The sequence below is a fragment of the Mauremys mutica genome, chromosome 18 (genome assembly GCF_020497125.1).
Source record: "Mauremys mutica isolate MM-2020 ecotype Southern chromosome 18, ASM2049712v1, whole genome shotgun sequence".
NCBI classification, from domain to species: Eukaryota; Metazoa; Chordata; order Testudines; family Geoemydidae; genus Mauremys; species Mauremys mutica.
In genome coordinates this window covers 3,827,263-3,899,351 of record NC_059089.1, presented here as the reverse complement: position 1 = coordinate 3,899,351, position 72,089 = coordinate 3,827,263, and positions in this window count along the sequence as shown.

The following is a 72,089-nucleotide window of genomic DNA, read 5'->3' as shown; positions in this document are numbered from 1 at the left end:
AGTTTTTTCTTTTACTTAAGAAAATACATAAGACTTTAGTATATCACATTTTTCTGATGTATCCAAACACTTTGTATTTTAAGTTGAACAAAACAAATATCTGCATTTCAATTCAAGCCTTCTGCTTTATTTCAAACCAGACCATCCCATGAAAATATTAAACACAACAATTCTAACCACGAGATAAACACCACAAGACAGAACATAGAACACAAAACATAATTTTTACTGTGCCAGTAACTCATGGTACGTTGAATGCTGTTTAGCTGGCATTAGTTTTCTTTGATTATCTGAAAGACAAAAACAGAGGTCTACCCCTTCTGGGCAGTCAATTATTGCTTAAAATATACAAATACCCTTGTTGATTTTAGGCAAAACAGGGGAATTACCCCATATTTTCTTGTATATGTTTTATAGGCAGCCCAGGTTTCAGTGGCTTTTACCTTATCAGTTAGATAATTTGCATTAATACAGATGCTTTCTGGCTTGCTTTTTACTTTTAACTCCTGCTTTTAAACACTGAAAGAAAACATTACCACTTATAGTGCCTTAGAGCCTAATAAATTTTCATTTACATAGCACTGTATACATTCTTTAGCTAATTCAACAAAATTGTTCATAGCCAAATGATTGCAATCTAATAATTTCTTTGCCTGAATTTATTTACAAACATTTAAAAAAACACCAAAAACGTTTCTCTTTAGCATTTTTACAAAGTTCAACTACTATTCCCTCCAGCAACTACAGAGTTAACTCTTCACTCTCCTTCAAATCACTTGCTCTTTCCTTATATCACTTGCTTTGTCTTTCAACAGCCACTTACCAATTCAAATCGCCATTCCAAATATCCTCCTGAGTATTTGAAATCCCCATGCTTATACTCACTTACTTCTTCCTTCCACTAGACCCTCAAAAGTTTCCAACCTGTTCTCCAAGCTCTCTGTCTGTTGCCTGCCCGCCTGGGCCCGATCCTTTTTTTTTTTTTTTTTTTTTGCGCTGAACCGTTTCTTTCATGGGCTTCTGCCCCCACCCTTCTGGTCTTTTCCCTAAAACATTTTATTCACAAGACTACCCGAGTCCTCCCTCGTGAGGCTTGCCACCTGGGCAAAACGCATGGCCTGCTGGCGTTTAACTATTTAATTGCCTCTTGTAGCAAACACACTGCTGTTACGGCATATGCTGAGCACGAATGGTTAAATTTTTAACAAGTCCCTGAAGGACTGGTACTTGCTTAGCCAGGGCTTCCTTTTCTAACTGGAAGTCCTGTCTCAAGGCCTGCAACTTGCCCTGGGCGCAGGTTTGAGTTGCTGCCTGGTTCATGATCTATGCTCTTAATTGCTCAATTCTAGTTATCAAATACACATTTTTTTCCTTTTCTCCTACTACTCTATTGCCCAGTCCTGCTACGACTGGGGGTAGATCCACCTGCCACCCTTCCTGGTCAACCAGGGTGGAGAGAGGAATGCTAAACCCTTCTCCAGTTCTCAGACTTACTGCAGCTGAGAATGGGCACACCTTTAATGATGCAATCCTCAACATATAACACCAACAATACCAAACAGAGCAAACATAAAATAACAAGGGTAAAACAGATAGATGGTGTAAATTCTGCAGGGCTCCCCCATTCTCTATTGCTCACCAAACTGTGACAAATTTCTGTTACCAATTATCCCTCATGTCAGGTGATCAAACTGACACTGCAGGACGGTGGGGGGGTGGATAGAGAAAGCACACCATATAACCAAATTTTAAAGCTTCATTAAAAATAATAAAACAACAATGGAGAGTGTTGGGAATGCTCCCACATCACTCAAGAAAAATATAAATGCCCCAAGCCTTAAGCCACGTTAATACTCACACATGTCCAGACTGGCCACGTCTGTATATAACGTTCAGAAAAGGGGGAATAGGTGGACGGGAGATTATCCTGTATACAGCTTGTTCAGAATTTCCAACATGCTTCCGCTCTTGGGAGGGCTGTTTTTTTTTTTGTACTTAACATAGTCTGTACTGATTCTTGACCTTGAGCATAAAACAACTTTCTCTTTTTATCTCTGGGCGAAGCTGAGTTTTAAATTAACCCGTTTCTAGACAAATTGCTCACACTGTGTCAGAGGCTTTTCTTTAGTGATTAAAAGCTCCTCTGAGATATATGATCTTATCTAGATTAAAGGTACCTTTTAATGGGCATTGTTTAGATGGATCTTCACACACTCCTAGACCCGGTTATCACAGTTTCGGCTTCCAGTACATCAATATAACGAAAAACAAAAGTACCCCTACCAGGAATAAAAACAACAGCGTAGTAGTCACATTCCCATAGTCGTTCGGCACGGCCCCCGAACTAGTGGAGTTAACAGAATTATTCATTAGCCGTGGCTGTACCTAGGTATATTAACCAAAAACCTGTTAGGGGCCCAAGGTCCAACCCGCACTTCGGGGGCGTTAATCCTCAAAACCCAGGAGGTAACGCACTTACCACGCCCGGAGTGGCCACGTCTGGCAGGTGGACTCCCCTCTTCTGGTACTCTCTTGCCTCCGTGTCGTTTGGAGTTCTCTATGGAGGGGGCGTTGCCGTCCCGGCCGATTGCGGTGACCCGGAGCTCGAGCAAACCAACAGCTCAAGGTGGCCACTCTCCTGAGCCGTCCTCGGCCGCCGGTCAACGCCTCCTACAGGGAGAGAAGTCCCGGCGTGGAGTCGCCAATTTGTTAGCCAAAAGGGCCCATTCTCCCCGGAGCTTACCTAATTACACCAAGGAGGCACGGAGACAGGAAGACAAGTACCACACCCTTTATTGATCGGTCAGCTGAGCGGGTGTTCCTCTCGGCTAGTGCCAGAGAAAGAGACACACCTGACATGGCCAGATGGGCCTACCTTTATACCTAGTAACAAACAACTTAGCCTACGTTCGTCTACGTCATTTGGTTGACCTGTAGAACCTGTACATGTATCTGTTAGGGGATAATTGGGTACGCAGGATACATATATCATTTTGTGGGGGCTACAAGAGACATACAGCTGTTGAGGATACATTTGTCATTCTGAAGGGAAAACAAGGTACATCTGTTGACCCTTTGTACTGAATATCTTGAAGACGTACACGGGAACACAGCTGCATGCTCTTGGGGAGCCAACATATACTTGGGGAGCCAAACAAAACTGATAAGCAAAATAGCTGACTTAGGTAGATACACGGCCTTCAGTCTAATGAGTTATGTAAGCTTTCCAACACAGTTTGGACAAGCATAGCATAACTTTGGTTCACTCAGGCCTAATACAAAAAGGCCTCATTAGCACTATAATTTTCCAACAGTAGGGGTAGGATACAGAGTGACCTAGACAAATTGGAGGATTAGGCCAAAAGAAATCTGATGAGCTTCAACAAGGACAAGTGCAGAGTCCTGCACTTAGGACAGAATAATGCCATGCATTGATACAGACTAGGGACCGAATGGCTAGACAGCAGTTCTGCAGAAAAGCACCTAGGGGTTACAGTGGACAAGAAGCTGGATCTGAGTCAACAGTGTGAACCTTGTTGCCAAGGCTAATGGCATTTTGGGCTGTATAAGCAGGGGCATGGCCAGCAGATCGAGGGACGTGAACAAATTGGAAAGAGTCCAGCGGAGGGCAACAAAAATGATTAGGGGGCTGGAGCACATGACTTATGAGGAGAGGCTGAGGGAACTGGGATTGTTTAGTCTGCAGAAGAGAACTATATATCTTAGAAACAGAAGCCAATCAGTTGTTTTAATTGTCATCTTTGAATTGAGCAAATCAAAATACATTCTCAATAGCACATTTGATCTCTGAAGCAGACGACTTCTGAAAAATTGTAGCCCAGTGTAAGCCAAGCAACCCCCTCCCTTGCTTTGTGCTGGGTGCCCAGCTGTGGGCTTGTGTGTGTGTGTGCGTGTGTGTGTTGGGGGGGGGGGTGTTGTGAGCACACTCCAGTCAGGGAAGGGGTGGAGTGGGGAAAGGGGAAGGTTGAATCTTTAGCAAAGAATTCCTTTCTCCTTTGTGTTAGCTAAGCGTTGCTGTTAAATTTCAGTAGACGAATGGAATATTTGGACTCTAACCCCACTGCCATCTCTGTTGCTGTAGTTCTCACACCCTCTCCTCTTGTCATGTCACCACAAAACATGGTGTCTTATTCCCAGAGCGTCCTGTAGGTTAGACAGAGACGACGAGAAAGGAGGGAGGGAGGGAGGGAGGGACGAAGGAAAAGGTGAAACAAAAAGGACAAACCCTAATGTCCCCAGTGATTCTAAGGGACAAAATCTCAGGTGCGGAATAAAATTCTGCCTCCTTAAGCTCGTGTTTTCCTTGCCTAGAATTCAACTGTCACCAGATGGATCAGACTGAACAGGTTTCAAACCTCGAGGAGGCTCTTACCTTCTAAACAGGGACATCTGTTTTCTAGTAAAATCACTAAAAGGAAGGAGAAAACTGAAAAGAGGTTCCTCCTGGCGCTCCCGTACGTGAACCCAAATACTCTCTTAGTCCTCAAAGCAACACCTCGAGAAGGAGACTTGCTGAAGCAAAGCCACGGGAGTCTCTGAGGTTTCCCTGGCCCCTCGCCCCTGTACTGCCTGGCTGATGTCAGCATCTCTCTGTGAGGTCACCACCTCCCCACCACCTTTGACCAACTCAAACACCCAACCAGTCTGGCCAGGGGCAGGACATCAGCTTTGAGGGGAGGGGTGGGTGTGGCAGTGACATCACAAAGACCTTTTGCAGGACCGCGGCCTATTGGGCAAAGGTGGTGGGGAGGGGGTGACCTCAGAGAGAGAGAGACCCCGACATCAGCCGGGCAGGACAGAGGTGCAGGGCCAGGTCTGTCTCTGAGAGCCCCCGGTTTTGCTGCCGCAAGTCGCCTTCGGGAGGTCTCTCCTCGAGGGCTGAGAGAGAATTCAGATTCATGGATGTGAGCATGAGGAGGAAACACTGGAGTTTTCTCCTTTCCTACCATGGATTGTGCTGAAAAGAAACTTCCCTTTGAGAAGGTAAGAGGCTCAGAGAGGTTTGGAACCTGTTCAGTCTGATCCACCTGGCGCAGGCAGCATTCTAGGCCCAGGAAACACTGGCTTCAGGTGGCAGAATTTGATTTCCTCCCTAGGTTTTGATGGTTGGAATCCCTGGGGACATTGGGGTTTGTCCTTTTTCGTTTCTCTTTTCCCCTTTCCTCCCTCCTTTCCCCTTTTCTCTTGCTTCTTTTTTCCCTTTTCCCAGCTTCCCTCCCTCTACCGAGGAGGGATGTGTGTGGAGTGCGGCAGGGGAGGGGTATTGCTCTCATTGCAGAGGTCCTCACCAAGAGGTGGGGCTGGATCTGAGAGTGATCCCCTGTGATGGTGACCTGGGCCGTCTTTTGGGACATCTGGTGAGACCCCTCAGCCTCCCGCCCCTCAGAGTCTCAGTGGTGATTGGCCGAGCAGGGGGCTATCGTGAGCGAGGAGACTCAGGTCCTTTTGGTCTTTTTTCAAATCAGGCAAAGAAGTCACAACCAATCCAATGTACGGGATTAATCTTGTTGCTTCTCTCCATTAATTGTCTCTTAGCAGGTGATGATTTCCTCTAATGTTCCAGGTCTTCTAAAATACTTGCTGAATAATTACTATGAACCACTGTTGGTCTGTAGCTCACTTGAGAGCACTTTCTTCTGATGAGTCAATGTATGAAATTCAAGATCTGAGAGAGAGGTTGAAAATCAGGAGCAGTGTTTCCTCTAATTTGCTATGTCCGTGTGCGGAATGAATTTTGCTGAGTGCACTAATACGGAGGTGAGGTGTGACACCTCACCTGTCTATTGGTGCTCATTCCAAACTTCATTCTGCAGATGGATGGTGTGTGGCAGGGTGAGGCTGAAGTGTGAGGAGTGCGGAGGGGTCTGAGGTAGGGGAGAGGGTGGGGTGAAAGGGCTCTTTCTGGGGGTGCAGTGTGTGGGGGTGGGGATGGGGATGAGAGGCTGAGAGCTGGAGTAAAGGGTTGGGGTGCAGGGGTGTGAGGGCTCCGGCTAGGGATGCGGGCTCTGGGTTGGGGCTGGGAATGAGGGGTTTGGGATGTTATGCTTCAGTTTTTCCCTTATAAACTTAAGTCCTGTCTAACCTACAGGACGATGTGGGAATAAGACACCATGTTTTGTGGTGACATGACAAGAGGAGAGGGTGTGAGAACTACAGCAACAGAGATGGCAGTGGGGTTAGAGTCAGATTGTTTCAAATGCTGCATTCGTCTATTGACATTTAACAGCAACGCTTAGCTAACAAAAAGGAAAAAGGAATTCTTTGCTAAAGATTCAACCTTCCTCTTTCCCCACTCCACCCCTTCCCTGACTGGAGTGTGCTCACAACACCCCCCCATCCAACACACACACACACGCACACACACACAAGCCCACAGCTGGGCACCTAGCACAAAGCAAGGGAGGGGGTTGCTTGGCTTACACTGGGCTACAATTTTTCAGAAGTCGTCTGCTTCAGAGATCAAATGTGCTATTTAGAATGTATTTTGATTTGCTCAATTCAAAGATGACAATTAAAACAACGGATTGGCTTTTGTTTCTAAGATATTTAAGTTTTTTACATTTTATATCTCTGTATATTGTGTAGATAGCAGAGTTTTAATCATCAATTTTAAACCTAGGTCTTTTTGTGTGTTTATGGTTGCTTTACATGATAATATTTCACCTCTCCTGTTTATGTAACAATTTAAAAATCAGCAAAAGGGTTATTTAGCTGAAATGTATTATGAAACAAAAGGCAAAAAACTATTCTGTACATAGTTTAGTCCTATTCAGTGTCTACTCGGCGCTTCTTGGCTTGTCTCTTGTATTCATTAAATGGAGCATCTCTTGTCACTGTCCAGCAATAGTCTGCCAGCATTGATGGGCTCCATTTGCCCTGATAGCGGTTCTCCATTGTTGCAATGTCCTGGTGAAATCGCTCGCCGTGCTCGTCGCTCACTGCTCCGCAGTTGGGTGGGGTCCCCATAAACTGTCTCTTCGCACACAAAGAGGAGACACTTTAATTTAGAAACGAGAGAAGATGCTTCTGTCAGGTTAAGCAGTTGCTCCCCTTCATGATTGAAAGATCATAAAATGCCAGTGAAAATGACGCTTTCAGCCCTTACACAGCAGACCCCACTGACGGCAACTAACCGGCGCCGGGTGGGGCCAGGTCACCGTCTCAAACCTTCCCATACCCAGGGGAACGGGAAAGTGCCAGGCTGCAGCGCCACCTAGCGGCCACAGGACAAATCGTCGGCTGCTGCACCTGTGGGCACTGGTGGTTCAGTTAATATCGAAATCTGCCTAATGCAAGGTTGGCAAAACGGGGGTCTGCTGCACTACATCATCATCTGCAATGACTCAACCCAATAGGACACCTCCTGTGCTACGCTGCTACTAGTGACCCTCTCAAACAGGTCCCCACAGCTCCCCAGCCTCCCCCCACCAGGAGGCAGCTAGGAGAGGCTTGTTACATTGCTCTACAGCCAAAATGCTTCTGAAATAAATGGAGTCCAACTTTACTAATTCTGGGTCACTCAGAATGAGAATGATGCTTAAAATTCTCGATTGGCTCTAGTTTTCAAGATATGCTATTGGGTCAGTATTTATGACCCTTGACTTGGGAATGGCGGAGAAGTGAGTTATAAAGGGACGGGATCTCAATTTAACCAGTAATGACTAAAATCCATCTTTGACTGGATCTATGAATAAATCTATGAATGGGTTTGGACAGTACTTGCTTTTTAGGCAAAACAATGAAGGATGCAATCTGAAGCTGGTATTGCCTAATACATGATATGAATTGCATCATGTTATTCCTAGAAGTCATGGATGATGCAATCATAATGAAGCTGAACCAATTGCCCTATATCAGCTCTAGAAATCATACAGTGTCGTGCTCTCTTATTTGCCAGTGTTTGATTTTGCAAAGGGACCCATTTCTCTTTAGCCAAAGTGAGCAGAGATGCCTCATACTTGTGTGAACAGTGCAGATAACTTCTGCTATGTTTGTGGTGAAGTGACTTTTGCATCACAAAAGTGCAGTATGTGCACCCCACTATGGTTAAGAAAGCCTATCACTTTTCTTTTGGCTGCAAAATTGGAGATCAGGACAAGAGGTGGGCCCCACACATATGCTGCAACACTTGTGCAACAAATCTTCGCCAGTGGTTGAACAGCAAAGGAAATCTATGCCTTTTGCAGTGCCAATGATGTGGAGAGAGCCAACAGATCATACCAGCAAATGTTACTTCTACATGGTGCCTCCAGTTCGGAAAGGTGTGACAAAGAAGAAAAAGTGGACGCTGCATTATCCAAACATTCCATCAGCTATACGTCCAGTACCCCATGGAGAAGGACTGACGCTTCCTGATGCACCACGATCATTCTCACTTGAGTCCGACGAGGAAGAGGAAGAGGACGAAACTTCTGGTCCTGAACCATCAATGTCACAGGACCCACATTTTCTCCCATCCTCCTCCTCTGAACCACACCTCAAAACACAAGGTGAACGGAATGACCTTGTCAGGGATTCGGAACTACCCAAGAGTAAGGCAGAGCTGTTGGGCTCCGCACTACAGCAGTGGAATCTCCTGGCAGGTGACATTAGGGTTTCCATGCTCCGGGACCGTCAAAAGGATCTTGTCCCATCTTCTTCATGGAAGGCCATCTTGTAGCGTGCAACAACATCGATGGTGTGATGGCAGCCCTCAACATCGTTCACAATCCACATGAGTGGAGACTGTTCATTGATTCATCGAAGACGAGCCTTAAAGCTGTTTTACTGCATAATGGCAATGTTTTGCCATCAATTCCACTTGGTCATGCAGTCCATATGAAGGAAACCTATGACAACATGAAACAACTTTTGAGGTGCATAAACTATGACCAACATCAGTGGCAGCTTTGTGGCGATTTGAAGGTTGTTGCTCTCTTGCTTGGTCTGCAGATTGGATACACAAAGTACTGCTGTTTTCTCTGCGAATGGGATAGTCGTGCAACAGATTCCCACTACATCAAGAAAGGTTGGCCACTCCGACAGTCATTGGAGCCTGGGAGGGAAAGTGTTCAGCATCCACCACTTGTTGAATCAAAGAAGATTTTGTTACCACCCTTACACATCAAGTTGGGGCTGATGAAGAACTTTGTCAAGGCCATTGACAAAACACAAGCAGCTCTGTGGAAAATTCCCAAGGTTAAGTGAAGCTAAGATAAAGGAAGGTGTCTTTATTGGTCCTCAGATTCATGAACTTCTTCGAGATGATGCATTTGACCATGCACTGCGTGGCAAGGAAAAGACGGCATGGAAAGCCTTCCACTTAGTGGCAATACATTTTCTCGGAAACAACAAGGCAGACAACTACAGGTTGTTGGTGGAAAACCTCCACAAGGCTTCCAAAAGCCTTGGTTGCAACATGTCACTAAAGAGACATTTTTTGCCCTCTCATCTAGATTTTTTTTCCACTCAACTGCGGAGTAGTGAGCGACGAGCACGGCGAGCGATTTCACCAGGACATTGCAACAATGGAGAACCGCTATCAGGGCAAGAAGCTGGATCTGAGTCAACAGTGTGAACCTTGTTGCCAAGGCTAATGGCATTTTGGGCTGTATAAGTTTGTGACTCCTGGACTCCTGTCCTGCTGGCTGATTCCTTGTCTGGCTTTATAGGCCCCATAATCAGGGCTCTGCTGTGATCAAAGGCTCGGGTATTCTCAGAGAACACTGCCCACTACCAGTCCCTGCAAACTAACACACACACACACACACACACACACACACACACACCACTCTCCTGGTGTTGGGAGGGGAACAGGAGAAAGGACAAACGAAGCAAGAGACGACGAGAAAGGAGGGAGCGAGGGAGGGAGGGAGGGAGGGAGGGACGAAGGAAAAGGTGAAACAAAAAGGACAAACCCTAATGTCCCCAGTGATTCTAAGGGACACAATCTCAGGTGAGGAATAAAAGATAGAAGATTAGGGTTGGAAGAGTCCTCATTAGGTTTCTAGTCCAACCCCCTGCTCAGGTAGGACCAACCCCAACTAAATCATCCCAGCCAGGGCTTTGTCAAGCTGGGCCTTAAAAACCTCTAAGGATGGAGATTCCACCACCTCCCTAGGTAACCCATTCCAGTGCTTCACCATCCTCCTAGTGAAATAGTTTTTCCTAATATCCAACCTAAACCTCCCCCACTGCAACTTGAGACCATTGCTCCTTGTTCTGTCATCTGCTACCACTGAGAACAGTCTAGATCCATACTCTTTGGAACCCCCTTTCAGGTAGTTGAAAGCAGCTATCAAATCCCCCCTCATTCTTCTCTTCTGCAGACTAAAAAATCCCAGTTCCCTCAGCCTCTCCTCATAAGTCATGTGCTCCAGCCCCCTAATCATTTTTGTTGCCCTCCGCTGGACTCTTTCCAAATTGTTCACGTCCCTCGATCTGCTGGCAATGCCCCTGCTTATACAGCCCAAAATGCCATTAGACTTAGCAACAAGGTTCACACTGTTGACTCATATCCAGCTTCTTGTCCACTGTAACCCCTAGGTGCTTTTCTGCAGAACTGCTGTCTAGCCATTCGGTCCCTAGTCTCTATCAATGCATGGCATTATTCTGTCCTAAGAGCAGGACTCTGCACTTGTCCTTGTTGAAGCTCATCAGATTTCTTTTAGCCCAATCCTCCAATTTGTCTAGGTCACTCTGTATCCTACTCCTATCCTCCAGTGTATATACCACTCCTCCTAGTTTAGTGTCATCTTCAAACTTGTGAGGGTGCAATCCACGCCATCCTCCAGATCATTAATGAAGAGATTGAACAAAACCGGCCCCAGGACCGACCCCTTGGGGCACTCCGCTTGATACCAGCTGCCAACTAGACATGGAGCCATTGATCACCACGTGTTGAGCCTGACAATCTAGTCAGCTTTCTAGCCACCTTATAGTCCATTCATCCAGCCCATACTTCTTTAAATTGCTGGCAAGAATACTGTGGGAGACTGTATCAAAAGCTTTGCTAAAGTCAACGAATAACATGTCCACTGCTTTCCCCTCATCCACAGATCTTGTCCTCCATCTGGTTCTCATAGTCACATGCTTCCACGGGCCACTTTCCTCACCCAGCAGCCTCCCCTCAGAGTTCTCCAGTCCGGCTTGTATCTGCGAGTCTTCACTTTTCCCTTCAGCCTCCTCTCTCCTTCCCCCCCAGCCATCTGCTCAAATCCCCTTCAAAGCTCAACCAGAGTTTCCACCTGTATCTCCGAACCTTGGACCTTCCATCAGCCTTATCAGGTGGCACTTCATACAAATGAAGCTCTTTTCAGGTACCTGTTCCAGGATAAGGTACATTCCACAGTTTCCACATCCAATCAGCTTCATTGTCGCTTCCCTTCCTGGTGTCTCTACCACTGCTGGCTCTGTAGCTGTCACAGCCTCCCACCTAAATGCCTGTCAAGGAGAAAAAGGGAAACACACACACACAAAACAAAACCAGAACACCACATACTCCCTTCCCCACACTCCCCTGACAAACTCCCACTCAAACTCCCCTGTGCCCACCTATGTTTGTGACTCCTGGACTCCTGTCCTGCTGGCTGACTCCTCGTCTGCCTTTATAGGCCCCATAATCAGGGCTTTGCTGTGATCAAAGGCTCGGCTATTCTCAGACAACACTGCCCACTACCAGTCCCTGCAAACTAACACACACACACACACACACACCACTATCCTGGTGTTGGGAGGGGAACAGGAGAAATGACAAACGAAGAAAGAGACGACGAGAAAGGAGGGAGGGAGGGACGAAGGAAAAGGTGAAACAAAAAGGACAAACCCTAATGTCCCCAGTGATTCTAAGGGACAAAATCTCAGGTGCGGAATAAAATTCTGCCTCCTTAAGCTCGTGTTTTCCTTGCCAAGAATTCAACTGTCACCAGATGGATCAGACTGAACAGGTTTCAAACCTCGAGGAGGCTCTTACCTTCTAAACAGGGACATCTGTTTTCTAGTAAAATCACTAAAAGGAAGGAGAAAACTCGAAAGAGGTTCCTCCTGGCGCTCCAGTACGTGAACCCGAATACTCTCTTAGTCCTCAAAGCAACACCTCGAGAAGGAGACTTGCTGAAGCAAAGCTACGGGAGTCTCAGAGGTTTCCCTGGCCCCTCGCCCCTGTCCTGCCTGGCTGATGTCAGCATCTCTCTGTGAGGTCACCACCTCCCCACCACCTTTGACCAATAGCCTGAGGTCCTGCAAAAGGCCTTTGTGATGTCACTGCCACACCCCCCCCTTGCTGTGCTAATGTCCTGCCCCTGGACAGGCACTTTGGAGGTTTGTGCTACTTCCTGTGGATCACCCCACTCAAGGAGTGTTCATTCTAGGAAGCAAGCCGGCTAGACAGTAAAACATCAGACGCTGCTACCAATGCGGCACTCAGTTTTAAAGAAATTAGTCAACTTGATGGCCAGAAGAGATCATTAGAGCATCTCATCTGACCCCCTGCATATCACAGGCCTCCTGTATGACACGATAGCTTCTATTGGGGCAAACACATTCCAGAATTCTCCGGTTCTCCATATGAACCCAACAACCAGCGCACACAGGTCCAGAAGTGGGCAATCTCTCCTATGGTCACTAGATGGCGATGCAGCCTGGCACTTTCCCTTTCATGCGATGATCCGACCTTTTGGTTAACCAATCTGGCCCTGGTCCCAATTCGATGGGATAAAGGGGGTTCCGCTCTCCTTGTGAGCGATCGTTTGATGCAGGGGATCTTCTGCTGGTGTTATTCCTTGTGGAAAAGTACAAATTGCAAAACTGATGGGAGGGGCCTTCTGAGGTGGTAGGGAGGGGTCACGCTGTTACCTGCAACGTACAGAGGCACCGCAGCAGGGACGCACCTCGGAATGTGCATAGAAACAGGTTAAAAGTGCATCACGAAAGTGAAGCCGTTGTCAAGATGCTATTCTGTGCGGAGGACTGTAAGCCAGCCCCTGTTCCTGATCTGAGGCCTGAATTGATTTCAATGGGAATTAGGAACTGAAATCCCTTTAAAAAATCTGGCCCTAAGTGATTTGCTCAAGGTCGCAAAGGAAGTCTGCAGTGAAGGCAGAACTTAAACTCAGACCCCTCAAGTCTTAGTCGAATGCGATAACCTCTGGACCATCCTTCCTTTCCGTGCTATTGGGCTTGCAATTTCATATGCAAGTTCCTTTCATATTCTTGGATGAAGATTATCTGGGCCCCCTGATTTAGTCCCATTAGGCTGCTTGAGTTTGACTTCGACATTGGAAGTGGTAATTTCTACTTAGAATCATAGAAGATTAGGGTTGGAAGAGTCCTCATTAGGTTTCTAGTCCAACCCCCTGCTCAGGTAGGACCAACCCCAACTAAATCATCCCAGCCAGGGCTTTGTCAAGCTGGACCTTAAAAACCTCTAAGGATGGAGATTCCACCACCTCCCTAGGTAACCCATTCCAGTGCTTCACCATCCTCCTAGTGAAATAGTTTTTCCTAATATCCAACCTAAACCTCCCCCACTGCAACTTGAGACCATTGCTCCTTGTTCTGTCATCTGTTTTGCCAACCTTGCATTAGGCAGATTTCGATATTAACTGAACCACCAGTGCCCACAGGTGCAGCAGCCGGCGATTTGTCCTGTGGCCGCTAGGTGGCGCTGCAGCCTGGCACTTTCCCGTTCCCCTGGGTATGGGAAGGTTTGAGAAGGTGACCTGGCCCCACCCGGCCCCGGTTAGTTGCCGTCAGTGGGGTCTGCTGTGTAAGGGCTGAAAGCGTCATTTTCACTGGCATTTTATGATCTTTCAATCATGAAGGGGAGCAACTGCTTAACCTGACTGAAGCAGTTTCTCTCGTTTCTAAATTAAAGTTTCTCCTCTTTGTGTGCGAAGAGACAGTTTATGGGGACGCCACCCAACTGCGGAGCAGTGAGCGACGAGCATGGCGAGCGATTTCACCAGGACATTGCAACAATAGAGAACTGCTATCAGGGCAAATGGAACCCATCAATGCTGGCAGACTATTGCTGGACAGTGACAAGAGATGCTCCATTTAATGAATACAAGAGACAAGCCAAGAAGCGCCGAGTAGACACTGAATAGGACTGAACTATGTACAGAATAGTTTTTTGCCTTTTGTTTCATAATACATTTAAGCTAGATAACCCTTTTGCTGATTTTTAAATAGTTACATAAACAGGAGAGGTGAAATATTATCATGTAAAGCAACCATAAACACACAAAAAGACCTAGGTTTAAAATTGATGATTAAAACTCTGCTATCTACACAATATACAGAGATATAAAATGTAAAAAACTTAAATATCTTAGAAACAAAAGCCAATCCGTTGTTTTAATTGTCATCTTTGAATTGAGCAAATCAAAATACATTCTAAATAGCACATTTGATCTCTGAAGCAGACGACTTCTGAAAAATTGTAGCCCAGTGTAAGCCAAGCAACCCCCTCCCTTGCTTTGTGCTAGGTGCCCAGCTGTGGGCTTGTGTGTGTGCATGTGTGTGTGTGTTGGATGGGGGGGTGTTGTGAGCACACTCCAGTCAGGGAAGGGGTGGAGTGGGGAAAGAGGAAGGTTGAATCTTTAGCAAAGAATTCCTTTTTCCTTTTTGTTAGCTAAGCGTTGCTGTTAAATGTCAATAGACGAATGCAGCATTTGAAACAATCTGACTCTAACCCCACTGCCATCTCTGTTGCTGTAGTTCTCACACCCTCTCCTCTTGTCATGTCACCACAAAACATGGTGTCTTATTCCCACATCGTCCTGTAGGTTAGACAGGACTTAAGTTTATAAGGGAAAAACTGAAGCATAACATCCCAAACCCCTCATTCCCAGCCCCAACCCAGAGCCCGCATCCCTAGCCGGAGCCCTCACACCCCTGCACCCCAACCCTTTACTCCAGCTCTCAGCCTCTCATCCCCAACCCCACCCCCACACACTGCACCCCCAGAAAGAGCCCTTTCACCCCACCCTCTCCCCTACCTCAGACCCCTCCACACTCCTAACACTTCAGCCTCACCCTGCCACACACCATCCATCTGCAGAATGAAGTTTGGAATGAGCACCAATAGACAGGTGAGGTGTCACACCTCACCTCCGTATTAGTGCACTCAGCAAAATTCATTCCGCACACGGACATAGCAAATTAGAGGAAACACTGCTCCTGATTTTCAACCTCTCTCTCAGATCTTGAATTTCATACATTGACTCATCAGAAGAAAGTGCTCTCAAGTGAGCTACAGACCAACAGTGGTTCATAGTAATTATTCAGCAAGTATTTTAGAAGACCTGGAACATTAGAGGAAATCATCACCTGCTAAGAGACAATTAATGGAGAGAAGCAACAAGATTAATCCCGTACATTGGATTGGTTGTGACTTCTTTGCCTGATTTGAAAAAAGACCAAAAGGACCTGAGTCTCCTCGCTCACGATAGCCCCCTGCTCGGCCAATCACCACTGAGACTCTGAGGGGCGGGAGGCTGAGGGGTCTCACCAGATGTCCCAAAGGACGGCCCAGGTCACCATCACAGGGGATCACTCTCAGATCCAGCCCCACCTCTTGGTGAGGACCTCTGCAATGAGAGCAATACCCCTCCCCTGCCGCACTCCACACACATCCCTCCTCAGTAGAGGGAGGGAAGCTGGGAAAAGGGAAAAAAGAAGCAAGAGAAAAGGGGAAAGGAGGGAGGAAAGGGGAAAAGAGAAACGAAAAAGGACAAACCCCAATGTCCCCAGGGATTCCAACCATCAAAACCTAGGGAGGAAATCAAATTCTGCCACCTGAAGCCAGTGTTTCCTGGGCCTAGAATGCTGCCTGCGCCAGGTGGATCAGACTGAACAGGTTCCAAACCTCTCTGAGCCTCTTACCTTCTCAAAGGGAAGTTTCTTTTCAGCACAATCCATGGTAGGAAAGGAGAAAACTCCAGTGTTTCCTCCTCATGCTCACATCCATGAATCTGAATTCTCTCTCAGCCCTCGAGGAGAGACCTCCCGAAGGCGACTTGCGGCAGCAAAACCGGGGGCTCTCAGAGACAGACCTGGCCCTGCACCTCTGTCCTGCCCGGCTGATGTCGGGGTCTCTCTCTCTCTGAGGTCACCCCCTCCCCACCACCTTTGCCCAATAGGCCGCGGTCCTGCAAAAGGCCTTTGTGATGTCACTGCCACACCCACCCCTCCCCTCAAAGCTGATGTCCTGCCCCTGGCCAGACTCGTTGGGTCTTTGAGTTGGTCAAAGGTGGTGGGGAGGTGGTGACCTCACAGAGAGATGCTGACATCAGCCAGGCAGGACAGGGGCGAGGGGCCAGGGAAACCTCAGAGACTCCCGTGGCTTTGCTTCAGCAAGTCTCCTTCTCGAGGTGTTGCTTTGAGGATTAAGAGAGTATTCGGGTTCACGTACGGGAGCGCCAGGAGGAACCTCTTTTCAGTTTTCTCCTTCCTTTTAGTGATTTTACTAGAAAACAGATGTCCCTGTTTAGAAGGTAAGAGCCTCCTCGAGGTTTGAAGGGAAAAGTGAAGACTCGCAGATACAAGCCGGACTGGAGAACTCTGAGGGGAGGCTGCTGGGTGAGGAAAGTGGCCCGTGGACGCATGTGACTATGAGAACCAGGTGGAGGACAAGATCTGTGGATGAGGGGAAAGCAGTGGACATGTTATTCCTTGACTTTAGCAAAGCTTTTGATACAGTCTCCCACAGTATTCTTGCCAGCAAGTTAAAGAAGTATGGGCTGGATGAATGGACTATAAGGTGGCTAGAAAGCTGGCTAGATTGTCGGGCTCAACACGTGGTGATCAATGGCTCCATGTCTATTTGGCAGCTGGTATCAAGCAGAGTGCCCCAGGGGTCGGTCCTGGGGCCGGTTTTGTTCAATCTCTTCATTAATGATCTGGAGGATGGCGTGGATTGCACCCTCAGCAAGTTTGAAGATGACACTAAAATAGGAGGAGTGGTATATACACTGGAGGGTAGGGGTAGGATACAGAGTGACCTAGACAAATTTGTAGGATTGGGCCAAAAGAAATCTGATGAGCTTCAACAAGGACAAGTGCAGAGTCCTGCACTTAGGACAGAATAATGCCATGCATTGATAGAGACTAGGGACCGAATGGCTAGACAGCAGTTCTGCAGAAAAGCACCTAGGGGTTACAGTGGACAAGAAACTGGATATGAGTCAACAGTGTGAACCTTGTTGCCAAGGCTAATGGCATTTTGGGCTGTATAAGCAGGGGCATTGCCAGCAGATCGAGGGACGTGAACAAATTGGAAAGAGTCCAGCGGAGGGCAACAAAAATGATTAGGGGGCTGGAGCACATGACTTATGAGGAGATGCTGAGGGAACTGCGATTGTTTAATCTGCAGAAGAAAAGAATGAGGGGGGATTTGATAGCTGCTTTCAACTACCTGAAAGGGGTTCCAAAGCGGATGGATTTAGACTGTTCTCAGTGGTAGCAGATGACAGAACAAGGAGCAATGGTCTCAAGTTGCAGTGGGGGAGGTTTAGGTTGGATATTAGGAAAAACTATTTCACTAGGAGGATGGTGAAGCACTGGAATGGGTTACCTAGGGAGGTGGTGGAATCTCCATCCTTAGAGGTTTTTAAGGCCCAGCTTGACAAAGCCCTGGCTGGGATGATTTAGTTGGGGTTGGTCCTACCTGAGCAGGGGGTTGGACTAGAAACCTAATGAGGACTCTTCCAACCCTAATCTTCTATGATTCTAAGTAGAAATTACCACATACCAAAACATTGCCATTATGCAGTAAAACAGCTTTAAGACTCGTCTTCGATGAATCAACGAACAGTCTCCACTCATGTGGACTGTGAACGATGTTGAGGGCTGCCATCACACCATCGATGTTGTTGCACGCTACAAGATGGCCTTCCATGAAGAAGATGGGACAAGATCCTTTTGACGGTCCCGGAGCATGGAAACCCTAACGTCACCTGCCAGGAGATTCCACTGCTGTAGTGCGGAGCCCAACAGCTCTGCCTTACTCTTGGGTAGTTCCGAATCCCTGACAAGGTCATTCCGTTCACCTTGTGTTTTGAGGTGTGGTTCAGAGGAGGAGGATGGGAGAAAATGTGGGTCCTGTGACATTGATGGTTCAGGACCAGAAGTTTCGTCCTCTTCCTCTTCCTCGTCGGACTCAAGTGAGAATGATCGTGGTGCATCAGGAAGCGTCCGTCCTTCTCCATGGGGTACTGGACGTATAGCTGATGGAATGTTTGGATAATGCAGCGTCCACTTTTTCTTCTTTGTCACACCTTTCCCAACTGGAGGCACCATGTAGAAGTAACATTTGCTGGTATGATCTGTTGGCTCTCTCCACATCATTGGCACTGCAAAAGGCATAGATTTCCTTTGCTTTTCAACCACTGGCGAAGATTTGTTGCACAAGTGTTGCAGCATATGTGTGGGGCCCACCTCTTGTCCTGATCTCCAATTTTGCAGCCAAAAGAAAAGTGATAGGCTTTCTTAACCATAGTGGTTCTACTGCACTTTTGTGATGCAAAAGTCACTTCACCACAAACATAGCAGAAGTTATCTGCACTGTTCACACAAGTATGAGGCATCTCTGCTCACTTTGGCTAAAGAGAAATGGGTCCCTTTGCAAAATCAAACACTGGCAAATAAGAGAGCACGACACTGTATGATTTCTAGAGCTGATATAGGGCAATTGGTTCACCTTCAATATGATTGCATCATCCATGACTTCTAGGAATAACATGATGCAATTCATATCATGTATTAGGCAATACCAGCTTCAGATTGCATCCTTCATTGTTTTGCCTAAAAAGCAAGTACTGTCCAAACCCATTCATAGATTTATTCATAGATCCAGTCAAAGATGGATTTTAGTCATTACTGGTTAAATTGAGATCCCGTCCCTTTATAACTCACTTCTCCGCCATTCCCAAGTCAAGGGTCATAAATACTGACCCAATAGCATATCTTGAAAACTAGAGCCAATCGAGAATTTTAAGCATCATTTTCATTCTGAGTGACCCAGAATTAGTAAAGTTGGACTCCATTTATTTCAGAAGCATTTTGGCTGTAGAGCAATGTAACAAGCCTCTCCTAGCTGCCTCCTGGTGGGGGGAGGCTGGGGAGCTGTGGGGACCTGTTTGAGAGGGTCACTAATAGCAGCTAGTGTCCACAGCTGGGCACCCAGCACAAAGCAAGGGAGGGGGTTGCTTGGCTTACACTGGGCTACAATTTTTCAGAAGTCGTCTGCTTCAGAGATCAAATGTGCTATTGAGAATGTATTTTGATTTGCTCAATTCAAAGATGACAATTAAAACAACTGATTGGCTTCTGTTTCTAAGATATTTAAGTTTTTTACATTTTATGTCTATGTATATTGTGTAGATAGCAGAGTTTTAATCATCAATTTTAAACCTAGGTCTTTTTGTGTGTTTATGGTTGCTTTACATGATAATATTTCACCTCTCCTGTTTATGTAACAATTTAAAAATCAGCAAAAGGGTTATCTAGCTTAAATGTATTATGAAACAAAAGGCAAAAAACTATTCTGTACATAGTTTAGTCCTATTCAGTGTCTACTCGGCGCTTCTTGGCTTGTCTCTTGTATTCATTAAATGGAGCATCTCTTGTCACTGTCCAGCAATAGTCTGCCAGCATTGATGAGCTCCATTTGCCCTGATAGCGGTTCTCCATTGTTGCAATGTCCTGGTGAAATCGCTCGCCGTGCTCGTCGCTCACTGCTCCGCAGTTGGGTGGCGTCCCCATAAACTGTCTCTTCGCACACAAAGAGGAGACACTTTAATTTAGAAACGAGAGAAGATGCTTCAGTCAGGTTAAGCAGTTGCTCCCCTTCATGATTGAAAGATCATAAAATGCCAGTCAAAATGACGCTTTCAGCCCTTACACAGCAGACCCCACTGACGGCAACTAACCGGGGCCGGGTGGGGCCAGGTCACCTTCTCAAACCTTCCCATACCCAGGGGAACGGGAAAGTGCCAGGCTGCAGCGCCACCTAGCGGCCACAGGACAAATCGCCGGCTGCTGCACCTGTGGGCACTGGTGGTTCAGTTAATATCGAAATCTGCCTAATGCAAGGTTGGCAAAACGGGGAGGCTGGGGAGCTGTGGGGACCTGTTTGAGAGGGTCACTAGTAGCAGCGTAGCACAGGAGGTGTCCTATCGGGTTGAGTCATTGCAGATGATGATGTAGTGCAGCAGACCCCCGTTTTGCCAACCTTGCATTAGGCAGATTTCGATATTAACTGAACCACCAGTGTCCACAGGTGCAGCAGCCGGCGATTTGTCCTGTGGCCGCTAGGTGGCGCTGCAGCCTGGCATTTTCCCGTTCCCCTGGGTATGGGAAGGTTTGAGAAGGTGACCTGGCCCCACCCGGCCCCGGTTAGTTGCCGTCAGTGGGGTCTGCTGTGTAAGGGCTGAAAGCGTCATTTTGACTGGCATTTTATGATCTGCTTAACCTGACTGGGCCCCATCTGCTCCCCTCCTCTCCTGCAAGAAGGACAGAGGAGCTTGGGGTATGTGCCCTGTTTTCCCCCTTATTAAGGAAGCAGCAGCCCCTGATGGACAGCACGAAGGGGAGTCTGTAGGGGGAACACCAGCTGGAATTCCCAGCCAAAGCTAGGGGCCTGTCACTGGGCCAGGGGGAGGGGGAGTAAAAGCTAGGGCAGACATATCCCCTTCATAGCCACTGTGGGTTGGTCTGGTCACAATGAAGTGCAGCTCAGTGGCAGCTCAGGTTTATTGGGATAAGCTCAAGTCTCCTACTTTCCAACCCCATGGACTCCCTCTATGGCCTTGGTAAAGTTATTAACCACTCTGCCTCAGTTTCACCATCTGTAAAATGAGACTAATACTTGCCTTCCTCAGAGGCCATTTTCATGATTACTTGGTTAATGTTTGTGAAGTGTTATATATGTGCTATGAATCCCCAGAATGTATATAAACCCCTCTAGTAGCTGAGGGCCTAGCATGCCCCACACTGTCAGCTTAGTTTGATATCTTCCCCTTGCAATCCCCTCTAAATGCTGCCAACTATGCGCAAACAGCGGGGATCCACTTGTCTCACAGTAAGAGGCCAGGTTGTACCTGAAGATTCACTCCACCTACCACACGCATACAACTGTTAAATAAAATGAGTTAGCTAAGTCTGGATGCTTCCAAAAGGGTCACCTCACTAACCACATAATGTTCATGCCAGCCCTGTACCGTACAATGGGATCATGATTAGATATGACAAAAAATTGTTTCTAAGGAAAATTGTTTCTAAGGTTAACCCCAAATGTTAAGGCTGGTGTGAGCAGGGGGAGTCACTGTCATAATGTGAATAGCTGCGAATTAAATGAATCTGAAGGTCTTTTCTGTATTTGAGTAAAAAATATTATGACACTTGAACCATATACAGTACCTTCATATAAATGCATGCTCTATTCAGATATAATTAAAATTTCACCAGTCTCCAGCAATCAGACATCTTTAATTCACAAGCTTTCCTTACCCATATATTTACACATTTATGGTCCTGAATACTAATTGTAATAGTCTTTCACCTTTACTTCTTTCAGCTCTCATTATTCAAAGATGAAAGTCTATTAAACAATGTAACTAAAACCCAGATTCTTAAGCAAAATACCAGCAATTGTTATCAAATTCAGAACAAGAGAAGTGTATTTATTATGGAAGTAACTATTATCAGGAAGTTACAGGCAAAACCCACTCAGGTTTAAATCAACATTTCTCATCCCTTTAAGCTAGAGTACATCAGATTGTACTAGTGTGAAAGGTGTTGGGAGAGTTAACAGTATTCCAGGCTTTCTAATCTGCATCAGTAAAGAATTTAAGCATGTGCTTGAATATCATAGAATCATAGAATCTCAGGGTTGGAAGGGACCTCAGGAGGTCATCTAGTCCAACCCCCTGCTCAAAGCAGAACCAAACCCAACTAAATCATCCCAGCCAGGGCTTTGTCAAGCCTGACCTTAAAAACCTCTAAGGAAGGAGATTCCACTACCTCCCTAGGTAACCCATTCCAGTTCTTCACCACCCTACTAGTGAAAAAGTTTTTCCTAATATCCAACCTAAACCTCCCCCTCTGCAACTTGAGACCATTACTCCTTGTTCTGTCATCTTCTACCACTGAGAACAGTCTAGATCCTTCCTCTTTGGAACCCCCTTTCAGGCAGTTGAAAGCAGCTATCAAATCCCCCCCTCATTCTTCTCTTCTGCAGACTAAACAATCCCAGTTCCCTCAGCCTCTCCTCATAAGTCATGTGCTCCAGCCCCCTAATCATTTTTGTTGCCCTCCGCTGGACTCTCTCCAATTTATCCACATCCTTCTTGTAGTGTGGGGCCCAAAACTGGACACAGTACTCCAAATGAGGCCTCACCAGTGCTGAGTAGAGGGGAATGATCACAACACACCCCCCTCCAACACACGCACGCACAAACACACACAAGCCCACAGCTGGGCACCCAGCACAAAGCAAGGGAGGGGGTTGCTTGGCTTACACTGGGCTACAATTTTTCAGAAGTCGTCTGCTTCAGAGATCAAATGTGCTATTGAGAATGTATTTTGATTTGCTCAATTCAAAGATGACAATTAAAACAACTGATTGGCTTCTGTTTCTAAGATATATAGTTCTCTTCTGCAGACTAAACAATCCCAGTTCCCTCAGCCTCTCCTCATAAGTCATGTGCTCCAGCCCCCTAATCATTTTTGTTGCCCTCCGCTGGACTCTTTCCAATTTGTTCACGTCCCTCGATCTGCTGGCAATGCCCCTGCTTATACAGCCCAAAATGCCATTAGCCTTGGCAACAAGGTTCACACTGTTGACTCAGATCCAGCTTCTTGTCCACTGTAACCCCTAGGTGCTTTTCTGCAGAACTGCTGTCTAGCCATTCGGTCCCTAGTCTGTATATCAATGCATGGCATTATTCTGTCCTAAGTGCAGGACTCTGCACTTGTCCTTGTTGAAGCTCATCAGATTTCTTTTGGCCTAATCCTCCAATTTGTCTAGGTCACTCTGTATCCTACCCCTACTGTTGGAAAATTATAGTGCTAATGAAGCCTTTTTGTATTAGGCCTGAGTGAACCAAAGTTATGCTATGCTTGTCCAAACTGTGTTGGAAAGCTTACAGAACTCATTAGACTGAAGGCCGTGTATCTACCTAAGTCAGCTATTTTGCTTATCAGTTTTGTTTGGCTCCCCAAGTATATGTTGGCTCCCCAAGAGCATGCAGCTGTGTTCCCATGTACGTCTTCAAGATATTTAGTACAAAGGGTCAACAGATGTACCTTGTTTCCCCTTCAGAATGACAAATGTATCCTCAACAGCTGTATGTCTCTTGTAGCCCCCACAAAATGATATATGTATCCTGCGTACCCAATTATCCCCTAACAGATACATGTACAGGTTCTACAGGTCAACCAAATGACGTAGACGAACGTAGGCTAAGTTGTTTGTTACTAGGTATAAAGGTAGGCCCATCTGGCCATGTCAGGTGTGTCTCTTTCTCTGGCACTAGCCGAGAGGAACACCCGCTCAGCTGACCGATCAATAAAGGGTGTGGTACTTGTCTTCCTGTCTCCGTGCCTCCTTGGTGTAATTAGGTAAGCTCCGGGGAGAACGGGCCCTTTTGGCTAACAAATTGGCGACTCCACGCCGGGACTTCTCTCCCTGTAGGAGGCGTTGACCGGCGGCCGAGGACGGCTCAGGAGAGTGGCCACCTTGAGCTGTTGGTTTGCTCGAGCTCCGGGTCGCCGCAATCGGCCGGGACGGCTATGCCCCCTCCATAGAGAACTCCAAACGACATGGAGGCAAGACAGTACCAGAAGAGGGGAGTCCACCTGCCAGACGTGGCCACTCCGGGCGTGGTAAGTGCGTTACCTCCTGGGTTTTGAGGATTAACGCCCCCGAAGTGCGGGTTGGACCTTGGGCCCCTAACAGGTTTTTGGTTAATATACCTAGGTACAGCCACGGCTAATGAATAATTCTGTTAACTCCACTAGTTCGGGGGCCGTGCCGAACGACTATGGGAATGTGACTACTACGCTGTTGTTTTTATTCCTGGTAGGGGTACTTTTGTTTTTCGTTATATTGATGTACTGGAAGCCGAAACTGTGATAACCAGGTCTAGGAGTGTGTGAAGATCCATCTAAACAATGCCCATTAAAAGGTACCTTTAATCTAGATAAGATCATATATCTCAGAGGAGCTTTTAATCACTAAAGAAAAGCCTCTGACACAGTGTGAGCAATTTGTCTAGAAACGGGTTAATTTAAAACTCAGCTTCGCCCAGAGATAAAAAGAGAAAGTTGTTTTATGCTCAAGGTCAAGAATCAGTACAGACTATGTTAAGTACAAAAAAAAAAACAGCCCTCCCAAGAGCGGAAGCATGTTGGAAATTCTGAACAAGCTGTATACAGGATAATCTCCCGTCCACCTATTCCCCCTTTTCTGAACGTTATATACAGACGTGGCCAGTCTGGACATGTGTGAGTATTAACGTGGCTTAAGGCTTGGGGCATTTATATTTTTCTTGAGTGATGTGGGAGCATTCCCAACACTCTCCATTGTTGTTTTATTATTTTTAATGAAGCTTTAAAATTTGGTTATATGGTGTGCTTTCTCTATCCACCGTCCTGCAGTGTCAGTTTGATCACCTGACATGAGGGATAATTGGTAACAGAAATTTGTCACAGTTTGGTGAGCAATAGAGAATGGGGGAGCCCTGCAGAATTTACACCATCTATCTGTTTTACCCTTGTTATTTTATGTTTGCTCTGTTTGGTATTGTTGGTGTTATATGTTGAGGATTGCATCATTAAAGGTGTGCCCATTCTCAGCTGCAGTAAGTCTGAGAACTGGAGAAGGGTTTAGCATTCCTCTCTCCACCCTGGTTGACCAGGAAGGGTGGCAGGTGGATCTACCCCCAGTCGTAGCAGGACTGGGCAATAGAGTAGTAGGAGAAAAGGAAAAAAATGTGTATTTGATAACTAGAATTGAGCAATTAAGAGCATAGATCATGAACCAGGCAGCAACTCAAACCTGCGCCCAGGGCAAGTTGCAGGCCTTGAGACAGGACTTCCAGTTAGAAGAGGAAGCCCTGGCTAAGCAAGTACCAGTCCTTCAGGGACTTGTTAAAAATTTAACCATTCGTGCTCAGCATATGCCGTAACAGCAGTGTGTTTGCTACAAGAGGCAATTAAATAGTTAAACGCCAGCAGGCCATGCGTTTTGCCCAGGTGGCAAGCCTCACGAGGGAGGACTCGGGTAGTCTTGTGAATAAAATGTTTTAGGGAAAAGACCAGAAGGGTGGGGGCAGAAGCCCATGAAAGAAACGGTTCAGCGCAACAAAAAAAAAAAAAAGGATCGGGCCCAGGCGGGCAGGCAACAGAGAGAGAGCTTGGAGAACAGGTTGGAAACTTTTGAGGGTCTAGTGGAAGGAAGAAGTAAGTGAGTATAAGCATGGGGATTTCAAATACTCAGGAGGATATTTGGAATGGCGATTTGAATTGGTAAGTGGCTGTTGAAAGACAAAGCAAGTGATATAAGGAAAGAGCAAGTGATTTGAAGGAGAGTGAAGAGTTAACTCTGTAGTTGCTGGAGGGAATAGTAGTTGAACTTTGTAAAAATGCTAAAGAGAAACGTTTTTGGTGTTTTTTTAAATGTTTGTAAATAAATTCAGGCAAAGAAATTATTAGATTGCAATCATTTGGCTATGAACAATTTTGTTGAATTAGCTAAAGAATGTATACAGTGCTATGTAAATGAAAATTTATTAGGCTCTAAGGCACTATAAGTGGTAATGTTTTCTTTCAGTGTTTAAAAGCAGGAGTTAAAAGTAAAAAGCAAGCCAGAAAGCATCTGTATTAATGCAAATTATCTAACTGATAAGGTAAAAGCCACTGAAACCTGGGCTGCCTATAAAACATATACAAGAAAATATGGGGTAATTCCCCTGTTTTGCCTAAAATCAACAAGGGTATTTGTATATTTTAAGCAATAATTGACTGCCCAGAAGGGGTAGACCTCTGTTTTTGTCTTTCAGATAATCAAAGAAAACTAATGCCAGCTAAACAGCATTCAACGTACCATGAGTTACTGGCACAGTAAAAATTATGTTTTGTGTTCTATGTTCTGTCTTGTGGTGTTTATCTCGTGGTTAGAATTGTTGTGTTTAATATTTTCATGGGATGCTCTGGTTTGAAATAAAGCAGAAGGCTTGAATTGAAATGCAGATATTTGTTTTGTTCAACTTAAAATACAAAGTGTTTGGATACATCAGAAAAATGTGATATACTAAAGTCTTATGTATTTTCTTAAGTAAAAGAAAAAACTGCATTGGCCAAATTGCATACTAACAGTCTTTGGAAGCAAGGACATAAAAAGTTAACCCACTCCCCATATTGTACATGGGATCATTCTGGCTACCTCAGATTTCTAGCCAGAGGGCTGGGGATGGTGGAAAGCTATTGGACTAGAGGTTATATTATGTGAACTTCTCAAAGTGGGTGTGCTTGTCCTGGTTTGTTGTTCCAAAGCTCTGTAATAAGGTTATATTAGTAAAAAGGTATATGTGGCATATATTAAATAATAAGACTAATGTACTGTATAACAGCAATGTGTATATGTTCCTTGTTAACAAAAGGTGTATAAGTAAAAAGTAAAAGTTTCCTTTGTAGGTTAAAAAAGCCAAGAAGGGAAAAGGAACGAGTTAACTGAGGAAAAAATAGTTAACATATTCAGTTTCAAGATAAGACACTGACTCTGTTCAAGGACTTGGCTAACAACCAAGAAAAGAGGGGGGGGGCCTTGAATATACCCAAGCAGATGTAAAATCTGCAAAGACACTAATGCAATGTGTTAGGTTTCTTTTCTCACAGGTAAAGAAGCACTATCCGAAGACCCTAGCAGCCCTGCCACTCCATGGAACCAGAAGACCGGATCAATGTGAAAGACCTCCAGCGAAAGACTGCTTTGGCTCCATGCTGGAACGGCCCTTATTAAGTCCTGCTGACTACCAACACCGCTGTGATGTGCCAAAGACTGACTGCCTGGACCCAGGATTCTCATTGCAAAAAGACCCCTCCACCTCAGAAGAATTTTCCTATTGATGATTGGCCTATTCTTTCTTCTAGTTCAACTGTGCTTCTGGACAGCAGGGAAAAAGGACAAAGTGACGTGCTAGCTAACCTCTCCCTTGTCCACTGACAGACCTACTGTGCCTTTGAACTTTTCTAGAAGAAACACTCACTCCACTGACACTGCCAAAGTCCAGGAATTCCTGACTAAAAAGGACATTGAGAACTGACCCTGGTAAAGAATCAAAGAATTATACACTGGCAGGAACAAAGTTGTGGGACCCCTGCTTGGGAATGTGGTATTAATTGAATGTTGGGGTTTATTCTACAGGCTGCGCCATGTGTTTTGGATAAATCTTTCAGCATGTATTGCCCTCCCTAATTGGATTTTACATGACATTGCCCTTATCCAGTTTTCAGATCACTTTTACATACCAGATTGCTCACAAGGGGCTGCCATTAGATTAGCACAACAAAAAGCCTAGGTTATTTCCTCTGGAGAAAGGGGAATTAACCAGATCCCTGTGGGCTGGGGCCAATAGTGAAGCAGCCATTTGGAATATTCTTAAAGGCCAAGAACATAATAAGAAATTGGGCCGACTAGAAAGGGCCACTAGCCTTATTTCTGAAGTTCAGCTAACCCAAGTATAGGCTGAAGTTGGTGAGTTACATGTCATTTCCACCCTTAGTTCTATAACCCAGAAGTTACTGACAGAGATGGTATTGAATATCACTGAGGCTGGGAAGGCATTGCAGTGGGATCTAGTATGTTTAGAAATTCAGGATTTCCTGAATGACCAGCTGATGGCCATTTGGAGTGATCTTGAGCACCAGACTTGACCCACTGCCCTTACAGACATATCAGGAGTACCATCTGATCTGTGGTCATGAAGACATACTTGGACACTTTCTGGGTGGAAGTGCGTACATTTACAGTGCTCCTTCCAAGCATTTGGACCGGTTAGGGTGTGGGCTCCCACATACCGAATCCTGCTGGGTCCATGGGAAGGATGCATGTGGGACTTAATACCCCCTCGTTATTAACCCCAGCTCCCTAGAGCTGAATTGCTTTTTTTTTTGTTGGCCTCAAAGTGTGAGAAAACTCAGCCAAAAGGTTTGGTGAGTATTCTCAAAGGGGGGAGTTGTTGGAAAATTATAGTGCTAATGAAGCCTTTTTGTATTAGGCCTGAGTGAACCAAAGTTATGCTATGCTTGTCCAAACTGTGTTGGAAAGCTTACAGAACTCATTAGACTGAAAGCCGTGTATCTACCTAAGTCAGCTATTTTGCTTATCAGTTTTGTTTGGCTCCCCAAGTATATGTTGGCTCCCCAAGAGCATGCAGCTGTGTTCCCATGTACGTCAGGGCCGGCTCCAGAGCCCAGCGGGGCAAGCACCTGACTGGGGCGGCCCTTTCCCGGGGGGGCGGCAGGCTGGGCCGGCGGACCTGCCGCAGTCATGCCTGCGGGAGGTCCACCGGAGCCCCGGGAGCAGCGGACCTGCCGCAGGCATGACTGCGGAGGAGACGCTCGGCCAGCGGCTTCAGTGGACCTCCCGCAGGCATGACTGCGGACGGTTCGCTGGTCCCGCGGCTCGGCTGGACCTCCCGCAGGCATGCCTGCGGCAGCTCAACCGGAGCCGCCGGACCTGTGTGGTACTTGTCTTCCTGTCTCCGTGCCTCCTTGGTGTAATTAGGTAAGCTCCGGGAAGAACGGACCCTTTTGGCTAACACTACCCTCCAGTGTATATACCACTCCTCCTAGTTTAGTGTCATCTTCAAACTTGCTGAGGGTGCAATCCACGCCATCCTCCAGATCATTAATGAAGAGATTGAACAAAACCGGCCCCAGGACCGACCCCTGGGGCACTCCGCTTGATACCAGCTGCCAACTAGACATGGAGCCATTGATCACCACGTGTTGAGCCCGACAATCTAGCCAGCTTTCTAGCCACCTTATAGTCCATTCATCCAGCCCATACTTCTTTAACTTGCTGGCAAGAATACTGTGGGAGACTGTCTCAAAAGCTTTTCTAAAGTCAAGGAATAACATGTCCACTGCTTTCCCCTCATCCACAGATCTTGTCCTCCACCTGGTTCTCATAGTCACATGCTTCCACGGGCCACTTTCCTCACCCAGCAGCCTCCCCTCAGAGTTCTCCAGTCCGGCTTGTATCTGCGAGTCTTCACTTTTCCCTTCAGCCTCCTCTCTCCTTCCCCCCAGCCATCTGCTCAAATCAGTCTAATGAGTTATGTCATCTGCTACCACTGAGAACATTCTAGATCCATCCTCTTTGGAACCCCCTTTCAGGTAGTTGAAAGCAGCTATCAAATCCCCCCTCATTCTTCTCTTCTGCAGACTAAACAATCGCAGTTCCCTCAGCCTCTCCTCATAAGTCATGTGCTCCAGCCCCCTAATCATTTTTGTTGCCCTCCGCTGGACTCTTTCCAATTTGTTCACGTCCCTCGATCTGCTGGCAATGCCCCTGCTTATACAGCCCAAAATGCCATTAGACTTGGCAACAAGGTTCACACTGTTGACTCATATCCAGTTTCTTGTCCACTGTAACCCCTAGGTGCTTTTCTGCAGAACTGCTGTCTAGCCATTCGGTCCCTAGTCTCTATCAATGCATGGCATTATTCTGTCCTAATGGCAGGACTCTGCACTTGTCCTTGTTGAAGCTCATCAGATTTCTTTTGGCCCAATCCTCCAATTTATCTAGGTCACTCTGTATCCTACCCCTACCCTCCAGTGTATATACCACTCCTCCTAGTTTAGTGTCATCTTCAAACTTGCTGAGGGTGCAATCCACGCCAGCCTCCAGATCATTAATGAAGAGATTGAACAAAACCGGCCCCAGGACCGACCCCTGGGGCACTCCGCTTGATACCAGCTGCCAACTAGACATGGAGCCATTGATCACCACGTGTTGAGCCTGACAATCTAGCCAGCTTTCTAGCCACCTTATAGTCCATTTATCCAGCCCATACTTCTTTAACTTGCTGGCAAGAATACTGTGGGAGACTGTATCAAAAGCTTTGCTAAGGTCAAGGAATAACATGTCCACTGCTTTCCCCTCATCCACAGATCTTGTCCTCCACCAGGTTCTCATAGTCACATGCTTCCACGGGCCACTTTCCTCACCCAGCAGCCTCCCCTCAGAGTTCTCCAGTCCGGCTTGTATCTGCGAGTCTTCACTTTTCCCTTCAGCCTCCTCTCTCCTTCCCCCCAGCCATCTGCTCAAATCCCCTTCAAACCTCAACCAGAGTTTCCACCTGCATCTCCGAACCTTGGACCTTCCATCAGCCTTATCAGGTGGCACTTCATACAAATGAAGCTCTTTTCAGGTACCTGTTCCAGGATAAGGTACATTCCACAGCTTCCACATCCAATCAGCTTCATTGTCGCTTCCCTTCCTGGGGTCTCTACCACTGCTGCCTCTGTAGCTGTCACAGCCTCCCACCTAAATGCCTGTCAAGGAGAAAAAGGGAAACACACACACACAAAACAAAACCAGAACACCACATACTCCCTTCCCCACACTCCCCTGACAAACTCCCACTCAAACTCCCCTGTGCCCACCTATGTTTGCGACTCCTGGACTCCTGTCCTGCTGGCTGACTCCTCGTCTGCCTTTATAGGCCCCATAATAAGGCTCTGCTGTGATCAAAGGCTCGGCTATTCTCAGAGCACACTGCCCACTACCAGTCCCTGCAAACTAACACACACTCACACACACACACACACACCACTCTCCTGGTGTTGGGAGGGGAACAGGAGAAAGGACAAACGAAGAAAGAGACGACGAGAAAGGAGGGAGGGAAGGACGAAGGAAAAGGTGAAACAAAAAGGACAAACCCTAATGTCCCCAGTGATTCTAAGGGACAAAATCTCAGGTGCGGAATAAAATTCTGCCTCCTTAAGCTCGTGTTTTCCTTGCCTAGAATTCAACTGTCACCAGATGGATCAGACTGAACAGGTTTCAAACCTCGAGGAGGCTCTTACCTTCTAAACAGGGACATCTGTTTTCTAGTAAAATCACTAAAAGGAAGGAGAAAACTCGAAAGAGGTTCCTCCTGGCGCTCCCGTACGTGAACCCGAATACTCTCTTAGTCCTCAAAGCAACACCTCCAGAAGGAGACTTGCTGAAGCAAAGCCACTGGAGTCTCAGAGGTTTCCCTGGCCCCTCGCCCCTTTCCTGCCTGGCTGATGTCAGCATCTCTCTGTGAGGTCACCACCTCCCCACCACCTTTGACCAACTCAAAGACCCAACGAGTCTGGCCAGGGGCAGGACAGCAGCTTTGAGGGGAGGGGTGGGTGTGGCAGTGACATCACAAAGGCCTTTTGCAGGACCGCGGCCTATTGGGCAAAGGTGGTGGGGAGGGGGTGACCTCAGAGAGAGAGAGACCCCGACATCTGCCGGGCAGGACAGAGGTGCAGGGCCAGGTCTGTCTCTGAGAGCCCCCGGCTTTGCTGCCGCAAGTCGCCTTCGGGAGGTCTCTCCTCGAGGGCTGAGAGAGAATTCAGATTCATGGATGTGAGCATGAGGAGGAAACACTAGAGTTTTCTCCTTTCCTACCATAGATTGTGCCGTGCTCGTCGCTCACGGCTCCGCAGTTGGGTGGCGTCCCCATAAACTGTCTCTTCGCACACAAAGAGGAGACACTTTAATTTAGAAACGAGAGAAACTGCTTCAGTCAGGTTAAGCAGTTGCTCCCCTTCATAATTGAAAGATCATAAAATGCCAGTCAAAATGACGCTTTCAGCCCTTACACAGCAGACCCCACTGACGGCAACGAACCGGGGCCAGTGGGGCCAGGTCACCTTCTCAAACCTTCCCATACCCAGGGGAACGGGAAAGTGCCAGGCTGCAGCGCCACCTAGCGGCCACAGGACAAATCGCCGGCTGCTGCACCTGTGGGCACTGGTGGTTCAGTTAATATCGAAAACTGCCTAATGCAAGGTTGGCAAAACGGGGGTCTGCTGCACTACATCATCATCTGCAATGACTCAACCCGATAGGACACCTCATGTGCTACGCTGCTACTAGTGACCCTCTCAAACAGGTCCCCACAGCTCCCCAGCCTCCCCCCACCAGGAGGCAGCTAGGAGAGGCTTGTAACATTGCTCTACAGCAAAAATGCTTCTGAAATAAATGGAGTCCAACTTTACTAATTCTGGGTCACTCAGAATGAAAATGATGCTTAAAATTCTCGATTGGCTCTAGTTTTCAAGATATGCTATTGGGTCAGTATTTATGACCCTTGACTTGGGAATGGCGGAGAAGTGAGTTATAAAGGGACGGGATCTCAATTTAACCAGTAATGACTAAAATCCATCTTTGACTGGATCTATGAATAAATCTATGAATGGGTTTGGACAGTACTTGCTTTTTAGGCAAAACAATGAAAGATGCAATCTGAAGCTGGTATTGCCTAATACATGATATGAATTGCATCATGTTATTCCTAGAAGTCATGGATGATGCAATCATAATGAAGCTGAACCAATTGCCCTATATCAGCTCTAGAAATCATACAGTGTCGTGCTCTCTTATTTGCCAGTGTTTGATTTTGCAAAGGGACCCATTTCTCTTTAGCCAAAGTGAGCAGAGATGCCTCATACTTGTGTGAACAGTGCAGATAACTTCTGCTATGTTTGTGGTGAAGTGACTTTTACATCACAAAAGTGCAGTAGAACCACTATGGTTAAGAAAGCCTATCACTTTTCTTTTGGCTGCAAAATTGGAGATCAGGACAAGAGGTGAGCGCACATATGCTGCAACACTTGTGCAACAAATCTTCGCCAGTGGTTGAACAGCAAAGGAAATCTATGCCTTTTGCAGTGCCAATGATGTGGAGAGAGCCAACAGATCATACCAGCAAATGTTACTTCTACATGGTGCCTCCAGTTGGGAAAGGTGTGACAAAGAAGAAAAAGTGGACGCTGCATTTCCAAATATTCCATCAGCTATACGTCCAGTACCCCATGGAGAAGGACTGACGCTTCCTGATGCACCACAATCATTCTCACTTGAGTCCGACGAGGAAGAGGAAGAGGACGAAACTTCTGGTCCTGAACCATCAATGTCACAGGACCCACATTTTCTCCCATCCTCCTCCTCTGAACCACACCTCAAAACACAAGGTGAACGGAATGACCTTGTCAGGGATTCGGAACTACCCAAGAGTAAGGCAGAGCTGTTGGGCTCCGCACTACAGCAGTGGAATCTCCTGGCAGGTGACGTTAGGGTTTCCATGCTCTGGGACCGTCAAAAGGATCTTGTCCCATCTTCTTCATGGAAGGCCATCTTGTAGCGTGCAACAACATCGATGGAGTGATGGCAGCCCTCAACATCGTTCACAGTCCACATGAGTGGAGACTGTTCGTTGATTCATCGAAGACGAGTCTTAAAGCTGTTTTACTGCATAATGGCAATGTTTTGCCATCAATTCCACTTGGTCATGCAGTCCATATGAAGGAAACCTATGACAACATGAAACAACTTTTGAGGTGCATAAACTATGACCAACATCAGTGGCAGCTTTGTGGCAATTTGAAGGTTGTTGCTCTCTTGCTTGGTCTGCAGACTGGATACACAAAGTACTGCTGTTTTCTCTGCGAATGGGATAGTCGTGCAACAGATTCCCACTACATCAAGAAAGGTTGGCCACTCCGACAGTCATTGGAGCCTGGGAGGGAAAGTGTTCAGCATCCACCACTTGTTGAATCAAAGAAGATTTTGTTACCACCCTTACACATGAAGCTGGGGCTGATGAAGAACTTTGTCAAGGCCATTGACAAAACACAAGCAGCTCTGTGGAAAATTCCCAAGGTTAAGTGAAGCTAAGATAAAGGAAGGTGTCTTTATTGGTCCTCAGATTCATGAACTTCTTCGAGATGATGCATTTGACCATGCACTGCGTGGCAAGGAAAAGACGGCATGGAAAGCCTTCCACTTAGTGGCAATACATTTTCTCGGAAACAACAAGGCAGACAACTTCAGGTTGTTGGTGGAAAACCTCCACAAGGCTTACAAAAGCCTTGGTTGCAACATGTCACTAAAGAGACATTTTTTGCCCTCTCATCTAGATTTTTTTTCCACTCAACTGCGGAGCAGTGAGCGACGAGCACGGCGAGCGATTTCACCAGGACATTGCAACAATGGAGAACCGCTATCAGGGCAAATGGAGCTCATCAATGCTGGCAGACTATTGCTGGACAGTGACAAGAGATGCTCCATTTAATGAATACAAGAGACAAGCCAAGAAGCGCCGAGTAGACACTGAATAGGACTAAACTATGTACAGAATAGTTTTTTGCCTTTTGTTTCATAATACATTTAAGCTAGATAACCCTCTTGCTGATTTTTAAATTGTTACATAAACAGGAGAGGTGAAATATTATCATGTAAAGCAACCATAAACACACAAAAAGACCTAGGTTTAAAATTGATGATTAAAACTCTGCTATCTACACAATATACATAGACATAAAATGTAAAAAACTTAAATATCTTAGAAACAGAAGCCAATCAGTTGTTTTAATTGTCATCTTTGAATTGAGCAAATCAAAATACATTCTCAATAGCACATTTGATCTCTGAAGCAGACGACTTCTGAAAAATTGTAGCCCAGTGTAAGCCAAGCAACCCCCTCCCTTGCTTTGTGCTGGGTGCCCAGCTGTGGGCTTGTGTGTGTGTGTGCGTGTGTGTGTTGGAGGGGGGGGGGTGTTGTGAGCACACTCCAGTCAGGGAAGGGGTGGAGTGGGGAAAGGGGAAGGTTGAATCTTTAGCAAAGAATTCCTTTCTCCTTTGTGTTAGCTAAGCGTTGCTGTTAAATTTCAGTAGACAAATGGAATATTTGAAACAATCTGACTCTAACCCCACTGCCATCTCTGTTGCTGTAGTTCTCACACCCTCTCCTCTTGTCATGTCACCACAAAACATGGTGTCTTATTCCCAGAGCGTCCTGTAGGTTAGACAGGACTTAAGTTTATAAGGGAAAAACTGAAGCATAACATCCCAAACCCCTCATTCCCAGCCCCAACCCAGAGCCCGCATCCCTAGCCGGAGCCCTCACACCCCTGCACCCCAACCCTTTACTCCAGCTCTCAGCCTCTCATCCCCAACCCCACCCCACACACTGCACCCCCAGACAGAGCCCTTTCACCCCACCCTCTGCCCTACCTCAGACCCCTCCACACTCCTAACACTTCAGCCTCACCCTGCCACACACCATCCATCTGCAGAATGAAGTTTGGAATGAGCACCAATAGACAGGTGAGGTGTCACACCTCACCTCCGTATTAGTGCACTCAGCAAAATTCATTCCGCACACGGACATAGCAAATTAGAGGAAACACTGCTCCTGATTTTCAACCTCTCTCTCAGATCTTGAATTTCATACATTGACTCATCAGAAGAAAGTGCTCTCAAGTGAGCTACAGACCAACAGTGGTTGGTAATTATTCAGCAAGTATTTTAGAAGACCTGGAACATTAGAGGAAATCATCACCTGCTAAGAGACAATTAATGGAGAGAAGCAACAAGATTAATCCCGTACATTGGATTGGTTGTGACTTCTTTGCCTGATTTGAAAAAAGACCAAAAGGACCTGAGTCTCCTCGCTCACGATAGCCCCCTGCTCGGCCAATCACCACTGAGACTCTGAGGGGTGGGAGGCTGAGGGGTCTCACCAGATGTCCCAAAGGACGGCCCAGGTCACCATCACAGGGGATCACTCTCAGATCCAGCCCCACCTCTTGGTGAGGACCTCTGCAATGAGAGCAATACCCCTCCCCTGCCGCACTCCACACACATCCCTCCTCGGTAGAGGGAGGGAAGCTGGGAAAAGGGAAAAAAGAAGCAAGAGAAGAGGGGAAAGGAGGGAGGAAAGAGGAAAAGAGAAACGAAAAAGGACAAACCCCAATGTCCCCAGGGATTCCAACCATCAAAACCTAGGGAGGAAATCAAATTCTGCCACCTGAAGCCAGTGTTTCCTGGGCCTAGAATGCTGCCTGCGCCAGGTGGATCAGACTGAACAGGTTCCAAACCTCTCTGAGCCTCTTACCTTCTCAAAGGGAAGTTTCTTTTCAGCACAATCCATGGTAGGAAAGGAGAAAACTCCAGTGTTTCCTCCTCATGCTCACATCCATGAATCTGAATTCTCTCTCAGCCCTCGAGGAGAGACCTCCCGAAGGCGACTTGCGGCAGCAAAGCCGGGGGCTCTCAGAGACAGACCTGGCCCTGCACCTCTGTCCTGCCCGGCTGATTTCGGGGTCTCTCTCTCTCTGAGGTCACCCCCTCCCCACCACCTTTGCCCAATAGGCCGCGGTCCTGCAAAAGGCCTTTGTGATGTCACTGCCACACCCACCCCTCCCCTCAAAGCTGCTGTCCTGCCCCTGGCCAGACTCGTTGGGTCTTTGAGTTGGTCAAAGGTGGTGGGGAGGTGGTGACCTCACGGAGAGATGCTGACATCAGCCAGGCAGGACAGGGGCGAGGGGCCAGGAAAACCTCAGAGCATCCCGTGGCTTTGCTTCAGCAAGTCTCCTTCTGGAGGTGTTGCTTTGAGGACTAAGAGAGTATTCGGGTTCACGTACGGGAGCGCCAGGAGGAACCTCTTTTGAGTTTTCTCCTTCCTTTTAGTGATTTTACTAGAAAACAGATGTCCCTGTTTAGAAGGTAAGAGCCTCCTCGAGGTTTGAAACCTGTTCAGTCTGATCCATCTGGTGACACTTGAATTCTAGGCAAGGAAAACACGAGCTTAAGGAGGCAGAATTTTATTCCGCACCTGAGATTTTGTCCCTTAGAATCACTGGGGACATTAGGGTTTGTCCTTTTTGTTTCACCTTTTCCTTCGTCCCTCCCTCCCTCCCTCCTTTCTCGTCGTCTCTTGCTTCGTTTGTCCTTTCTCCTGTTCCCCTCCCAACACTAGGAGAGTGGTGTGTGTGTGTGAGTGTGTGTTAGTTTGCAGGGACTGGTAGTGGGCAGTGTGCTCTGAGAATAGCCGAGCCTTTGATCACAGCAGAGCCCTGATTATGGGGCCTATAAAGGCAGACGAGGAGTCAGCCAGCAGGACAGGAGTCCAGGAGTCACAAACATAGGTGGGCACAGGGGAGTTTGAGTGGGAGTTTGTCAGGGGAGTGTGGGGAAGGGAGAATGTGGTGTTCTGGTTTTGTTTTGTGTGTGTGTGTTTCCTTTTTCTCCTTGACAGGCATTTAGGTGGGAGGCTGTGACAGCTACAGAGGCAGCAGTGGTAGAGACCCCAGGAAGGGAAGCGACAATGAAGCTGATTGGATGTGGAAGCTGTGGAATGTACCTTATCCTGGAACAGGTACCTGAAAAGAGCTTCATTTGTATGAAGTGCCACCTGATAAGGCTGATGGAAGGTCCAAGGTTCGGAGATGCAGGTGGAAACTGTGGTTGAGGTTTGAAGGGGATTTGAGCAGATGGCTGGGGGGGAAGGAGAGAGGAGGCTGAAGGGAAAAGTGAAGACTCGCAGATACAAGCCGGACTGGAGAACTCTGAGGGGAGGCTGCTGGGTGAGGAAAGTGGCCCGTGGACGCATGTGACTATGAGAACCAGGTGGAGGACAAGATCTGTGGATGAGGGGAAAGCAGTGGACATGTTATTTCTTGACTTTAGAAAAGCTTTTGATACAGTCTCCCACAGTATTCTTGCCAGCAAGTTAAAGAAGTATGGGCTGGATGAATGGACTATAAGGTGGCTAGAAAGCTGGCTAGATTGTCGGGCTCAACACGTGGTGATCAATGGCTCCATGTCTAGTTGGCAGCTGGTATCAAGCGGAGTGCCCCAGGGGTCGGTCCTGGGGCCGGTTTTGTTCAATCTCTTCATTAATGATCTGGAGGATGGCGTGGATTGCACCCTCAGCAAGTTTGAAGATGACACTAAACTAGGAGGAGTGGTATATACACTGGAGGGTAGGGGTAGGATACAGAGTGACCTAGATAAATTGGAGGATTAGGCCAAAAGAAATCTGATGAGCTTCAACAAGGACAAGTGCAGAGTCCTGCACTTAGGACAGAATAATGCCATGCATTGATAGAGACTAGGGACCGAATGGCTAGACAGCAGTTCTGCAGAAAAGCACCTAGGGGTTAGAGTGGACAAGAAGCTGGATCTGAGTCAACAGTGTGAACCTTGTTGCCAAGGCTGATGGCATTTTGGGCTGTATAAGTTTGTGACTCCTGGACTCCTGTCCTGCTGGCTGATTCCTTGTCTGGCTTTGTAGGCCCCATAATCAGGGCTTTGCTGTGATCAAAGGCTCGGGTATTCTCAGAGCACACTGCCCACTACCTGTCCCTGCAAACTAACACACACACACACACACACACACACACACACACCACTCTCCTGGTGTTGGGAGGGGAACAGGAGAAAGGACAAACGAAGCAAGAGAGGACGAGAAAGGAGGGAGGGAGGGAGGGAGGGACGAAGGAAAGGTGAAACAAAAAGGACAAACCCTAATGTCCCCAGTGATTCTAAGGGACACAATCTCAGGTGCGGAATAAAAGATAGAAGATTAGGGTTGGAAGAGTCCTCATTAGGTTTCTAGTCCAACCCCCTGCTCAGGTAGGACCAACCCCAACTAAATCATCCCAGCCAGGGCTTTGTCAAGCTGGGCCTTAAAAACCTCTAAGGATGGAGATTCCACCACCTCCCTAGGTAACCCATTCCAGTGCTTCACCATACTCCTAGTGAAATAGTTTTTCCTAATATCCAACCTAAACCTCCCCCACTGCAACTTGAGACCATTGCTCCTTGTTCTGTCATCTGCTACCACTGAGAACAGTCTAAATCCATCCTCTTTGGAACCCCCTTTCAGGTAGTTGAAAGCAGCTATCAAATCCCCCCTCATTCTTCTCTTCTGCAGACTAAACAATCGCAGTTCCCTCAGCCTCTCCTCATAAGTCTGTTGTCTGCCTTGTTGTTTCCGAGAAAATGTATTGCCACTAAGTGGAAGGCTTTCCATGCCGTCTTTTCCTTGCCACGCAGTCCATGGTCAAATGCATCATCTCGAAGAAGTTCAGGAATCTGAGGACCAATAAAGACACCTTCCTTTATCTTAGCTTCACTTAACCTTGGGAATTTTCCACAGAGCTGCTTGTGTTTTGTCAATGGCCTTGACAAAGTTCTTCATCAGCCCCAGCTTGATGTGTAAGGGTGGTAACAAAATCTTCTTTGATTCAACAAGTGGTGGATGCTGAACACTTTCCCTCCCAGGCTCCAATGACTGTCGGAGTGGCCAACCTTTCTTGATGTAGTGGGAATCTGTTGCACGACTATCCCATTCGCAGAGAAAACAGCAGTACTTTGTGTATCCAGTCTGCAGACCAAGCAAGAGAGCAACAACCTTCAAATTGCCACAAAGCTGCCACTGATGTTGGTCATAGTTTATGCACCTCAAAAGTTGTTTCATGTTGTCATAGGTTTCCTTCATATGGACTGCATGACCAAGTGGAATTGATGGCAAAACATTGCCATTATGCAGTAAAACAGCTTTAAGGCTCGTCTTCGATGAATCAACGAACAGTCTCCACTCATGTGGATTGTGAACGATGTTGAGGCCTGCCATCACACCATCGATGTTGTTGCACGCTACAAGATGGCCTTCCATGAAGAAGATGGGACAAGATCCTTTTGACGGTCCCGGAGCATGGAAACCCTAACGTCACCTGCCAGGAGATTCCACTGCTGTAGTGCGGAGCCCAACAGCTCTGCCTTACTCTTGGGTAGTTCCGAATCCCTGACAAGGTCATTCCGTTCACCTTGTGTTTTGAGGTGTGGTTCAGAGGAGGAGGATGGGAGAAAATGTGGGTCCTGTGACATTGATGGTTCAGGACCAGAAGTTTCGTCCTCTTCCTCTTCCTCGTCGGACTCAAGTGAGAATGATCGTGGTGCATCAGGAAGCGTCAGTCCTTCTCCATGGGGTACTGGACGTATAGCTGATGGAATGTTTGGATAATGCAGCGTCCACTTTTTCTTCTTTGTCACACCTTTCCCAACTGGAGGCACCATGTAGAAGTAACATTTGCTGGTATGATCTGTTGGCTCTCTCCACATCATTGGCACTGCAAAAGGCATAGATTTCCTTTGCTGTTCAACCACTGGCGAAGATTTGTTGCACAAGTGTTGCAGCATATGTGTGGGGCCCACCTCTTGTCCTGATCTCCAATTTTGCAGCCAAAAGAAAAGTGATAGGCTTTCTTAACCATAGTGGTTCTACTGCACTTTTGTGATGCAAAAGTCACTTCACCACAAACATAGCAGAAGTTATCTGCACTGTTCACACAAGTATGAGGCATCTCTGCTCACTTTGGCTAAAGAGAAATGGGTCCCTTTGCAAAATCAAACACTGGCAAATAAGAGAGCACGACACTGTATGATTTCTAGAGCTGATATAGGGCAATTGGTTCAGCTTCATTATGATTGCATCATCCATGACTTCTAGGAATAACATGATGCAATTCATATCATGTATTAGGCAATACCAGCTTCAGATTGCATCCTTCATTGTTTTGCCTAAAAAGCAAGTACTGTCCAAACCCATTCATAGATTTATTCATAGATCCAGTCAAAGATGGATTTTAGTCATTACTGGTTAAATTGAGATCCCGTCCCTTTATAACTCACTTCTCCGCCATTCCCAAGTCAAGGGTCATAAATACTGACCCAATAGCATATCTTGAAAACTAGAGCCAATCGAGAATTTTAAGCATCATTTTCATTCTGAGTGACCCAGAATTAGTAAAGTTGGACTCCATTTATTTCAGAAGCATTTTGGCTGTAGAGCAATATAACAAGCCTCTCCTAGCTGCCTCCTGGTGGGGGGAGGCTGGGGAGCTGTGGGGACCTGTTTGAGAGGGTCACTAGTAGCAGCGTAGCACAGGAGGTGTCCTATCGGGTTGAGTCATTGCAGATGATGATGTAGTGCAGCAGACCCCCGTTTTGCCAACCTTGCATTAGGCAGATTTCGATATTAACTGAACCACCAGTGCCCACAGGTGCAGCAGCCGGCGATTTGTCCTGTGGCCGCTAGGTGGCGCTGCAGCCTGGCACTTTCCCGTTCCCCTGGGTATGGGAAGGTTTGAGACGGTGACCTGGCCCCACCCGGCGCCGGTTAGTTGCCGTCAGTGGGGTCTGCTGTGTAAGGGCTGAAAGCGTCATTTTTACTGGCATTTTATGATCTTTCAATCATGAAGGGGAGCAACTGCTTAACCTGACTGAAGCAGTTTCTCTCGTTTCTAAATTAAAGTGTCTCCTCTTTGTGTGCGAAGAGACAGTTTATGGGGACGCCACCCAACTGCGGAGCAGTGAGCGACGAGCACGGCGAGCGATTTCACCAGGACATTGCAACAATGGAGAACCGCTATCAGGGCAAATGGAGCCCATCAATGCTGGCAGACTATTGCTGGACAGTGACAAGAGATGCTCCATTTAATGAATACAAGAGACAAGCCAAGAAGCGCCGAGTAGACACTGAATAGGACTAAACTATGTACAGAATAGTTTTTTGCCTTTTGTTTCATAATACATTTAAGCTAGATAACCCTTTTGCTGATTTTTAAATTGTTACATAAACAGGAGAGGTGAAATATTATCATGTAAAGCAACCATAAACACACAAAAAGACCTAGGTTTAAAATTGATGATTAAAACTCTGCTATCTACACAATATACATAGACATAAAATGTAAAAAACTTAAATATCTTAGAAACAGAAGCCAATCAGTTGTTTTAATTGTCATCTTTGAATTGAGCAAATCAAAATACATTCTCAATAGCACATTTGATCTCTGAAGCAGACGACTTCTGAAAAATTGTAGCCCAGTGTAAGCCAAGCAACCCCCTCCCTTGCTTTGTGCTGGGTGCCCAGCTGTGGGCTTGTGTGTGTGCGTGTGTGTGTGTGTTGGATGGGAGGGTGTTGTGAGCACACTCCAGTCAGGGAAGGGGTGGAGTTGGCCAAAGGGGAAGGTTGAATCTTTAGCAAAGAATTCCTTTCTCCTTTTTGTTATCTAAGCGTTGCTGTTAAATGTCAATAGACGAATGCAGCATTTGAAACAATCTGACTCTAACCCCACTGCCATCTCTGTTGCTGTAGTTCTCACACCCTCTCCTCTTGTCATGTCACCACAAAACATGGTGTCTTATTCCCAGAGCTTCCTGTAGGTTAGACAGGACTTCCCCGCCCCCTGAGTGTCGGCTCTGTATCCCCCACCCTGCCACAGAACCCCCTTTCCCCAGGCTCCATGCACATGTTCCTTTAGGGCTTCTCTGGGGCAGGAGGGATGCGCCCCTGCCCTTCCCATGTGCAGTGAACTGCACCCCTCCCCCTCCACAGCTGCCTACATCCCCACGCCCTTTCTTCAGGTTGGGGGTTCTTCTCCCAGGGAGGCGAGTGCGGGAGGGGCCGGGCGAGTGCAGGAGAGGCCGGGTGAGCGCAGGGAAGGGGAGGTGAGCATGGGAGGATCCAGGTGAGTGCGGGATGGGGAGGTGAGCGCGGGAGGGGCCGGGCGAGTGCAGGGAAAGGGAGGTGAGCAGCCTGTGGGAGACCAGGGAAGTGCGGGAGGGGGCAGGTGAGTGTGGGAGGCACCAGGAAAGTGTGGGAGGGATTGGGGGAGCACAGAATGGGGAGGCGAGCGCAGAAGGGGCCAGGCGAGTGTCCACCGGGGTCTTTGTCCCCCTCCAGTGAAGGGAAGGACCCGATCTTCAAAGCCAAGCTTGTCTGGCCAGAGGCTGAGGTGGCTCATGACTCCCCACCCCCGGGGCTGGCCAGAGGGTGATGTCAGAGCAGCTCATGGGGCTGTCAGCCTAGGATCAGGGGGAGCTGCGGGGGCCAGGGGGAGGACTGAGCGGCTCTTTGGTATAGGGCCCACTTTATTGTCTGCAGTAGCTTAAAGCCCAGTGACCCTTGGACAGTGACCAGGTGCAGAACAGATGGCAGCCAGACCATTGCCCGGCTAGTGCTCCCAACAAGGGATGCGCTGGGGACCGGACGCAGCCCTGGCTCCAAGCTGAGGCAAGAAAAGGGAGTCTAGAAAACCTCCTCTAGACGCCATGCTGCAGGGCCCGGGGAAGCGGGCGAGGGGCAGGCTGGGGCCTGGTGCAGCACGGGCAACACCACAACAAGCGCCCCCTGACCTGGAGGGACCCCTGGAGCGGGGAGGCAGGTCCAGGCTCCTGGCCCCATTCAGTCCTTAGTGTCTCCACTGAAGTCCCTTAAGGGGGGAATGAGTGTCTGTCCTGGGGGTGGGTTCCCTGCTGCAGGTGTCCAGCGGCTGAGCGTGAGACACAGCCTGGCCACCAGCATTTGCTCTTCCCTGTGAGGGAGCCTCTGTGTTCCCCTGAGCCTCGTGTGATGGCAATGAGCACCGCCCACCCAACAATGAACCCCACCTGCAATGCAGGCAGTGCCATCCCAGGCCTTTCCCATTCGCATGAGAGGCCGGATTCGCATATGGAGCCTATGCAGGCTAGTGTCTCCCTCAGGCCTGGCTGGCCAGGCGTCCCAGAGCAGAGACCAGCACCCCTGCCCATGCTGGCTCTACCTGGGTGGCTTGCGGTTCCATGTCATTTGCCGTTGGGAGGCCGCTGGGATCCTGAGGATTGGCTTGGCTGGAGCTGCAGCTTGTGTGCTTGGAGTTAGGGCAGTGTGCTTGACCCTGAGGAGCATGCAGAGCAGTGGCCAGGGGAGCAAGGTGCAGTGTGTGCTCCTTGGCTTTGCTTGCACGGGTCATGCTGGTGCGTATTTGTTACATTTCCCCATTAACTGGCTCCCACCCAGAGCTGGGATCCCTGATGCTGGCTGCCCAGGAGGGCAGGGAAGGCCCAGCCCATGGGCTTTTGACACCGACACACCTTCCCTGACCTCCCTTCACCCCCCCCATCCCCACCCCCCATGGCTACTTCGCATTCTCTAGTGAAGTCACTGCCAGTCCCTCAAGATGTTTGCCTCCTTCTGTGTGAATGGGATTGGGAGGCACCAGCTCCTCGCTCCAAGTGGGAGGGGGAGTTAGGCGAGATCAGACACCTGGCACAGCCCAGCTGATGGGAAGAGCTGTGTGTTTTGGTGCACAGACCCTGGCACACTCACAGGCGCAATAGGCTTGGGGTTGCAAGTGCCGTGTTTGTAAGCATTCTGCTACTGCACAGCCCCAGTCTGTGCTGGCTCCTGCCAGTGGGGACCCTGGAAAGAACCTGGGCCTGTGAGTGCTGCCGAGGCCAGAGGCAGGGATAGAAGTGAGGGGCGCCCAGGCTGTGCTCTTTCCTCTCTGCTATGCAACCTCTGGGAGCAGGGCCACTCCCATTCCTCCTGCCTGGGATGCGCTGTAAACTAAAGCATTCCCACCACGCTCAGCCCTGCAGCGTCTGCGCCCCACACAAAACTCACCAGGGCTGTAATACACAAGCTGCATGTAACCTCCTGGAGTCCCATCCCAGCATCCCCATGTCCTCTGTGAGGTTTGCTGGGCCTGGAAAGCCCTGGCCCTTTACATCCACTCCAGAGACCGAGGGGCTAAGAAAATCCTAATGGCCGTGTGTAGACGAGCGGACTCACCCCTGCGGCGCCTCCTGCTGGTCATCCTTGGGAATTAGCTCAATTTCCAGCCCGGAGTGCCCTCTGCAGGCCAGTGATCTGCCTGTCCTTTGTCCCCGAGTCCCTCCCTGGACCCCAGTGCCCTTTCACATGGGGTTCTGTCCCCAGCAGTAACCCCTCAGTCTTAGTGTCTCCCCTGCCTGGGGAACCCCCACCCACTATCCCCACCTTGCCTCAGTGTTGGCTACTGCCCAGTCTCCATCTAGCGCCTGTTCCCTAGGGCAGACTGCAGTATCCGCCACTCATCACAGGCAAAGGGGTTTGGATCTGCTGCCTTGGCCTACCCCTGGGCTGCCCCCTGCAACCCCCAGTACCTCTTGGCCTTGTGCTAGGCCACAGCCTGGGGCTTTCCAGGCTGGAGCTCCCCAGCCCTGCTCCACTCGGTTACCCTGTGTCTAGCTCCCTGCAGCCAGGCCCGTCTCCCTCTACAGGAAGAAGGAGACTGCCTTGGCTTCTGGCTCCCAGCCTCTTATAGGGGCCAGCTGGGCCTGACTGGGGCATGGCCACAGCTGAGCCTACGTTCCCCAATCAGCCCAGGCTTCTTGCCCCAGCCTAAAGGCTGCTTTTTCCCGCCACAGCCCCTTCCCAGGGCTGTTTTTAACCCCTTCAGGGCAGGAGCAGAGGTCCACCCTGCTACACAGTGCCTGAGCGGGGTTCTCTGCTTGGTGTCCCCATCAGGCTCCCTTCTTATGACCCTTTGACCGCACTCCAGTCCCTGTTCTTTTATTAGTTGTCCCCCGAAATCAGTTGGGTTTTTGAGGTCCCATAAACCCAGTAGGTACACAGTGCCTGAAAATGCTCCTCATGCTCAGAAGCTCAGAGCTTTGCAGCCCATTTCCTCCAATGAGATCCACGCAGCACCCCACGTTTGACTAGGGTCTGCCCAGCTGGTCCACATTTCAGATTGGAACCTGCGTTGGATTGCTTATTGTGACACCTGCAGAACTCAAACCCAACTGCAGGGGCTTTGCTGGCACTTTCCCCTGTGCTTTGCCCCTGAGCAGGGAGCAGATCTGCCCAATTTTCAGCTGGCGACCGAGACGAATGGACACAATGGAGGCTCCACTTCACCTTTAACTCCAGCCTCTGCTCCCCAGAGATGTCCCTGCTCCTGCACAGGCAGGGCTGCAGTTCTCTAGCTGAGCGTGTTCTCTATCCCAAAGAGACAGCACAGCCCACTGAGCTGTGCCACGGGATCGGAGGGGCACTCGTGGGCAGTGGTCTTATTTATTAAGATAAATCACTTCATCATAAAGATATGTTTTTTTCCTAATCAAAAATTTTGCCAGAGGGCTTAATCCAAGAAGTTTCAGAGCACTCTAGCCTTGAGTCACTAAGCACAAGCATAACCTTAAGCAAGTATGTAGTGAAGTCAATGGGGCAATTCATGTGCTTAAATTCAAGCACTTTAAGTTTTAAGTATTCTTGCCAGCAAGTTAAAGAAGTATGGGCTGGATGAATGGACGGTAAGGTGGATAGAAAACTGGCTATATGGTCGGGCTCAATGGGTAGTGATCAATGGTTCCATGTCTAGTTGGCAGCCGGTATCAAGTGGAGTGCCCCAAGGGTCGGTGCTGGGGCCAGTTTTATTCAATATCTTCATTAACGATCTGGAGGATGGTGTGGACTGCACCCTTAGCAAGTTTGCAGATGACACTAAACTGGGAGGAGTGGTTGATACGCTGGAGGGTAGGGATAGGATACAGAGGGACCTAGACAAATTAGAGGATTGGGCCAAAAGAAATATGATGAGCTTCAACAAGGACAAGTGCAGAGTCCTGCACTTAGAACGGAAGAATCCCATGCACTGTTACAGACTAGGGACCGAATGGCTGGGCAGCACTTCTGCAGAAAAGGACCTAGGGGTTACAGTGGACGAAAAGCTGAATATGAGTCAACAGTGTGCCCTTGTTGCCAAGAAGGCTAATGACATTTTGGGTTGTATAAGTAGGGGCATTTCCAGCAGATCAAGGGATGTTTTTGGGAGCACATCCAGTCTTGCTTTTAAAATGTCCACGGATGGAGAATCCACCACACCCCTTGGCAAGTTGTCCTAATGGCTAATTACCTTCACTTAACTTTTCCCCCCTTACAGATCACTCTGTACTAGTGACCTGTCCTCTTCAACCCCCCGATCTCTGTGTCAGCTGCAAACGTTATCAGTTAGGCTGTTCTGTTTAATCCCAGGCCACTAATAACAACATTAAAACGGCACGAGCCCAGAACCGACCCCTGTGAGATCCTACTACAAACACACCCGCTGGACGGTGACTCCCCCTTTACAATTACGTTGTGAGAATGAGTGTTGCTTCCCCCTGGGCAGGGCTGTGAGGCCTTAGTCAGTAGTAAGAAAGCACAGCAATCTCACCACCAGAAGGGGAGACTTGAATGGCTGGTGGCCCAGCCACTGTGCCCTTGGCTACCGGGTCCTTGGCCTTTCTCCCAGCCATCCTGCAGACAGGCATTGCTTCCAGTCACCTGTCCCACCACCCTGCAGAACTATAATGAGTGTTGCCAGCTGGTCCTCGGTGCCAGATGCTGGATCTCACAGGGCAGAGCAGTGACGGATGCTCCACGCGGGCACTGCTCAGAGTCTAGCCTCTCTCTCTGCACTGAGGAGTACAAGAGGAATGTGAAATGGTCAAAACAGGTCATCTCTTTCGGAGTGGGCAGCTGTATCCCAGGAACCCCTCAACCAAATGACCCCAAGTTAGCACCCCAAACTCTACCCCAGGACCTCATCTAGCACCGCTGCTTTCTAGCTGACCTGGCTATGCATGTGGATTTGTGAGCACTTTCACAGAAGTCCTGCCAGATCCTTAACCATGGGCCAGCAAAGTGCCGAATGGCCTGCGGGGATGGGGCAAAGCTGCATATTTCCCCATGCCAGCTTCACAATCAGTCATGTGTTACCAAAAGGGACTATGGCTTAAAGTGTACCCAGGCACCTGCCTGCGACCTTCCTTTTAGCCCCACCATATAATGCCAAAAAGAACGAGGAGTATTTGTGGCATCTTAGACACACATTTATTTGAGCATAAGCTTTTGTGGGCTAAAACCCACTCCTGTGTATATGTATCTTCCTAATGTATTTTCCACTGCATGCATCCGATGAAGCAGGGTTTAGCCCACAAAAACTTATGCTCAAATACATTTGTTAGTTTCTGAGGTGCCACAAGGACTCCTTGTTCCTTTTGCGGATACAGACTAACACAGCTGCTACTCTGAAACATACAATGACAGTAACAATCACCCTTGTGTGGCGCCTTTCTGCCGAGGCATCCAGTTGCTTTGCAGAGGTGGGGACGCTGTATTAACCTCTTTGCGCAGATGGGGAAACTGAGGCTCAGAGACACTCACCGCTGTGCTCAGTGTCCTACAGGGAGGGGAACAACACACTGGGGCTTACAGGCTCTGGTGGCTTCCCAATAACACTCCCCACCACAGATTGCCTGCACCAGCTCTTAGCTGTAGACAGTGCAAAGCGATTCCTAGCTATGTCCACAGGGGGCACTCCAATCATCTTATCACTGACATCTCTTACAGGAGCACCTGGAGTCCCTGTCGCAATCAAGGCCTCATCCTGCTGGGTGTAGCACAAGCACAGATCCAGAGGCAGCCCTCGGGACACTCCAGACAGACAACCCAAGACTGGGACGGGAAAGAGAGAGACAGTGCTGGGCCCAAGCCACAGAGCAGGGCAGTGGCAGGGACAGAGCCCAGGTCTCCTGGTTCCCAGCCCAAGGCCCTGTCCATTCATTGGGTCTATGGGTGCTCATCTCTCCTGGGTCTGTGCCTCTCTATAAGGGAATCAGCTCTCCCCTTGGGCTGGGCTCTGCTGCTGGTGGTCCCCAAGGAGTTGCCTGCGGGAGGAGGCAGAGGCCCCTCTGCCTCAGCTCCTTGCCTGGGAGGCCACGCAGCAGAGCTTGGAGGTGGCTGAGAGCCGGGGGAGCCCAGCCTGGCCAGGGAAACAGCCGGCTACAATGGGAAGAATTGCCCCTTCCCCTCTCTGATCCCTGAGAGAACAGTAATGCAGGCACAAGTGTGACTTTTAAGCCAACGGTGTCCCTTTAAAGGACAGACAGACACAAGCCACTGGTGCTGGCAGTTACTCACAGCAAGCGCCTTTCATTTCAAGTCAATGAATACCTGGGGTTCCCGAGACAATGATCCATTTAGTGCCTCATTAAAGCCAGCCAACCAACCTGGGGGCCGGATCTTCGCTGCTGCGAGGGATTATTCCACTCACATGTGCCTGCCTTGCCTTCCTCTCCTGCTGCTGCCATGCGGTAGGGCACCAAGCCCCTGCCAGCACAGCCGTGAGGGTCGCTTTGCAGCCTGCAGCGCAGCACAGGCCGAAGCCAGACACAGGCAACGTCGGCTTGAGCCAAATCATCTTGAATCATCGTTAGATCTGCTCAATTAGAAAGCAACACAAAGGACACAGCCTTGCAGGGCGTTGAGGGCCAGGAATAACTCACCTGAGTCAGGGGGCAGGATCTGGCAGAATGAGCCAGTCTGGATTTCCCAGCAAGTTGACAGCCTGTGCTCGGTGCTTCGTTGGAAATAGGAAGTAAGAGAATAGGATGTAAAGATGAAAAACAAATTCAAGGGATTTGAGCTCTCTGGACTAGTAACAGGAGAGAGAGAGGAGGAGTTGTCGTTTCATACTGCGCTCAAACACCTCCTGATTTCCTCTCACTCCCCTCTGTAGCAGCACCGCCTGCTGAGCAAAGCCAGCCACATTCCCATAAATATTATAGGTGTCAGTATCAAATTTGGGCTAATCAGCCTCCCTCTCGTCCGGGCGCCCCAGATACTGAACACCTGCCTTGTGTAATGCCTGATGAAATATTATCTGTGTGCCAGAGCAGCAGGACCCGGGGATGGGAGATCAGCTCTAGATGGTTTGAAATGGAGAGTCCCATTGTGCCCTTGGTGCATTAGGCTGAATAGGAGACCTGATAACATGCCTTTGCCCTGGGAAGGTCTCTGAATGCTCCTCTCCTCCCCTCTGCAGTGAGTGGCATTTGCTGTCGCACTTGCCAACTCCCCCAGCAGCCCTGGAAATGCTGAGTAGCAAGCTCATTACTCCCAAATTCCATTTGCAATTCTAATATAGATCTTATCCCCATTTGACAAAAGCTTCCTCTCTGGCTCTATGGACCACAAGAAGAGAGATTCCTGCCCTTACAATGGATTGGCTTCTCCTTCCTGCCTCAGCATCGCCTTATCTGATCTGATCGTCGCAGAGAGATCTGTGTGGTGGGAATAGCTCACACTGGAAATAAGGGCACTACGTGAAGATGGTTAATCTGCAGTTGCTTCGTTTCCCCGAGTGCAGTTCACCTGGCCCTGGGTTTGCTGTGTACACGTATGGCCCCAAACTCAAATACTGGCCACTGGAGGCAGGCAAGAAATGAAGCCGTCGTGCTGGTCCACTTCCAGGGCAGCAGTGCAGAGGACTGGTCCCTCTTGGAATGAGCCAGGCACCTAGAGTAGCCGGTGAAACTCCACTGCATTCCTCTCTCAAGGGTTTCCTGCCATTACCTCGAGCCACACCAGCCACGGACCTGGCAGCATCCCCAGAGAGTGCCCGGCTCAGCACACATGTTCAGCCAGGCAGAGACCTGCATGGGCCCCTGACTTTCCACTGCAGACAGAAAGGGGTGTTCAGGGCCTGGTCTCTGGCCAGTCCCTCTGCTTCTCACCTCATCCTCTCAGGCCTTTCTCCAGCCAGGGCTTATCCACAGCTTTGTACTGGCTGCTTTCAAGTGGCCCAACAGCTGGAGCTTCCACCACTGCCTGGGGAGACAATTCCAGATCTCAGCCTGCATTTCTCCTGTGTTAATTCCATCCCACAATCCCAGTTCTGCCCCTGTAAATCACAGTGTTTGCTCCCTTTAAATGGTCACGACTGTTCTCACCTCCCGCAACCACCTCCGAGCCAGGACAGACAGATGCCTCTCTTCCAGTCGCTCTTTCTCAGCCTGGTCAGCACCCTCCCAGGGATGAGGTGGCCAGAGGTGAAAGTGGTGCTCCAGCTGTGTCTCACTGGAGCTGTGTAGAGTGTGTAATCTCCCTGCTCAGTGCCATGATGCAGCCCCAATTCACCCTGGTGCTGCTGCCACCTCGTCAGAGCAAGGGAGACCCTGCCCCCTGGAGCTCACAATCTCAGCAGACAGCCCAGAGAGAGGAAACAGAGACATGGAGAGGAAGGGACTCACCTAAGGTCTCAAAGCAGGACAGTGAAGAGACAGGTATAGAATCCAGGTCTCTTGACTCCTGCACTGGTGCCCCACCCACCAGGCCCTGCCCCCTCCCAGAGATCACCCAGGAGATCTGCTGCAACCCCCCACTGTGCCTTAAAGGTGCCAGCTCATGCCAATGCCCCTTGGCCTTACTGAACATCGACAAATGCACAGCTGGAAACCAGCCTGTGTTAGCATTGTTAAAACAAATGTTAGAGTTATAATGTGGTTAGTGTTTAGATTTTATGGAACACTGGCAGGATGCTGCATGTATTAATCCTGCTTATAATATCTGTATCCCACGTTATAAAGTTAATGGCGAAATGTTTGCTCTGTAATTAGAAAGTGTTTGTTAAACAATTCCCTGCGGTCAAGGGAGAAGCATTATCAAGTGTGAAATACTAGTTACCAAAAAAGATGTCACCTCCTGCCCATCAGGCCACGCGGAACACAGATTTTGTCAATTGCCACCACCCATGAAAAGGTTACATCCAGGAGGTCTCATCCCATCAGTTTGGATTCTGGAGTGAGGGTGCATAAAAATCCCTCAGAAGGAGAAACTGGGTCTCTATGCCATCTAAACTCCGAGGGGCAAAGATTCCTAAACGTACGCAAGGGATCCCCAAGCTGCTTGGCTTGGGTTAGCCCCAAAGGACATAAAAGATAGCTGATTTTTTAGACAAAGGAAATGCAGTGGGTCTAATCTACCTGGATGTCAGTAAGGCATTTCATACAATTTCACATGGGAAATTATTAGTTAAATTGGAGAAGATGGAGATTAATATGAGAACTGAAAGATAGATAAGGAAGTGCTTAAGGGGAGACTACGATGGGTCATGCTGAAAGGTGAACTGTTAGAATGGAGGGAGGTTACTAGTGGAGATCCTCAGGGATCAGTCTTGGGACCAACCTTATTTCACACTTTTATTACTGCACAAAAAGCAGGAGTGTGCTAATAAAATTTGCAGATGACACAAAGTTGGGAGGTATTGCCTATACGGAGGAGGATTGGAATACCATACCAGAAGATCTGGGGGACCTTGAAAAGTGGAGTAATAGAAATGGGATGAACTTTAATAGTGCAAAGTGCAAGGTCATGCATTTAGGGACTAACAACAAGATTTTTTGCTATAAGCTGGGGACATATCAGTTGGAAGCAACAGAAGAGGAGAAAGACCCAGATCTTTGAACCATCAGTGTGATGCAGCCATGAAAAAGGCTAATGCTGTCTTGGTGTGCATCAGGCGAGGTATTTCCAGTAGAGACAGGGAAGTGTTAGTACCATTATACAAGACACTGGTGAGACCTCATCTGGAATACTGTGTGCAGTTCTGGTCGCTCATGTTTAAGAAGGATGAATTCAAACAGGAACAGGTGCAAAGAAGAGCCACTAGGATGATCCAAGGAATGGAAAACCTACCTTATGAGAAGATACTCAAAGAGCTTGGCTTATTTAGCCTAACCAAAAGAAGGCTGAGGGGAGATATGATTGCTCTCTATAAATACAGCAGAGGGATAAAATGCCAGGGAGGGAGAGGAATTATGTAAGTTAAGCGCCAATGTGGACATAAGAACAAATGGATGTAAACTGAGCCTCAACAAGGTTAGGCCTGAAATTAGATGAAGGTTTCTAACCATCAGAGGAGCGAAGTTCTGGAGCAGCCTCCCAAGGAGAGCAGGGGGGAGAGGGGGGCAAAAAAACTAACTGGCTTCAAGATCGAGCTTGGTAAGTTTATGGAGGGGATGGGATGCTGGGACTGCCGACAACGGCATGTAGCCCATCTGTGACTGCTAGCAGCAAATAGCTCCAATGGCCAGAGATGGGACACTAGATGGGGAGGGCTCTGAGTTACTACAGGGAATTCTTTCCCAGGTATCTGCCTGGTGGGTCTTGCCCACATGCTCAGGGTCTAACTGATCATCATATTTGGGGTTGGGAAGGAATTTTCCCTTGGGTCAAATTGGCAGAGACCCTGGGTTTTTTTCACCTTCCTCTGCAGCACGGGTCACTTGCTGGTTTGAACTAGTGTAAATGGTGGATTCTCTGTAACTTGAAGTTTTAAATCATGATTTGAGGACTTCAGTAACTCAGCCAGCGGTTTGGGGTTGGTTACAGGAGTGGGTGGGTGAGGTTTTGTGGCCTGTGATGTGCAGGAGGTCAGACTAGATGATCATCATGATCCCTCTGGGCTTAAAGTCTGTGAGTTATTATAGAAGCATCTATTACCTTTTGAATTTAAGATTATACTTTGTGTGTGTGTGTATGCTTACTTGGTTTAATCGTGTCAATAACTCTCATTTCTTGTTTTAGTTAATAAATCTTTAGTTCGTTTGTTACAGAATTGATTACAGGCATTGTCCTCGGTTTGAGATCTGAGTACAATTGACCTGGGGTAAGTGACTGGTCCTTTGGGACTGGGAGTAACCTAAATATTGATGTAATTTTTGGTGCAAAGTGACCATGTATGACATAGTCCAGTTTGCCTGTGTGGCAAGATAGACTGGAGTGCCCAAGGGAATGGTCTGTGAGACATGGTAAGATGGTTATGGCACGTTAGGAGTTCACACTTGTTACTGGGCTGGGGAAGTGTAATTATAGAGCATATCACCAGCCTGGGGTTTCTGCCCTGCCTTTCGACAGCCTGCCCAGAGGTTGGCACTCACCATCATGAGCCAGCGTGACGGGTGCATGGCCACATCCTCAGCTGGTGCCCATCAAAGGGGCTACATCAGTTCAGACACGCGGAGGGTCTGACTGGCAGAAAGCAGCTCCCAGCTTAGCCTGGCACAGACGCCGGAGCTGCAGGGAAGGAAGTGTTCCATTCCCTGGTTCTCCATGACTCTAGGCATGGCTGGGTGCAACCTTAGACCCTGCTGTGTTTTATGGCTCATATCTTTGCTTTGCTTCCATAATAAAATGTCCTTGACTTCTGGTCCTAGCCTGTTCCTGGAGTTTCAAGGTTTCTGCCGGCACTGGGAGAATTAGACAGCCAAGCTATAATGTGGATTTAAATTAGATTTCTGGCCTCCTAATCCCAACATATAGAGAGAGGATTTGTTCGCAACCACGGTGGCTGGATCTTTCTTTCCATCTCCACTAAGACCCTGAGGTATCGGCCCAGAATGAAAAGCTCTCTCCCGCCTCCTTCCCAGAACTGTTTGCTCTAAGGGAGGTTCATTCTAGGCACAGCCGCCTGTTTGCCTTATGAAAATATTCCTGTTGAGGAGATAATAAGAACACAATTAGAAGGGCTCTTGATGATCCAGAGTGTATGAGGAATGCAAATGAGGTTAACGGTTAATTACTTATTGAAAAATTCATTATCTAGAACAGCTGATTGAAATGCAGCCTCGCCTTTACATTAGGCCTGTTTGTTCACGTTACAATGAAATAATGTCATTTGACTCGCAGTCTATTACAGCGCTGATGTGCAGTAATGATCTGAGCCCAGTGTGGTTGGGCCAGTCACATAATAAAGCACCCTGATGAAGCAGGTAGAGGTGAAGGAAGGGACCTCTGCTCCTGCTTGTTCTCAGAGCAGCAATTAATTGTGGCTATTGTTCGAGACACGCAGATGCCTTTCGTCCTCCTTCTCTTGAATTTGCATATCGTACATCAAGCTCCCCAGTGCAGGAGGCCCCTCCACTTGCTGAAGTAGTCCTGTCCGGCGCGGCGGTGCATTTACGGTTAGGGGGACACAATATGCAATCACGCCTCTTGTATAGGCAGTTACCTCCCTCTCGTCAAGGATGCGGCTGGGGGCTGTGCACACATGGAGGCCTCTAACAGAGTCCCCAGGGTGGATGGCACCGAATGCTGTATTTGTAGTACTGGGTGTGTGCAGCTCACGCCACAAATGCTCCTGGCCCAAGGTGACCACAAGTGGACACAGAGACACAGGGCTAGCTGGGCTCCCTCCTAGGAAACAGCCACAGTTCCGCCGTGCTCCTCTGTCAGTTATTACAGCCCTTAGATGGGTGCAGCCTGCCCCTCTGCCGCCTGGCGGCCTCCACCCTGCTCCCCGCTGAGCGCTTGGGGGGGCATCCCATTGCTTGGTCTCACGGCGCTATCATCCCAGCTCCTCACCTCCTATCTCCCCTCCCCCAGCTCTGCTGTCTCTCCCCAACACTCGTTCCCCGAAACTCCTCATCCCCCAACTCTTCTTCCTCTCTCCCCTTGCCCTGAGTCCTCTTGTCCCCCCAAGCCTGGTGTCTCCTTCACTGCTCGCTGACAGCACCTCAGCACGCCCCTCCCCCCGTCACCACTGCCTCCTCCCACAAGAACCCCCCAGGTGCTCCTCCAAGCCTCCCCACGCCCCCAGCATCCTCTTCCCTCTACTGGAAACCCACACTAGGTCTCTCAGGCCCTCACCCTCCCCTCTCTGCTGCATCCTTTCCCTTTGCCCTGCCCCTGCCCTTCCCAGGGACCCCAGCCCTCCTTCCGCAGGGTCCCTCTGTCCCCCGTCAAAACAGGTCCCCACTCCTCAGCTTCGCCTTCCACGTCTCCCATCCTGGGTCCTCCCCCCCAAGAGCGAGTGGGGATGGAGAAAGCAGAGGAGGGGGAGATTCTGCCCATTGCTGCTGCTGCCCCAAGAACCCCAGACTGCCTTCCCCTTCCCCCAGCCAGAAGGAGGGGGCATTGTTCTGCCCAGGCTGGAAGGCATGGGAGACCCCCCCATTATACCCATGGCAGAGGGAGCTGCTTGTGGGGCTGACACACTCTTCGCCTGGGGCGGGGGTATGGGGGGAGGTGGCAGAATACACAGCAGTTTGGGCCCTCCCCTGGAGAGTGGTTCAAGTTACAGCTCTAAAGCAGGCAGAGCAGGGATTCAAACCTAGGTCTCCCCCTTCCTGGGCAAGTGCCCAAGCTACTGGGCATAAGGGGGGCACTAGTGCCTCCCTCTCCGCCTTGCTGCCTTTCATGTGGGGTAGGTGAGCCAACCAGACTGGGCACCGCTGGGGAGCCAGGCAGGGGAGCACTCAGTCTGGGAATCCTGCCCTCACTGAGGTGCCCAGCAGCTAGCGGCATCAGGACTTAGGTGGCTTTGCATGTGTCCAGTGACGAAAACGTAGGCATCCAGGGGACTTTACCAGCAGAAACTTAGGTGCCTGGGAAGTTAGGCACCTCCAGGGTTAGTCGGCCGCTGAGTGAGGGTTTTGAGGATCGCAGTGGTGCCTAAATGTTGGCCTTAGGCACCTAAAGTAGCAATTAGGAGTCCAAGTCCCTTGGTCTCGCCCCAAATTCTCCCTTCCATAGTAGGAGTCAAACTTGGTCCTTCCTCTCCGTGCGTCCTGAGATTCCCTGGCTATATTGGCATCAAGGGAAGTGAGCTCCAGAGACAATGGCTCAAGAACACACTGCTCCCAGCCAGTCATAGCTAGGGCTGTCAGCAAGAGCTAATCCCCCAGGCCTTAGGGAGAACCTGACCAGGAAGAAATGTTTGAGGCGAGTCTATATTAGCATTTACAGTCGGGTAAACTGACCATCAGCTGACACAGGTCACGACCTGACAAAACCCTCTAGCCTGGACAAGGCCTTAGCTTGGACAAAGTCTGGAGAAACAAGCTGGAGGGAACTGTCCTGCACCGGTCACTGCGGATGGCATAGCTGGGCCTTGGTTGGTCTTTCCCATCCCTTTCATCTTCCGTTCTGTGCCTCCATCTCATAGTCTCCAAGGCCGATTCCTGCCTCGCCGTTCCCCGGGGAAAAGTGGTGACGCTGGGTGTAAATTCCAGCTGGCGTACACGTACCTGTGGCACTGCTCTCCCAGCCAGCACCCTAAACATAGCGGCAGCAGCGGGAGAGCTGGAGGGGGCTAGCCGCCCTACCATTTCAGATGAGATCCTACTCAGGGCGGCCAGCGTCTGCTCGTGCTGCCACAGCCACACATCTGTCTTCATCTCACGAGCTCAATCACAGCTGACATGGGTACCTCTGCTTGAGCTGGAAAGTGAACCTCTAGCTACAGTCAAGCATTACCCACCATCGCCATCAGCATTTGCCCATTTCCCTGGGGGGAAAGGTTTCCCCGTTAACACACAAATCTGAAAAGGTCCAGCAGCTAGTTCCCATCCCCACTTTTGTTTATTTTCACATTATCTCCTTTGCCAGCCGCGCTGCATTCTCCTGGGGTGAGGCTCACCTGGATGACGGGAACAGCACACAGCTCAGACTTGTCTTAGAAGAAAATGCCAAACTAGCGACCAGCTGAGAAGCTTTGGCTGATTGCCATGGCAACCAAAGGGTGCATGACCTTAGCAACAGCCCCTTATCAAGAGAACCCCTCCCCTCCTTACCTCCCCTAAGAGCAACACACTGACACAGCTCCAGGCTCCAAGTACAATGGGAACCTCACACCCTTAACTTTCTGCGCTCTAGGAAAATGCATCTGGTGGGTGACAATCAAATCTCTAGCCCTGAGAAGCTTCTATACTGAATGTGTTCTTTGCTATCTAATCTAGCTATCCATCTAGGCTTTGATACCACACTCACCACGGTTTCTAGACAGGGCTGATGTGGGGGGGATGCCAAAGAACAGATATATAGAAAAAGCTGAGATTTTCCAATGTGCAAATAACAAGGATTTGGGGGGCTCTATTTTTAGCACATAACTCTCAGGCTAACAGCTGTCCCCCAGGGCCATGCGTCAGGTTACAAAGAGGGTGAGGGGTGGGGCCACAGAGAGAAGGCAGGAGAGGTGAGGGAAGGGGCAAAGAGCTAGATTGGGACTGAGAAGAAGGGGCCATATGGGTGCATGGATGTTGTGGCACATTGGAATCACATGGTGTAGGAATCAGCTAATATAGTGGAACTGGGTGGCTGGCACAATCTGTAGGAACAGGGTAGCTGGCATGATGTGAGCAAATGGTGCGGGAGGTAGGAGTGACATGGTAGCATGGAGGAACTGGATATCATAAGCAGCATAGTATGTGATTGTGGTGCAGTTGGGAGTGGTACTGTCAGCACTGTGCAGGTGCTAGAATCTATGGTATGCAGGCATGGGAATAGCATAAGGAGCTAGTATCCCACCTGCTCCAGTCATCCATAGAGTCATCCAGGGAAAGCAAGTGGACAAAAATGGGATGGGTGGTGAGAGGGGAAGGAAAACACTTCATAAAAAAATCCCACTTTCCTGGCCTTCTCCATCCACCAGGAAGAAACAACACAGAGCATGAACACATTGCTTTTCCTTTGGACCTCGGGTCTGATCAGTGAGCAGGTTCCTCTGCTCCTCATCCTCTGAGCAGTTGGTTGTCCACTCTCCAGATTGCAAATTAGCTCTTACAGATGCTGACAGTCTCAGTATCCTCATTTAGGTAGGTGCCACCATGGCAAGATGCCTCTGTTACTTTACAACAGTCTCTGGAATGCTGGTTTTCTGCTCTGCTGATGTCTGTGCAGTGACACAGCAGTGAGTTTTCTCAGAGCTGAACTGTGCTTTGGATTCAGTTGTTTTGAGTTTTTTATTCCATAAATCCAACATCATTCACTCCAATCAGAGCCTGGATGCTCCTCCCCAGAAGATTTTTAGATCAATGCAGGATAAGCCTAGTGGATCACAATGATGCCTTCTGGGCCTGGAATCTATGAAACTGTGAACAAATTGTCCTTTTCTGATGTAAGCAGAGTCTGAATGAGCTCTTCCCTGACATCTAGTGATGAGCTGGGGAGGAGGACTTCAGGATCTGATCTCGTTTGCATGGGCACACCCACCCTGCCTAGGTGCTCAGCATGATTGGAACACTTGCCCAAATGATCACTTTTGATGGATGTTGGATCCCCAGTTCCCTTGTTATTGGGGCAGGAGTAATAAAGGGTTGTTATCCTTGTATGAATCAAGGGCAGCAGAACTGTACTTGGCATTTCCTGACTGAGGGACTCACCCTCAACTAAATGGCACTCGCTATAGGCAGGAGACATGGGTTCCAAAGGCCAGTGAGTTGAGAGATGGTGGGGACAGGTGCTTGTATTTAGGGGTGTGGGTGCTGTCTAAAGATCTTAGATGCTGTGGACCATTCCTGTTCCCACTGTGTAATAAAAAAGCGGATTTAGATTCAATTAAGAGTCTTGTTGCACATTGCAGAGCTGAAATCTCTAGTACTAAGGTCTAAGTGTTAGACCTGCTTGGGACAGTGTCTGTGATGCAAGAGACTGCCCAGTGTGTACTAGCAGTGAGGCTCCCTCACTAACAGCTGAAATCACTGAGAGCTGTGTTAAGTGGTGGGACCTGAAGACATCCCAATGTATCTGTGATTAGTGGCAAGGGTGTGGCAATTGGCTGGCAAGGGGGCTGGTGGAGAGGTCTGAAGTGGAGCCCTGCAGAGAGGTGCAGTGATCGGCCAGCACGGTGGCTGGTGGAGAGGAGCGGTGAGTGAGTGCCCAGGTAGTGGAGTGAGTAAGGTGCTTTCTTCCCCCTCCACCTCCACCCAAGGTGGGAGGTGAACTCTGCAGATGCACCTCTGAACTCTGGGTCTGCACTGACCAAGGACAACAACTGTCAGTGGGGTGCAGAGAAGGGATTGGCACTTTAAAGGAACTTTTGGTTGCTGGACTTAAGAACCTGAGGGAAAACGACACTGCCCAACTTCCTTGGGGTGGGTCTTTTGCTCATGGTTCATGTTTATGGACTCTGTTTGCCGTGTTTTCCCAAATGAATGTCGAGTTACTTCCCTCCTGTTATTAAAAGTTTATTTGCGACACTCAGACTCTGTGCTTGCGAGCGGGGAAGTATTGCCTCTCAGAGGTGCCCAAGGGGTGCTGTGTAATTGTCCCAAGTCACTGGGTGGGGGCTTGTGTTGTATTGTTGAAAAGGAACCCCTTGATACTGAACCCAGCCCTTGTTGCTGCCAACTTTGACTGGCAGAAGGGTGACACTGCTAAAAAAAAAGTTTTGTCGCAAAGTCCCTGACTAGCTCTATTAACAATTCTACTGATAAGTGAGCCCTCCTATGTCTGCATTGAGTCTGCAGGGCTACAAGAAATAAACAGCTGTAAACATTTATTTTTATCACAACAGTTGGGTGGAATGTGAAATGAGAGCTGGTTTCAGTTCACTGGCAGTTCCAAAAAAAAAAAAAATTGGTTCAGGTCAAAAAAATTTCCATTTGATCTAAAACGGTTCATTTGGGGGCATTCCCCCCCCCTTTTTTAATAAAAGCAAAGGGAATGGAGGCTAGATTCACAACAGCCCGTGAAGGGAAGGAAGTGGTGGTGCTCTGCTAATAGATTAGTGGTTAGCATGCCGAGTTGGGTAAAGCCACGTTCAAATCCTCCCCCTGGAGCAGGGACTTGAGCCCCGGTCTCCTAGTTGCAGGCGAGTGCCCTAGCTATGAGGTATTGTGGGATGGAAATTGCCCCTCTTGAGGCTGTTTCACTTTGTGAAAAACAATGACTAGGCCTTGGGCCAGAGAGTGAAAATGACTCTGTAGTCCAGGGCTAGGGGACACACCTAAATTCCAGTCACTCTTACGGCCAGGATCGCACTACAATTTCATGCACCTAAAGTGATGGATTCCTCTTACAGGCATGCACTGATAGTGACACAGAACGGTCCCTAAGCCTGTGCAAGTTGACCAGACCAAGCGGCTTGAATGGTAGCTCTGCTCCCCATGTCCATCTCATTCTCTAATCCGAGGGATCCTCAGCCACAAATTCCTTGAAGATTGCAGCGGCATGTCCATGAGCTGTAGCAGCGTCTGGAACGTGGCGATAAGGGGTGAAGGGGAGGGGAAGGTCAGTTACTACTGAGGCGAGGGAAACACCTTGTGAAACCCAACCGGCGTCTCAACAGAGCTGTGCTGCATGTGTGCGACGGGGAAGGGGCATGTGTACTAGGACTCCACCACTGGGGTGGATGGTTTAGCTTTAGTCCATGGTATCTTTTAAGGCCCAGATTTTCCTCTGCCCTCTGCACCTGAGACACCCTTAGACCATCCAACTGACTGATAACAACCAAGTTCCATCCATAAGAAAGGGAGCGAGACCAACCATGTTTCCCACCCCTGCCAAGCTGCTTTCACTCCCTGGAGGAGGAAAAGATAGGATCCTTGGTTCACATGAGAACACATTAGCCTTGTCCCCGACTGGAATGTTCTCAGGCTCACTGGGATCATCCCTGTGTGGCTAGTCTGCACCCTGGATTCACCCTTGATGGTTTTTCCAGGTAAAGGAATATAATAGGTTCCCGTGTAATTAAGACTGCACAGGCACTAGGTGGCAGAGTTAAGGGTGTGCGGGCAACCTTCACTCTAGCACTACCTGTTTTCCAAGTGCTTGCCTTTGCAATCTCAGTTTCATTCTTTTAACATTTGTTTTTGGTAAGGACTTAATATTTATATTCCAGTCACCTGAAGAGACTCCAGCCAGGGTCCCATTGGGTCAGGCATCGTAGAAACACACACCAAGTCACACTCCCTGACCTAAAGCGCTTACAGTGCAGCATTGTGTCTTCCGTGCCAATAACGGGCCAGGGGAGCTTTGCGCAGATTCAGGGGTGTGGCCTGGTGGGCGCTAGGAGCAGCCCACCACATGCAGTACGTTTCCGCGGGAGGGTGCACATTGCAAACGGTCACAATGCTGAAAGCTGCAGCCCTGGCTGGCACTGCCTCCCGCCCCCCAGCAGGGGGAGCACGTGTACATAGGTGTGCTAGGTAAGCCAGTGACAGCAGCACATAAGCTATTTGTGGGTGGGAAGGGGTCTAGAAAAAGCTGTGCATAGGGGGAGCTGCTCCACATGTTCATTCTGAGGTCAGTGGGGCATGGCCCAGGTTTCTCTGAGAATCCCCAAGTCCCCCACGTTCAGCAGACTCTGCCTGGTCCTTGCCCTCCCTGGCCTCATCTCCAAGGAGAGGGAATGCATCAGGGTTGCCAAGCACCAGAGCGGCTGATATTGCCACATCCTGCCTTCAAGCAGGTTATACAAGAGCCAGGGGCTGTGCTTCGTTCTGCCCAGTTTCACAGGTGCAACCCATAATCTCCTGAATTAGCCGGTCCCTGGAGAGCATTATGAATTCAGGCCTGATGTAAGACAGCCCAGCTCCACTTGAGCTCCACAAAGTTACAGCTCCTTACACCAGAGGGCTGGATTTGGCCCACTGGCCTTTCCACTCCTTGCAATAGACTCATCTTCCAGATACCTTTGCTCCCAGTTTGCTGGGAAGGTGGCAAAGGGTTCGGTGAACGTCAGTTCCCTGCAGAACATCTAGTCAAGAACGTCTCTTCCTGCTCATCCCAGTCCAGTCTCCATGACAATCTCCTGCCCTCTCAACACAGTAGCAAATATATAATCCCTTCTCCCCTACTCACTTGCTACCTGGAAAAAAGGCCTTCTGAATGTCACGGCAAATACCAATCTATTCATAACACTAAATGAATAGTCCCCGTCGCTTGCACACCCTCCTGCTGAACTCCAGTGGCAGGCGGCTGCTTTCCTAGCAGCTGCTCCCCGCTCGCTTTTAGGGAATGCACTGCATTGCACCACACTCTATGCAAAATTAGAGCATTTCTATTCTGGTCTTAGTTTGCTTCCTTCTAGGACTTAGGAGAATGGGTTTTCTGATTGAAGCCAGGGCTCCTGAGCTTAGCCCAAAGCCCTCACAGACCAGCGAGAAGGTCGACCCAATTCATGTTAATCAACAGTCACTGTATATTCTGTTTATAGAATGACTGCATCCCTTGCAGGATGGAGTCTTCCTCCATTTAATCCTTTGATTATCATTTCCAAATCTTCACCAGGGTTTCATTTCAATTTAAAGCTCCATTTAATATATAGCTACGGCTCTATGTATTTGATTACCTTTGCACAGTCCTTTCCTCCAGGAAATGGGGTGAGAGATTCCACAGGCAGCAGAAGAGTTTGTATGAGACACTTACTGCACATAGCACTAGAGTGAATTAATATTCATAATGCATTTGATCAAACTGCGCTGACTCTACAGAGTGGCTCAAGGATGGCAGAATTACTCCAGTAGTCCGACTGTATAAATCTGCTGAGTTTAATTTAATTAGAAGTGTTTCAAAGGGAAGAATGCGAGGGCCTGAAATAGACTTGCAAAATAAACATGATGAATTCAGGTTTTTAAGAGGGTTTTTTTTCAGCCATTAAAAATGTTTGTCTTTATTATTATTACAAACGGCAGCGTTTTATTTCTAACGAAGAATAAACCTACTAGTTCACCTATTAAATATTAATTCCTGACAGCGCTGGGTGGGAAATGTTTGTCCTGGCAACACGCTTCAAATTAAAATAAAAAAGTTTCAATTTTTCATTGACATCTTGCTTCAAAAGTTTCTCTCCAAAACCTGACAACTCCCCAAATGTTTTATTTCCTATGGCTAAAAATGGGAAAATAAAATTGGGTTTCAGCTGCTGCAAACTAGAAATATTTTGGTTTGGGGGTTATAGGTGTTTCCACATTCCCTTCCCCTCCCCCCACCAAATAGTTGGAAATGGACATGGACATTTTAGTTCTGACCCCTGCCCCCGTCAGGGATTGTCCACACGTACAGAGCTGCACTGGTGCAGCTGTGCCACTGTAGTGCTTTAGTAAAGATGCAGCTACGCTCGCAGGAGAGCTTCTCCCATCCATGAGAGGTGGTAGCTATGTCATGATGTAGCACCATCTACACTGGGGGTTAGGTCGGTATAATTATGCCAGGCAGGGGCGTGGATTTTTCACACCCTTCCAATGTAAGTTTGTAATGTAGACCTGGTCTAAGATTTCAACCAGCTCTAACAAACGTGCAGTTCTTTATTTCACTGGGTATAAAAATCGCTGGGCCAAATTCTGCTTGTAACAGCAGTGCAAATATGGACTGACAGAGCGATGGAGCCATTCAGAATGTATTGCTGTGTACAGGCAGAGCTGGAACTGACGCCTATGCATTATGGCTGCCTGAACACTTTCCTTTACAACACCCCGTGGGCTGGTCTACACTGCAAAGTTATATTGACATAGCCATGTCTCAGGGGTGTGACAAATCCACACCCGGTGAGACGTAGTTATGTTGACCTAACCCCCGGTATAGACAGCGTTTTCCCATCAACCTAGCTACTGCCTAGGTGCCAGGAGAACCCCTCCTGTCGCTAGAGTATGTATCGGCATGGAAGCGCTACAGTGGCAGGCACCGGAACTGAGAGCAGGGCGCCTGTCTCTCCCACACTCTCCCTGCTGGGGCCAAGCAGTGCGGAGGAGAAGGAAGCTGCTTGACTGCAGCGCAGAGTGGTTTGGCCACGCTGGAAGTGCAGGCTGCAGGGACAGGACAGGAACCCAGAGGAACAGAGGCTTCCTTGAGGTAATCGAAACTGAAGGGGATGGAGCTGAAGGAGGGGGCATGTTGGGGACAGGGCAGAAAGGGACAGACTGGGGAAGGCTGTGCCAAATCTCCAGGCTCAGCTGTGCTGTCAGTAATAACGAGAGAACACTCGCTTCCGGAACCTGGAGCGGAACCCAGGAGTCCCGATTCCCAGCATTCCTCCTGCAAAGCCTAGGCTCATCCCTCTCAGGTACTGCTGCACATGGAAGCTACTACCCGCCTACTGCTATCAATTGCTCCAGAGGGCCATGCTCTTCCCAGTGAAAACCAGTCTGGATTGGTGGGGGGGGGGGGGGACGGAGACTATTCTGGCTGACCTCCCTCTCAGTGGCATCTGTGGGGGTGCGGCAGGAAGAGGCTTGTTACTTGAAGGGGCTGCATCGGCTTCATGGGTTTCTGGGGCACAGATTTACTCCTCTAAGGTCAGACTGGCCCTCTACAGCTCTGAGAGTGGGAGTGCCGGGTTTGTGTGGCCCCACTGAAGACTTGGGCAACATGTTCTGGACAAATCGTTTGTTCACCGAAAAATGCAGTTCCCGTTTGGCGCCTAACTAATAGTTTTGGGTCTTCACAAAGCGGCCAGAGGAGGAGCCGACCACCTTTAATTAAATAGTCTTTTGCCTTCTAGGGGTGTGCCCTACCCATGGGGGTCTAGAACCATTCGTCCTCTCTCGCAATGCATGTTGAATTATTTAAACACAGTGGAACAAGAGAGAGGCCCACTCTGGTCTCTCCTTTAGCCCAGTGGTGAGGGTACTTCCCAGCCACCTTAGACACCCACGTTCAAATTCCTTCTCCACTTCTGGCAGGGGGGAACTTGAATACCAGTGTCCCTTGTCCCAGGTGAAGGCCTTAACTACTAAGCTGTAAGTTGTAGGGTAGCAACACCTCCTCCAGTGGCCATCTGGTGGATCTAGCCCTCATTTCTTTTGCTTTTATTTTTTAAAAAAAGTGTCAGGAAACAAAACAAAATGTTGAACTTCACCTGAAACACGTTTTTCAATTTGCAAAAATTTCCAGAAGTTTTGGTTCGGGTGAAGACACATTTTTCCCACTGATTCTTTGGAATTGCCAGTGAACCAAAACCTCAGTGATTCACCCATCTCTACCCTGCAGGCACAGATCCTCACCAGGTGGAACGCGTAGGACAGAGAGTACTGCCAACTCCCGGGCTCAGAAATCATGAGTCAGGCCAAAAAACAAAAAACCCACAGCAACAAAAATCATGAGCTTGGCCCAAAATTAATGTGATTTTAAAAAAAACATGATATTGTGGTTTGGGTTTTGAACTCCCCCTCCCCTATGTGTGTGACAATTAGCACTGCCAACTCTCTCAAGTGTATGTGGGGGAGGGGATTTTGGCTCACTCCCACACTGCCTGTCAGGGCCGTCCCTAGCCATTTGGGTGCCCTATGCAGCCCCCCTGCAGGAGAGCTGTGTGGGATCACAGGCCTTCCCCCCTCCCCCCCAAGGACCTGGGAGGCAGGAGCTGTGAGGGCCCCACAGGCCTCGAGTGGCCTGGAGGATTAGCGGGGGGCCAGGAGCAGCCCGCTCCACTTCCCTCGCCCTGGCTCCAGCCATGTCGCTCAGAGGAGGGGGCTTGGGGAAGGGGGTTCCCCTCCGCAGCATCAGGACGCAGAGCAGCCCGGCCCCAGCCTGCTCTACTCCACCAGCTGCAAGCCGCAGCGATCCATTTCCCCCGGTGAGAGCCAGGGGTGGTCCTTTCCCCAACCCGAGCGACATGGCTGGAGCCGCGTCTCTCCACTTCCCACCACCAGTAAGTGTGTATGTGGGGCGGGGTGATCCTTTCGCCACACTCACCGGCGGCAGTAAGTGGAGCGCCGCGCCTGGGAGCTAGCGGAGTAGAGTGGGTTGGGGCCGGGTTGCTCTGCTTCCCGCCACTGCTGGTGAGTGCGGGGTCACTGAGGGAAGAGGGAATGGGGGGTGGGCTGTGGGGGGGGAAGGGTAAGAGGCAGGGCGGAGGGAGTTGTCAGGGGCCCCCCTCCTCCAGGGACAGTCCTGCCCCTTGGGGGGGGGCCGGCCGAGGGATAGGGCTGGTCACCGGGGCTGGTGCTGCCGCGTATGCAGCACACAGCTGCCTAGGCAGCATGAAATTAGGGGCAATTGGTGCCCCAGATTTCATGGTGCCGTATGCAGCTGCGTATGCCTAAGGACGGCCCTGCTGCCTGTCTCCAAAACCCCATTTAGTCCTGTCCCCCCAGCTTCCCCTCTGCCCCTTCCCAAGTGGGTGCTGGAGGGGGGCGGGGCAGAGTCTCCATCCTGTCCCCCTTGCTCATGATGGGGGAGGCGAGGTGGAGCTGCCCTGAGCTGCTGGGCTCTTTCTGCTCCCCTCACCCCAAGAACGACGCCTGCTTCTGCAGGGAGGGGGCAACTCTGCCTGCTTCGGTTCTGATTGGCTGCTCTTTTGCAGGAGGTGGGGCAATGGGGAAGGCAGCCAATTGAAGGGGTTTTCCCCCAGGCAGGTCTAGCTGAAATCTTGTGACTAGTAGAAGTATCATGAGCATTGGCAGCAGGGCAGAGAGGAGGCAGGAAGGGCTGTGCTCCCACACCCCAAGTCAGGGCTCAGTGTGCACGACCACCTTCAAGAGAGGATCTTAGGGAAGATTGGGCTCCTCGAGCTGCCCATGGGGGTGGGCATCTCCCAGCCACCGCCAAAGCAGGCCAGTGCACACTTCATCCCATATTCAATAAGCTCGGAAGGACAAAAGCAGCACAGATTATGGGAGCTCTGCACTCCCTCTGCAGACCATAGCGAGGTTCTCTGGAGGGGACAAGCTGGGGGTTGCATGTCCCTGTATGCACAGAACTCCCTGCGCTTGGCTTCATGCTTCAGCCCTGTATTGTCCACCCCGAGGGCTCTCAGAGCTCTGTCCTCTGCAGTGCCTGCGTTTCACATACCTCAGCAGGAGCCAGGAGAGCGGAGGTGGCAGCCTCCAGTGGGCGAGGTTTGGTGAGGACTTTAAACCCTGGGACCTGAGCACTGCTCTGCAGCACCCAGCCCTCCCCTTTGTTGCTGTCAGCATGGGCCAGGAGGCTCCTGTTGGGAGCAGCGTGTGCGCGCGGGAGAAGATGCTGCTTCCTGCAGAATACTAACTCTGGATTCAAATTAAATCAGATAATTAACAATTAGCAAAAAGCTAAGCAGACAGGTAATTAGATATTCCCCAACTAGTGTTTACTGGAATTTAGTGACCCATTCATAATTAACCTCCCATCGCAAAAGTACACTGATGGAAAGGAGAAGTATAAACTTATTAACAGTGACAGAGTCTGATGCCAATTAAACAGCTTTTCGATGGGGCAGCAAAGCTATTAAGGGTTTTATTATCCTGTGACGCTTCCCCAAGCCTGGCACGTGCCAGCAGGCGAGAGTAGGAGCTGATGAAAGAGGATAAAAAGAGGCTTTATGTCTGTAACAAAAATGTAACATTAAGGAGGGTCTTATTTTTTAACAATAAAAATGTTAAGCAGCCCTCCCGCTCCAGCGCAATGCACACACATACCAAGTGCGGCCGGCACTGCCTCTCTCCTCGTAACCCTCCTCATACTCCAGGAATAGCGCTGTCTGCCTGGGCCAGGTTGCCTGAAATGTGCTAGGCAGCAAAGGGTTAATCTGCTCTGCCTGGAGCTCATGCCCTGCATGTTGGTGTCAGTTTTTCCTGTAACTTGTGTTAACCTGTGACATTTCCATGAGATTGTTCTGAGGACACCTTGCTGCTCCTTTCTCCAGTAATGTTCCTTTGCTCATCCTTAGAGGAGATCATGCCATCCATGGGGCAGGCCAGTGCCTGCTGATATAGGGTCATCAGCAGACAATGCTGTGACAATATAGACAGCTCTGCTCTTCCCAGAGAAAGAATGCACTCCCAGTGGGGGTACCCACACCCAGCCTCCTACATACCGCCCTGAACACCCCCGAGATACATTCTCAGAAATTTTGTATCATCTTAAAAATTTGCCACCTCACTATTTACCCCTTTTTCCAGATCATTTATGAATATGTTGACCATCACAGATCCCAGTACAGATCCCTGGGGGAACCTGCTATTTACTGCTTTCCATTGTGAAAACTGACCCTTTATTCCTACCCTTTGTTTCCTATCTTTTAACCAGTTACTGATCTATGAGGACCTTCCCTCTTATCCCATGACAGCTTACTTTGCTTAAGAGCCTTTGGGGAGGGAATTTGTCAAAAGCTTTCTGAAAATCTAAGTACGCTATATCCACTGGATCCCCTTGTCCATATGTTTGTTGACCTCCTCAACAAATTCTAATACATTGGTGGGGCATGATTCTCTTTTACAAAATCTGTGCTGGCTTTTCCCCAACATATCATGTCCATCTATGTGTTGACTAATTCTGTTCTTTACTATAGTTTCTACCAATTTGCCTGCTACTGAAGTTAGGCTTATTGGCCTGTACTTGCCAGGATCACCTCTGGAGCCTTTTTTGAAAAATCTGTGTTACAGTAGCTATCCTCCACTTATCTGGAACAACATTTAAGTGATAGGTAACATACCACAGTTAGAAGTTCTGCAATTTCATATCCGAGTTCCCTCCTGGGTGAATACTTCTGGTCCTGGTGACTTATTACTGTTTAATTTATCAATGTGTTCCCAAACCTCCTCTATTAATAACTCAATCTGGGACAGTTCCTCAGATTTGTTCCCCCAAAAGAATGGCTCCTGTGAGAATCTCCCTCACATCCTCTGCAGTGAAGACCAATGCAAAGAGTTCATTTAGCTTCTCCTCAATGGCCTGGTCTTCCTTGAGTGTTTCTTTAGCATCTTGATCTTTCAGTGGCCTCATGGACTGTTCGGCAGGCTTCTGACTTCTGAGGTACATGAAAAAAAATTTGCTGGTAGTTTGTGTCTTTCGCTAGTTGCTCTTCAATTTGTTTTCAGCCTGCCTAATTACACTTGACTTGCCAGAGTTTATGCTCCTTTCTGTTTTCCTCAGTAGGATTTGACTGCCAGTTTTTAAAAGACGTCTTTTTGTCTCTAACCACCTCTTCTGTTATTTAGCCTTGGTGGCTATTTTTTTAGTCCTCTTACTGTATTTTAAATTTGGAGTTCACACATAGTTTGAGCCTCTATTATGGTGTTTTTAAAAAGTTTCCATGCAGCTTCCAGGCAGTTCACTCTGACTGTTCCTTTTTATTGCCATTTAACTAGCCTCCTCATGTCTGTGTGGTTCCCCTTTTTGAAGTTAAATGCTACTATGGTGGGTTTCTTTGGGTATTCCCCCCGCCCAAGGATGTTCAATTTACTCCCATTCAGCCACTCTGGTCTCCGGAGCTCCTTCCACTGAATGTGTACACAGGCCATCTGCCCACAAAGCAGGTAACCGTACGTGCTGCACTCAGTGCAATACGCTGGCTAGCCCCGCTTTGCTGCGGGACTCTGTCTGCCTGCTTTCTGCTCTTGCAGGGATTTTGGTTGGTTGATTGACGTGCACCTCTCCTCTGCCTACCATCCTCTGTCAAATGGGCAAACGAAAAGAATCGACCAGATCCTCAAACAATACTTACCATGCTACATCAACCATCAAGACGAATGGTCTTTATTGTTGCCCTATGCAAAGTTCTGATACAATAATCCAGACACCACATCCACAGGCCACAGCCCCGTCTTTATCAACTATGGGTACCACCCCCGATTTCATCCACAACTACCCACATTCTTCCCCAACCCATGCGCCTCGCACTTAGTACAACACAGCCAAGAGGTGGTGAAAGGACACCTTGAAAAGGCGAAGAAGGACTACAGAAGGCATGTGGACAATGGACAAGTACAGACAACAGGGTCCTTGCTACTCTGCAGGACAAATGTTATGGCTTTCCAACAGAAGACCTCCCCATGGACAGACCCTTCTGGAAACTAGACTATCAGTTCTTTGGCCTGTATCAGATTCAGCAACAAATCAGCTGGGTCCCTCAGTCCCTTGAGCCACCCATATTCCACTTCTAATACCATGCACTGAGAATGCATTTCACTCCACAGCCCCCACTGGTGCAAGTACAGTGTCAAGAGGAATACATCGTTCACAAAGATCAAGCAGGGCAAATTATGGTACCTGACTGATTGTGAAGGTGATAGCCCAGAGGAACGCATTTGGGAGCCAGCTGAAAATGTTCCCACTCCCACCCTTCCCCAGGAGCTAATCCTGAGAAACCTGGACCCACCTTGCCTGGAGGGCACCTAGGGAGTGGGTGATATCCTGACCCACAGGTCTCAAACCAGGCCCACCAGGTTCATGGGAGCAGGCCTCTCCAACTCCTCTCCACCTGGCAGCCTGCTAACAATAGTTCACCTGGGACCCAGAAAGCCCAGCCCTTGTGTGAGGCTCTGCCCCTGAAGTCTGAATGGGGGAGTCCTGGAGTGGCTGATTGGCCCACTGGCCCTACTTACGCCATCAGCAGGAACAGGAAGCCAGCTGAATAACTAGCCTCTGCCCTGCTCTGGATTGTAAGCGCCTGGTACTTCCTATTACTTGCTTCCCACTCCTGCTACTCAGCTTGATTTCCTGGCATCCCGACCCAGCTTGGCTCATGGGATCTGGCTTGTGGTTCCCAGCCTCCAGTTGGTCTCCTGCCTCTGACCCCCTGCTATCCTGATCCAGCCCACTCAGGACTCCTTTCTTGCGACTGCAGACTCTGGCTCTGACTACTAGGTCTGGCTGCCCATCAGCCAACGAGCACAATCAGAGGGAATTTATTAGGAAACTGGACTGACTCTTCCCAGGAATACTGTGTCGGGGGACTTGCCCCACACTACCCAGGCACATTCCTAGCAGCTAAAGCCCCAGATTCAGGGCCTGACTCTTGCATTCATGAGTCCTTTGTGCCCGTGCACAGTGAGTGCCAAATGCTGCATTCGGAGCGGATCACATTTTACATCCCCTTCCCCCAGGTGTAAATAACTGCGCATTGGCAGGGCAGGTGAGACCCGGGCCCTTTGCTTTTGCTGTGGAATCAGAGCAAAGAGCTGCTCCTTCCACACACAAGCTGTGCAGAGCCCTCTGGCACATGGCATGCCTCATTATGTGTCTCGGCACAGTTCCCCCCCCCCCCGCACTGTGACTCCTGGATGCCCCCACATTATCCAGCCACGCTTGTTTGTGGGTCACTGCTGTTATCTCCGTCCCAAGTTACAAGAGTCATAAAATTATCCTCCAAAGGGAGACAATGCAGCAGATGCCGCCTTCCATATTCCCTCAAGCCCCAGACATGCACATGATCAATAGCAGAACCAAACAGACGTGTCAGAAGCCCTTCCGGAGTGGGCGATGGGTCCCAGCAATCTTCATTAAGCCACGGCCTAATATCTGCTTCTAAAAAATCGTAGCGCGATCACGGTCCCGCTTTTAATAAAACGCCACAAACAAGGCACTCATTTAGATTTAACGAGACAGTTATTGGGTGTTAATCAAGTGACGATTGATTAGTTAAAAAACCGTTTATCGCGTTCTAACTGCATAATGCACTGGGGTGGAGCTGCGGAACCGATGTTCTGAATACTCGGCCTGGTGACTAGTTAGCAGACCTTAGCCACTCCGTGAAATGGAAATAAAGCGTGTGACGGCACCAGGGGAGGGTGGAGCACTGTGACAGCACCTGCAGCGAGCCCCACGCGGAGGAACTCTTGGGGTGGGCAGGAAAGGGAGTTTAACCAGACTGAATGGAAGCTGCTGTATCCAAGAGCTGTTAGCTAGTGACACTTTATACACATGGACCCTTCTTTAACTTCCCATTCCCCGGGCGCTGGGAGGAAGGACACGCAGATCCTAGGT